The sequence below is a fragment of the Cibotium barometz genome, chromosome 14 (genome assembly GCF_041138505.1).
Source record: "Cibotium barometz isolate CiBa-2024 chromosome 14, ASM4113850v1, whole genome shotgun sequence".
Classification (NCBI taxonomy): domain Eukaryota; kingdom Viridiplantae; phylum Streptophyta; class Polypodiopsida; order Cyatheales; family Cibotiaceae; genus Cibotium; species Cibotium barometz.
In genome coordinates this window covers 55,898,132-55,970,220 of record NC_141059.1, presented here as the reverse complement: position 1 = coordinate 55,970,220, position 72,089 = coordinate 55,898,132, and the positions used below count along the sequence as shown (strand labels likewise).

The following is a 72,089-nucleotide window of genomic DNA, read 5'->3' as shown; positions in this document are numbered from 1 at the left end:
ATACATACATAAAGAGATCTGAGAGACTATTTAAAGAATGGGACATGATGTTTCTCCAAGTCAAACCAAAGGAGAGTTCCCTATCCTTGGAAAAATTTCAAAAAACTCTCTCCTAGGTATTGTGGTCTATACGTGATCACAAGGAAAATTAGTGACAAAGCCTATGAGTTACTTCTACCTCCTCATCTTCTAATTCACAATGTCTCCTTAAGTGGTATGTGGTTGACCCCTCCTATATATTAGATGAAGCCTAGATGATTATCCCTATGTAAGAGAAATTTGAAATAGAGCAAGAATAGATATTAGACTTCTGAGAGAAGCCTCTTTAAAATAGACCACTTTGAGATATTTTCGTAAAATGGAAGCGATTGCCTCTAGAAGATATTACTTGGAAACACTTGCCTCTATAAGATTTTGGGAAAGTGGAAACACTTGCCTCTATAATCTATCCCCATTTCTTGAGCTAAGGATAGCTCATTCTTTTTAGGGGGGGAGGATGTAAGGTCCCTCCCTCTCCATTAACTAATTTTCCACTTGTCTCTAGAAGATGCTACATGGGAAAATGTTGATGATATTAATCCACCTATCCCCATTTTTCTAGCTAAGGACAACTCATTCTTTTTAGAGGAGAAGGCTCTTTGTTAACTAATAACCTCAATCATTTTAAGTAAAAATTCAGCTTATGAATTTTTCCCCATTAGGAGTCTAGGAAATTTCTTAAGCTGCCCATTATAAAGAGATATAAAATTACTTTTTGATTTTGAGACTTAGATATATAATAATAGATATTTTATCAATTTTAGAGGACAATATGTAGTGAATATTCAACAAGAAAATTTTTACTAGGTAAAGAGCTAGAAAATTTCTTGAGTTCGCCATTATCAGGAGTGGAAAAAAGGCTAATAATTCTTGATTTCAAGCTGTAGTAAGTATTAGACAAGAGAATTTTTACTGGGTAAAGCTAGCCATTATCGAAAGTTATGTTAACACATGTTGATCTCAAGCTGGGCATGGTACATTAGCAAGTAATCAATTTTTGGTGATTTTGGTGAAAGGTGAAATTTTGGTCTAATCTAAGTGACCATTCCAACACCTATGTGTGTGAAGATCGTAACCCTAGTTAATTAGACCTTAATAACGGGCCTTCTTGGGGAACCTATGTAAGGATCTTGCTTGCCCATCCTCCAACCATGTTCACTATACCTCCATCTAGAAAAGGTGGAATGCTTCTCACCTTACCTCTCACCATCTCCTTTCCATGTGACTATACCCACCATATTGATGTTGTATTTGGGCTATGTGGAGACTTCCCTTCCCTATCCTCAAGCTGGAAAATGTGCCTACTTCCCTAGCCCCTATGTTTTTCATAGAAATCCCTCCCTCTTATTGCCTACTATCACCTCCTAATACTACCCCCTCCACTCTTGCATGATTTTCAGATGATTCCCTAGCACCTGTGAGTTGTTTTTCTCATAAAAATCCCTCCCTCTTGCTGCCTATTGCCTCCTAGTACTACCCACCCCTCTCCAGTGATATTGGAGCAATTTAAGAAGCTAGAAGACTACTTCCTACTCTCCCAAAATAAAATTGTTAGTATTGTAAGTAAAATTTTAGTTTTCCTCTCTGATCTTTTAGCAATTCATCTTAATTATGCTTTCCCTAGGAGACCATTTCTTGGAGCTTCCTACTCTTCTCTCTCACTTTTTCTCTCAATTATGAAATTAGAGCTCTCTCTCTCTCTCTCTCTCTCTCTCTCTCTCTCTCACTTTTTCTCTCAATTATGAAATTAGAGCTCTCTCTCTCTCTCTCTCTCTCTCTCTCTCTCTCTCTCTCTCTCTCTCTCTCTCTCTCTCTCTCTCTCAAATTAAACCAAGAAAATTTAGTTAATTAAGATTAGTGATTATGTATAATGTTAGGGTAATTAGAGAGATGAAATCATGTGATTAAGTTATGATCTAATCAATTTTCTTCTACGGGTAGGCTGCTTGTAAGAATTCCCCTTTCTTCATGTTTTCTTAATTTAAGCATCTTATGTATCTAATCTATGGTTTACAAGAAGATTAGAGATAATATAACTTCTCTAATCTCTTAAAAAGCGTAGAGTAAATTTTGTTGTAATTATCCTTTTATAGTGCTAAGTTTATGGATTAATATGGCTTATTAAGGTTAGGTTTTTATTTTTCTTTGAGTAAATAAAGTTTTTTGTATACATTAGGATTGAGAGCGAATGAATTAATTGTGTATATTGGGCATAGCACAAGCTATGGTTGCCCTATCTTATACTATGAGAGAAGTAGGGGTTTTGTGAGAGTGTAGGAGATTAAAGAGAGATTTCATGTCTTCATTAGAAAGATATTGATGTGCATCAGTAAAAAGGATTATCTTCTCTTGCTCATCTAAGTCTTATTATTCTTGCTTAGAGCTAATTTCCAAGCAATGGTAATTAAGAATATTATTTAAGTACCTTAGCTACTCTTTTGAAAGTAAATTACTGAGTGGGTGTATTTATGAAAAATTTAAAAAGCGATGGTAACTAAGAATATTGTTTAAGTACCTCAACTACTCTTTTGAAAGCAAATTATTGATTGGGTGTATTTAAGGAAAATCTAAAAGAGCATGCAAATTACTATGAGAATTTACTTGTCATAGAAAGATTAAAAAATGGTTAAGTTGGTTTCTAAAATGTCACAATGATATCTTTATGCAATGCTTATGTTAAATAAAATGAAATAAAAGCTAATAAAGAAGATTGGATTCAAATGTGGACAAATAAGATAGATGAGGGTAGTGAGAGAGTTCACACTCATTGTGGAAAGTGATGATTCTAGGGCCTAACTAGTCATGACTAAGGTCCTTTGGTTTAGCTCAACTGAGGTTAGGATTAATGACCTAGGGGTGTTTAGGCTTGCTGGTGTGAGAAACGATGCTTTGTGGCTCAATTGACCCCATCAACCAAGGGTCATGAAGTAAAGGGTGAAAGCATGGATAGGTGGTACAAAAAATAGCTTCTTTGACACTGCTTTTAATACTACTTTTATTTTGTTTTGGAGAGTTTTAGGTAAATTTAAAAAAATAATAGTAGTACTTTTTAAGGTTCTCATCCATAAAAGCACTTTGAAGAATATTATTTAGAATTTGAAACCACAATAGGAACCCTAAAATTAGTCATCTTTTTTCTACTTAAAAGTAGAAAAATGGTACCACCTAACCATGCTCTAACCCTAAAACAAGAGAGAAGGGGAGCATGGTTGGCCAACGTACTACTATATGATGATGAAGTTCTAGGAAGAACCTTACCATGAGCATATTTATACAAAATATATCATACTTGTATTATTGTTTAATTTTTCTTACTTGCTATATTATCTTGTATGATGTGAATGAATGTAATCAATACTCGACATGCCAAAAGCGGTCAATAAGCCTAAGGGCAAGTGGGCCTAGTGCCCTCTCACTTGGTGGTATCATCATAGGGAACCGATGGTCATAATGATGTTTCTTTAAAAAGTAATGCTGAAGCTAAGAATGGTGTTTCTTAGAAAAATAATGATAAAGCACGCCAGGGCCTCTAGTGGTATCAAAGGGAACCAATGGTCATAATGATGTTTCTTAGAAAAAGAATGATAAAGCTAGTAAGAGGGGCTGAATTTTCTTCTATCTTCTTCTGTCAATCTAGTATATCATAAAGTTAAGAGCACATACTATAAAGAAATTTACTCTCCTATTTAACGTACAAGGTCGGTCCATATAGTGTGAACCCAACTATAAGAGTTAGTGCTATAACTATGCCATACTCTAGTAATTGAAATGTGATTATCACACAGTGTGTCATCCACTGGTGGCATATCAACCATCATCTCACCAATCATGCCAGTGGCATAAGTGCAAAAGCTCACCCAGGTGGGTCATCATTATTCATAGCACTAGTTAAAGTCAATATCTCAACACTCCCCCTTGATGTCAACTCCACACGCTACACTCCAAGTTGGCTCCTAAACCTACAAAGCTTCTATGTAGCCAATGTATTCATGAAGGTGTCATCCACACAGGATCCTCTATGTGCTGAAATATACCAAAGCCACATCACTTGCTAGAACCTTCTCCCTCAGAAAGTGATAATGCACCTCAACAAGCTTCATCCTAGCATGATAGATTGGTTTACTAGCCAGCTCTATGCTTCTCATGTTTTCATATTAAATGACATTAGCCCTATCCATGGACTCACCCATATCACACCAAGTAGCTTCCGAAACCAAGCTACCTTACAAGCTTCCATAGCAACACCCCTATACTCTACCTCTGTACTCGAAAAGGTCACTGTAGATTATTTCTTACTAATCTAACTCAAAGTAGCATTCCCAAAAGAAAATATAAAGCTACTAGCAGATCTCGTATCTACGACACTACCAACCCAATCAACATTAGTGTACTCATGTAGTTGTATCTATGTACTGTGGACTTTATGTACCTAAGAATCTGTCTAGCTACATTCAAGTGTGGCTTCCTAAGGGCCTACATAGACTGACTCACAAGTCTAACAACATAGCTCAAGTCTAGCCTAGTAAAATGGTCATATAAAGATTGAGCTACCCACTATGTGCCTGTATGTAGTGGTGCCTTCTAAAAGCTCACATCATGTAAATGGTCATATAAAGATTGAGCTACCCCCACTATGTGCCTGTATATAGTGGTGCCCTTTAAAAGCTCACATGGAAAGCTTTATGTTTTGCTTCAATGGTAGAAAAATACGCTTATAGCCTATCACGCCATGAGGTTATCTCACAACCTCTATACCTACAGCTCACCTAAATCCTCCATCTCAAACTTTTACTTTAAAAGTATCCTAATATCATGCATGTTAGTATCATTATCACTAGAGATAATAGTCATCCACATAAATGACTAATAACATGATCCTAACATTATGTATGCTAGCATCATTATCACTAGTGATAATAGTCATCCACTATTATCACTAGTGATAATAGTCATCCACATAAATGACTAATAGCATAATCCCTCTATCTATCTTTTTCAGATAAAGTGAAAATTTGCATTGGATATATGTGGATATTTGAAATACAATTGTAATAAGATACTCGCTGATCTTGTTTGACCATGCTCTAGGTGTTTGCTTCATGCCATACAAGGCTTTGCATAACTTACACACAAAATCTGGGTATACATCACTCTCATAACCCCATGGTTGCATCATGGATATTTTTACTTATAAATCACCATATAGGAAAGAATTCTTTACATCTATTTGATGTAAAGGACAACCCTTTGTTGTAACCATAGCAATGATAGCTATGCTATCACAATGGCCATTCTCGCAATCGAGATGAATGTCTCCTCATAGTAGTCAATGCCATAGGTATGTGCATAACCCTTGGCAACCAATATTGCCTTATACATGCTCTATACCTGCTCATTGTTGATCCATCCTGTTTATGCTTGACCTTATACACCCACTTACATACAATTACCTTCTTTTCCTTAGGCAAAGGCACTAACTCCCATGTTACATTTACATTTAATGCTACCATCCCCTCATCTGTGGCATCTTTTCATTTTTCAAGTGCCTGCTTAAAATAAATGGTCTCTAACTCCTATATTGATTTAACCATGTAAGCATAATGATGGGCTATATATCCCCATCATATCTCCATCTGTCAAAAACAGAGTATCTAACCCTTACAGATCATGTGTACGCCTAGAGCACTGCTAGGTGTCCTTGAAATATCCCTAATTCTCCTTGCACCAAGAGTAACCACTAATAGAATGCCAAGATCCTTATCAAGGCTTTTCTTGGAGCCACTAGAGTCACCATCAACATATGAGTGACCTACTGATAAATCATGCACAAAAGGTTGATCTACCTTTTCTTGCCTGACCATGGACTAACACTAGATCCATTACTAGAGGACTCTCTAAGTCCCCTAATCACCTGTTATTACTACTCTACGTGTGGGGTAGCATCAATATTTCTTACAACTATGTCTATTGTTATTTGCCTTCCCTGGTGCATACTACCTACTCATCTCATAAAAAATAACATCTTTTCTTACTTGCATCTCATGAGTGGTAGGGTTATAATATCTATAACCTTTCTAATCCAAAACATAACCAATGAAGATGCATTTCCCTACCTTTGGATCCAACTTTGTTCTCACTTCATCAACAAACCTGCACATATGCCATTCTCCTACTTTAGTTGCATCTTCCTAGCTGCTTGGGTGTTTATAACTATACATCCCAAGCGTCCTTAGGCATTTGTACATTCTATATATGCGAATCTATCACACTGGTAGTAGACAACCAATACAATACCTTTCTAGCTCTTTTATGCTATGTTTTTTATGCCTCCACCTGTTATGTGGGGTCGAATTTTCTTTAGCAATCTCTGGCTCCTTTTCATCACATATATCCTTTTCTCATAAGGAAATCGATCATCGTCAAACTTCTATGCTTGGAAGTTATTCTTGTCCAGCTTCTCACTCATAATCTATGATAAGTTGTCAAACATCGTTACCTATAATAAGTTACCAAGTAGTGCTTGTAAAAGACTTTTGTACTTATATAACTTACTTGTAATCTCCAATAGAGTAGTATCATACACCAATTTACTGCAATTGTATATAAAACAATTTCAATAAGAACCATAAGGCTTGTGAGTGTGAGAGACCCTTGACTTCACCTCCCCCTTCTATGACGAATCGATGTCCGGCCCCTTCAACCCCACCAACTCTCACCCTAATCACAAGAACAATTAGACTAGTAGGAGTATAGCTCATGCAGACACTCTACTAGAAGATTAAAAACAAGAAGAGGCCCATGTTTCATGTAATTGTGGCATGCAGTTGTGGTGTCTCGAGGGCCAAATAGACAATATTCTATCATTGAGATCCCGACAAACCTCAAAGGTACAATTTTTTGCCTTTTGATTGATTCAAGTAGGTCAGTTCTTGGATAGATATGACTAGTGGATTTTTTGAGCTCTCTAAGTCATAGACAAATGATATTCCATTTCTCTTTACCTCTCAAGCTTTCAAGGTTATTCCTTTGAGAATCTTTCATGGCATCCTGGGTATGAATTGGATTAGTCATAATGATGCTAACATTCAAGACAAGACATGCGTATTTCCTAGATACATCCTCTAGTAGAGTGCAAGGTAATGGGGGGCATGGTAGGGCCATGCTGCATGTAGTTAAAGCTACGCCCATTTAGTTAAATGTTTTTGAAAGGGATTAGCCTTGTATGCTATGAAACTGAATAAAGGGATTAGCATATGTAGTTAAAGATGCACGATGCTTAGTCACAGGTTTTTGAAAGGGATTAGCCTTGTATGCTATGAAACTGACTAAAGCCAATGACAAGTCTCCAAGATGGGAACCTCATTGTCCTAGTCAATATAAAGACCTATTCCCAAAGGAGCTTGCAGAATTGCCACCTTGTAAAGGAAGTGGATTATGAGATATAGCTAGAGCCTAGCTCTCAACTTGTGGTGGCCAGAAGAGCTTATAAGATGTCAGCATCAAAAGTAATTAAGCTAGAGGAGCAACTTTTCCAGTCAATCAATCAAGGGTTTATTCAACCTAATATATCACCTTGAGGGGAACCTATTCTCTTTTAGAAGAAAAGAGATGGCACCTAAACACTCTGCATGGATTATAGAGGTCTTAACTAATGCACCATCAAGAATAAATACCTTGAGGGAAACCTATTCTCTTTTAGAAGAAAAGAGATGGCACCTAAACACTCTGCATGGATTATAGAGGTCTTAACTAATGCACCATCAAGAATAAATACCATATTCCTTACATCAATGAGATTTTTCAAAGGTTGCATAGTGCCAAATACTTCACTAAAAAAGATTTAAAATCTAGGTATTATTAAATCAGAATTCAAGAGGAGTACATTCTTAAAATTGCCTTTATATGGTCATTAAGAATTCAAGATGATGTCGGGTTAACTGCTTTCAATATATTAATATCTGATATTTTTTCAAGAGTAGTTGGATAATTTTATGCTTGTGTTCTTTGATGATATCTAGGTGTACTCTAAGGATGAAGATGAGCATGAAATGCATGTGAGAAAAGTTCTAGACACTCGAAGGTAGCACAAGTTATATGCAAGGAAGAGTAAATCTACCTTCTTCATATACAAAGTATCTTGGTCATGTAGTTTTAAAGGAAGGTTGAATTCGGATCCTACTAAGATCCAGGCTGTCATTAATTAGCCTACTTTTTAAGTCAACGAAGGATATTCGAAGCTTCTTGGGGATGATGTCGAGATGGTGTCAAATCTTTGTAAAATACTATGCCAAGATAGTTGCACCGCTTACTTCTTAGCTTAAGAAGGAGCTACAATTCTAGTGGTCTTAAATGTAAAAGTAGTTTTGAGAAGCTTAAGGTCATACTTACTTGTCAACTTGTGCTAAAGCTTTCAAACTTCAATGAACCATTTGGGGTGGTGAGAATGATGCTAGAGGTATTGCTCTTAATGTTGTCTTGATGTAACGATGCTATCATGTCGCTTATGAGCCTCAAAAGATTCAACCACATGAGAAGAATTATCCCACCCATGATTTGGAGCTCTTGGTTATGGTTCACATACTTAAGCTCTGGAGACATAATTTTCTAGGGCGTAGATTTCAATTGACCACCAATCACAAAAGCTTGAAGTGGATCTTCTCTCAAGTTGTTCTTAACATAAGGCAAAGGAGATGGATTAAACTCTTCAAGAGTTTGATTTTGAGATTAAATTCCATTGTCTTGGTTGTTGACAATACTTGAAGCCTAGAAATTTTGACTTATTTATTATACTTAGCTCAATTGCCTTATATACATGTTTACAAAAAATAAATTGCTTTCTCAAAAAATATAAAACATGCTTTTCTATTCATAATTGTTATAAAAAAATAACTAGCTAAGAGCTTGTTTCTACGCTTTGCTCTACATTACTTGAGCTTGTTTACTTTAACACTTCCCCTCAAGCTCAAGTTTCTATCTCCAAGTCTGATAAGAGTTTTTGCATCCATGCAACTTCACATGCTACTTGTAAATTGTGTGTTGCATCATATTTCTTGTCATTATTGTTAACCACTCATTGTATCTTAATTAGTGCATAGATTATGCTAAAGCCATAGGTGTAATGCACTCCCTCAAGTTTCACAAAGAGAGAAAGCAAGTGAGAAACATAGGCACTTACCCGATTGAGAGTGGGATAAGTAGCCTTGCAAAGGCGGCTAAGATATTGTGGTTTGGGCGACTCCCTTGGTCCCACTGTCAATTGGCAGATTGGGACCCCACTCTGTCGCTCGCCATAGCACGCTCAAGCCTTGTGGCATTCAAAGATTTTAATGGCATTTCAAGACCCCCTTCCCCCTTATGCCATCTTATGCCACAGGCAACTGACTATGCCACATGCTCTTATCCATCGAGATAAGATATTTACTTTGTGGTTTGTGTTTGTCATTTGCCTTGTGATCCTCACAAAGTCCTGATTATACTCTCTTGAAACTGTTAGCATGGATGAGGAGATTCGTGGTGTAGGTAAAGAGAAAGAGGAGCTTAGTAACAAGATTAAGATATGATTAAGTGTGATTAACATACATCTGCAATAGTAGCATGAGATGGCTATAGGGGCTACATCTTGCTTGAGTTAGATATCAACATTAGTACAAGGTATTTTTATAGGAGAGACCCTCCTTTACAAGGTGCACTCTTACCATGTCCTTGACATAGTAAGGTAGAACCCTATAATATTGATTAGATGCTAGTTGACATGGGAGAAAGCAAACTTGAACAAATTGGCTTTAAAAAAGATTCTCTTACTCAAGAAGGATATATACTCACCCAATTGTAGGAGCTTGAATGTTGAGATGTGTCTCATCCACAAATCAAGGAAGTCAAGAGGAGGGCATTATGGACCCACATCCACACAAAAATCACCACCAACATCAACGAGTATTGAATCACAAATCTCATTATTGTTTCCACGTGTAGGCAAGATCGGGTCGAATACAAAGATACCCTCCACCCGACCCTTGCTTGCACACCCAATTTAAGTATGGAGCCCCTTGGGGACACAAGTCATGAACATGAACATCTGATTAGCACTCTTCTTAATGACACCACACCAAGCCCCTCCCATTGTCTGTAGCTTTATGGTGCATCTCTAGGAAGCGTCGTCGCACAGTTCCCTTGCGTTGATCAGTAGTCTTGCCACTCCTAGTGGGTTTTATGCTGCATTATACACTTCTTGCATTGTTCCATTAGCTTCACACCCTCCCCAAGGGAACGCATGGTGAGGTAGGAGCCTCCCGTGAGGCCCTCCCGTTGTCCTTGTGCTTAAAATGGCCCATGGAAGGTAGTGGGGTATTAAGAAGTTATCAAGCTTTATTGGAACCAAGGTTCCTAGTCGGATTGCCACCATGTGGGGAGGCTCAATATAATACAAAACACTCATGTCATTTGCAATAGGGTTTATCTTTCTGTCTACTATAGGAGGACTTACTAGTATAGTCTCGGCTGATTCCGAGATAGACGACGTTGTATACGATACTTATCACGTGGTTAAATATTCCTATCATGCATCTTTTATGGGAGCTGTTTCTGCTTTATCTATAGGGTTCCACTACCGGATAGGTAAAATGCTTTGGTCTTAAATACCTAGAGACTTCGGGTTAAATTTATCTTTGGATTACTGTCTTTGGAGCGAATCCGACCATCTCTCACGCATCTCCCAGGTTTTTCTGGTATATGCTATGTCGCATCCGTCCAACGTAAGCATCTGCTGCATTCTTTCCAATGCCTCTAGTGGAGAGATCAGTTATTGATTAGGACTGCTACTGAACCGGATGGATGAAACAAGGCTGCTAAATAAAGTTTACTGACGCTGTAATGCCACAAGAAAAGTTAGCCTTGAATGTTAAATTGGTGTTTTGAATGCACATCGAGTGTGTCAAGATGAGCAATAAGCTTACAGAAGCACAGTTTTAGTGCATGAACCACCTATTAATTGCTCCGGGTGCAAAACCCCCAATTTTTTTTGTAGATGCTCTAATTTTTGACACTTTTTTTTAAGCTCCAAAATTGAAAGTGTAAACAGGTTAATTGTAATGCTTATTGCTGAAATTTCAAGAAAGCCCTAATTTTTCGAAAACAAGAAGACTTTAATTTCTACACGTTAATAAAATCTCAAAAAAATTTGGTATCAGACTTTTTCTGTTCTCTCTGCACTGTAAACTGAACTACTTAGGGAAGCAGGATGCATTGAGTCGGAGCCTGCAAGATTGTGCAAGAGTTGTTGGAGCTGGATCTGAGCTGGTTGTGCTGCAGAGGCTAGGCTGGGTAAGGTTGTTATCCAAGCTACTACCGAATAGCATGGATGAGGCAAGCAAGACAAACAACCCACTTGCAGGACAGTGCAACAAGCAAGAAAGCGGGAAAATAAGGTCAATAGCGCGCATACTCAAAGCCGAGTGGCAACAGAACTCAGGCGGAGCAGTCGGCTAGGTGGAGACGAACATAGGGCTGAGGTGGCACCCATTTTCGTAGCGCTGCCCGATCAGTGGTAGAGGCGGGCTAACCATCGACGATGGTTGGCTGCACGTGTAGGCACAAGGCTCTACACCGGCGCAGAGGTTGGCATTGACAGCTGGGCTGTGTCAGGGTGGCTGACAGTGGCGAGACGGGCTCTGAATGGTAGCGCTCCACAAGCTGCTCCTTGCCAAGAGCTCTGATACGAATTGTTAACATGACCAAGGAGATTAGCAACAAGATTACGACAATTAAAATGGGATTAGCACACACCTACACTAGTAACACAAGATGGTTGTAAGGGCTACATCTTGCTTGAGTTATATCAAGGTCCTTTTATAGGAGAGACCCCCCTTTACAAGGATCATGCATGTGTTGCCACCACACATGCCACATGTCACTACATGATGCCAAGTGTCCCTAATAGGTGTCACCTTTATACATCTAATATCTTTTAGAGGCTGTTCCCACACAACAAAATGACTTACACTCTAGCGATTGCTCACACACATCGGAACCGCTTTACTTATGCCTATTCTAAGTGCTAGATTATTATTACCACTTAGGGATAGCTCCCATGCACACTACACATAGGGATATTGTTACTACTTAGGTACTTAGGGATAGTTCCCATGCATATCACTTAGGGATATTATTACCACTTAGGGATAGTCCCCATGCCTACCACTTAGGGATAGTTCCCAATGCACACATACATGACTCTTTTTACATTTATTTCCACAAGAAGTTCAACTCCACTAAATCCCCATCAGTGGAGTGCACCAGAAGGTTGAGAGTAGTTTCTGATGCTCCCAGCACTTCTTGCACGATACCCTCAGAGAGTACTCTACACCAGCCAACAAGGCAAAAAGCAATCCTTTCTCCACCCCAACTCTCCTCTTTCCGAAAAGAAAAAACCTGACCCACTGTAGGCCCAGCTCAGCTCTCAAATATTCAGACCTTCTAAAATGCCAAAGCGAAGGCCCCCAATGCATTACTTAGTCACACAAATGTACAGTCCTGTGTCAAATTGCAGAAAGAACGCATAGTACTACTCGCCACATCCAGCAGTTGCAAATACTCATCTGCACCATCAATCAGGCACTGCAGCACAAAAACATCAACTACAGGATATTGGTCAAAAAACCATGCACCTGAAATGTTTGCCTTATGTGCAAGCTGCTGGATAAACCATGAAAAGGAAGCTATGTCTTAACAAGATAAGTTTCAAGACCATACTATGAAGCATGTGCTCCGAAAGGGGCTAGGTTGATTGCCTTATAATTAAAACAATTTGAGGAGGATATCCTGAAATGATGATCTTATGTCAAGACACAAGTCTCACCTTGTCAGCTTCAGCCAACCTTTCACAGATCCGAGCCTTCTGCTCATCTGATATATCTTCCTCAGGCACTACCAAGTCGTAAAGCTGCATAAATGTAGTAAAAAGCAGTCATCAATGAGTTCAGTATAGACATGATAAAAGCATGCAAATCAATCTCATGTGAGACCTCCAATTAATTACCACATTGTAGACTCTCTCTCTCTCTCATGGCCTTCGGATGGACCACCTCCCCCCTCTGAGTACAGCCTGGATCTCTCATGGCAGGAGATCATCCGTCTGTATTTGACCGGGCTTCATACAGACTGGACATAGATATCTCTGATTGAGCTTTCCCCCCGAAGCTCCAGTCCTAGAGCGTTTCCTAAGGGTCACTAGGGATGGATTTATGAGAGGCCCAGTTCTCTACAAACACATCCCCGCCCTGAGGATATACCTAGATGAATCCAAGAACATGCCCAAATTCACCTTATAAGAAAGTGCACTTTATAACCTCATGGTAGTCATCCACAAGACAATAAACCATCAACTCCATCATGCATAGTATGGACTAGATACTACAACATCCCCACTAATGTCATGAGTTCCCAATAGTGGGTGTACAACTTTGTATCAATATATGCTCCCACACACACCCCACGCACACGCACACATACACACATAAGAGCATACATTCATACAAAGGTCTGTGTACTGTGTACTGAGTTTCTGTCAGAGCTCCGAAGTTGTAGGGCAGACTTAGCCATAATGAAGCCTAGCACTAAGGATCATAACAAATAGAAAGAATTATTACAACAAAAAGGTAGTTGATAGGGCATATGCACCACTAAAGATAGAAAGAATTAACACAATATCAACTGGCCGCAACTTGGACAAAAACTTCACAATCTGATATTTGCATATAGCATAAAGATATACCTAGATGAATCTGCCACATCACTTTCTAATTGAGACAAGGAGAACAAAGGGCATCCCACGGACATATTCATATGCAGACTCTGTAGCACTAGGGAGACAAGTCAGAGGAGCATCACATACTTCGATGCCCAGTTTACTACAAGATGTAGGGACGCTACCACTGTCTCTTCAGGGAGCTGAACGAAACTAGCAACACAAGCTAAAGTATCCATGCAATGTATCTCATGACAATGATACCATCTTCCTCAAGAGGCGTTATTAATGTCTATGAAAGACCTGAAGTTGAATGAGACAAAAAGATGCTACATGTGATCCATGAGTAAATTGGATGTCAAGACGACATGAAAAATGAAAAAAATACAGGGCCAACATAGTAACGTAGTACGTAGGCAGTGTTTGGCAGCAAAAGAACCTCATGTGTCTGGACTCATAATGTATCCTTCTCATGGAGTGAGTACATGGCCTCAATATCCACTATATGTGGTTTTGCTTCTCTGTGTCACTGAAGCAAGTACCGGATCTGGAGCTGGTGGGTTGACGGTATAGGTCTCCGGATGGGGACGACATCTGGCTCTGTAGAGGACCTGTGTTCTCTCTCGGAAGATTCCATGAATGCAAGGTGCAAGTTGATCGAGGGCTTGGGGGCTGCTCCCTTGATGGAGTCGTCTGGCTCTGTCATGGTCTCTCTGTCCTGGTGGATCTCGTATTGCTGAGTGTTGTACGGGGCCCTCTGGTAAGGCCAAAGAAGTCAAAGATAGATCTCCTTGTGGTATCCCGCCCCTCAGGCTGCTGCCTCAATAGCTTATTTCTGTGGTGCCTCAGCTTTGGTAGGTATAATCCCAGAAATCTCTAATCTCTGTAACGCATCACCCGTGACAAAGGACTGAACTAGTTTTTTTTTCTTTTCGATGATTCAGTATTCATCGTGGATATGTTGTACTACCTTTTTGGTCTCATAGACCCTTTGAGAATTTTTGAGATGCTCTCTCTCTCTCTCTCTCCCCAGAAGACATCGACAGTTGGACATTGATTTGTCTCATAGGTCGAGTTCGGCCTCTAGTAGACGTTAATACAGCTTTCTTTCTCCACACATAGTGGACATGCCAGAATCTCAGCAATCATAGATTCCCCTATTTTAGATATTCTGCCTGGAAGAGGAGGATGTCCCCCCTCCTGATGCTACTACTTGCACCCATACTCACATAACCTTTGCCTTGTATTGCCCTCTCACATGTATCCACATGGTCACTATGATGCTGAGATAGACCAACAGCTTGTCTTGTCTAATTTTTTCTAGTCTTTTCCAAGGCTCGTATTTCCATGGACTTGACCGCTTTTGGTCTCATAGACCTATTGGGTCTTTTGAAACCATTAATATGACTCTCTCTCTCTCTCTCTCTCTCTCTCTCTCTCTCTCTCTCTCAGATCTCTCCAAGCAAGAGATCAATCGCCCTTTCCTTCTCGACTTGACACGGCTTCACACAAGCCACACATGGTTATCCCCACAAGAGCTCCCTACGAAACTCCAGTTCTAAAGAGAGCGCTTTTTGCAAGTTTTTGCGGATGGATTAATTATGAACCCCCCACCCCCATGACCTAGACAATGTGAATGAAGAGTGAATGAAGATAAGGATCCCTGAGGAATGGCGGATTGTTGTTCTTCTCAAGCAGGAGAGACACTTGGTCAACAATCCCATATATAATCTCAACATTATGAAAATAGTCACAAGAAATCGACAAAGAAGTCGAATTTGGACAAAATAGTATTTCGACCGTTGAGGTTGAGAGCATGCAATTGGGATTTGTAAAGTGGGGAAGAAAGAGAGAGAAACCAAAGAGCTAGTCGAATACTTGTAACAAATTTCAACAATTGGATGTGAAATTAGATGTAATCGACCAAGAAGTCAAATTTGGAGACTGTTACACATAATCCCAAGAAACAGTTCGTCTACTTCATCATTTCATCTTTACGGGTTATTTTAGAAAAATTGAGATGGAAAGGAGAAGAAAGTAAAGAGGGGAATAAGAAGAAGGGCAAAGAATAACTTTTTAAAATTAAAATATCAAATTTGGGCGAAATGGCGTTTCGATTGGAAGTGTTTCATTTTGTTTAAAAATGTTTCATATGTTTCATCCATTAGGGACAAAACAGGTTTTCATGTGACTATGGTTATGAACTTGACCCCTCATTCTTGCTTCTTGTACTCACATCCCAATGTACCACCATCTTGCACAAATATGTTGAAACCCATTTCGTGCACACATCACTCCACGACAAAACCCCTCGGTGAATCCATGCCCCAAAACAACTGGCATGACGATGAGTGTCAAGCCACTCGCCTTTGTTAGGATTTGGAGCCTAATGTGTATGAACAGCCCCCTATAGGGTTGTGTGTATATGTAAACTTATTCATGTATATGTGTGTGTGCACACCTGCTAAGGTGTGAACTCCCCTTATATCTAAATAAGATAAGTGTGACGTGTGTGTTTGACAATGTGATTTGTTTAAGTCAAAAGAAAAGGTTGTAAATCTACAAAAAAGCGTGTAGTTGGTGTTAGAAACCAATCTAATCAAGCCAACATTGAATAGTGCAACATTCGCTCTCTCTCTCATACATGATATGTTGGAAGAGGCGAAGAGGAGGAAGGTCCACGGTCTTCATGTGAGGGTGATAGGCCTAAAGGAAGGTGAATCTCCCAAGATTGATGTTGACACATGGCATGTGGGGTGAGACACCTCATGGGAGCGTCCCCCTCATCTTGAAATTCTTGGACCTTGCTAGCCAAGACGCCTTCATGGACACACGGACAACTCTTCAAGGGGATAAGATATACCTAGGGGACGATTCACCCAAACCCCAGCAGAGCACAGACATGCGAACATGCCCAAGGTGCACAAGGCCCGCAAGGCGGGGTATACAAGGACGGTTCACAATGGGACACTATGATCAGACATTGGGGGGCTTAGGGAAGTTTTTACAGAGAGCGACATTATCTTCTTCACAGAGACCCACTAGAGCCCGGAGAGAGGGCTACCACGCATTTCAAGCTATGAGTGGGCATCCGCCTACCAATGGGACATGCACATGTGGTGGGGTGCGCGGGTCTGGCGAAGCGACGATACTATTCAAGACACATCTACAGCCCATGATCACCATAGTCCGCAAGGACGCAGAGGCACGCTTTATGTGGGTGAGGTTACAGGTCACACTAGAGAGATGTATACACATTGCAGTATGTTACTTCCCACCCAGGAAGTCCCCATATGCTATTCTGGAGGAGGGAGAGCAACTTTATCCCCTCCATGCAGACATCGTTGAGTTCTCACACTTGGGCGAAGTTCTCCTTTTAGGGAACTTCAACGCCAAAACTCTAAGCAAGCAGGCATCTATATATGACCAAGAGGAGCCGACCATGCATGAGATAGACTCGGAGGAGATTGGCATTTAGCGAGCATCACAAGACAGAGGGGACATTACAGTATCAGGGAGAGAGTTCCTCGTGCTAGGGGCCACACATGGCTTAGCCATCTTCAACGAGATGTCCCATTGGCCTTCTTCCAGAGCTCTCACATGCTTCCCACATGGTGGAGGCTCGAGTACAGTGGATTACCTGATGGGAGCTCCAACTGTAGCCACATCCATACATACCTTCGCCATTCCCACCCGCCCACTTGGAGCCGATCATGCCTATCTTCTTCAACCTCAGATTTTCCCGACCATCCTCACCACCACCGTCCATCTCCCACTACACCCAGATTCACTTCCACCATGATGGGGACTCCACTTACTCTCCGACCATCTCTACAGACATCTAACATATGTAGACCCCAATCTCCTACTAGCCGACCTCACCTCTCAGCTCACCACAATCTTACACACCTCTGCCATAGCCGCTTTCCCATCCACCAACTAATCTACCGCCAAACCCCCCATCAGCACCATGCCCCAGAACGATTGGTATGACGAGGAATGCCGCACAACACGTGAGCGTCTCTTACAAATCTGAGAACGAGATGCTCGAAGGATTAACCAAATTCCAATACACAACCAGACGTAAGAAACGAGCACATGTTAGGGGCCAATACAAGGACTTATACCAATCTCTCAAAGGTGTGAACTGGAGTGAGGCCTGGAAGAAAATCCGGTAGAAACGCCCACCCACACCCATCACATCTCCATCCATATGGCACACATATCCACGATCCCTATACGAAGTACCAGATCAGCCCCCCATCCCACCACCATCACATCCATGTCCCATCACATCCACCTTCTTCACATTTGACATGGTAGCCCGAGCCATCTGGAGACTCAAAAACGGTAGATCACAGGACCACGAGGGCCTCTTGGCAGAGCACATCTCCCATGCGGGGGAGACTCTGGCACCCCTCTTGGGCCATATGTTCAACCGGGCTCTTTCGGAAGGCTTCCCACCCACCTTGATAGCCCATATCATCACACCCATCCATAAAGCCAGAGATCCCATGGACCCCATCAACTACAAGACTAATATGATTGGCCACACACTCGCTAAACTTTATGGGTCAGTACTTGAGCTTGAGCTCAACACACTAGCAGAGAGACATGGGCACAGAGCATCAGGGCAAGCAAGCTTCCGCAGGTCATTCTCTACTTTGGATCACATCTTCACCCTCAGAGCCATCATAGAGGAGGCCAGAGCACGACACCAACAGGTTTACTGTTGCTTTGTGGATTTCCACAAAGCATTTGATGCAATGCCTCGAGCAGCCAGACTACTGCAAAGACTCTAGGATTTGGGGGTACCATCAGACATGATTTGGGGGATCATGGCATTATATGAGTTGGTCATAGGGCCGGTGAGATGCCCAGGGGGATTATCAGAGGAGATCTCCAATACCATTGGAGTGAAGCAAGGATGCCCATTGTCTCCCACTCTCTTTGGCCTCTACATCAACGAGATTTCGGCCTTCATTGTTACACGAGGGGGAGGAGGCATATCACTATCAAGTTTCCATACTACTTTATGCCAACAACATTGTGCTTATTGCAGATTCTCCAGAGGGTCTCCAGAGGCATCTTGACACGTTACAAGACTTTTGTGCAAAGCAGGATCTCACAGTAAACCTGTTATGGTCTTCAACACATCCCCTCTTTTCACATCTTGACTGAGTTTCACCTACATGGGCAGCCCAGTGGAGATTGCATACTCATATGTGCACTTGGGAGTCACTTTTACAAGACCAATCTTCTCGATGAGCCATGTTGCAGAGGCTAGACCGACGCGAGGGTATGCTTCTCTTGCTCTCATGGGGAAAGAGTGCTTCCACGCCCACTTCCATGAGCCGAGGACCAAGATGTGGCTATTTAACACCTTGGTCACTCCAGCATTGATGTATGGAGCACCCTTTTGTGCACCTAATCTTACAACGGTCAAATTGCCGAGGCCTCAATTCATGATGCTCTCCCCTATGATACGCAGCAAACCATCGGTGCCACATGATATTATTCTGGTAGAGTTTGCTGCAACACCCATGGAAGTAGAGGCACTCTTCCAGACAATCACATACATTCACACGCTCAGCAACTAACAGCAAATGGGCATGAGTCATGGTATAGCCAAGTATGCACTTGGTTCATGAGCCAGGGACTCAAGATGGATCACCTCCCCCCACTCCAATATGACCCAGGCCGCCCTTTCATCAAGCTCTCTCGGGATGACAAGAACCAGGTGATTGGATATGATTTATTCGGACTATACATACAGAATACCTAGATCGCAACACATGACCCACTCTCACACAAACGGCAATACTACATAGATACTTTCATGAAACTTACAGAGGATGGTTTCATACTGAGGACCATATATCTTGACATATACATGTCACATCCCATATGGATTACAGTGGGCCAGTTGTGGGTGTCATCGCACCGCCTCAGGATAGAGAAAGGGAGAGCCATGCAGATACCTCATGAGGAGAGGATATGCACTATGTGCCAGCAGGAAGTCGAGTCAGAGGAGCACTTCATATGCAAATGCACTGTATATTATGAGATTCGAGGGAGGTTCCATTGTCTCTTGAGAGAGGGGTTTGGAACCTTATCTAGGATCATGGATTACCCAAATCAGCGGTGCCTATGCCCCGCCGCAGAGACTCACTGATTAGGGAGTCGAGACCCCATGCAAGACACCCACCCTGGCCCCAGGCGACCATCACTCAGTTCTTCCGACCACCAAAGGATGCCGCACCAACTATGGATGACAAAACCACAACCTCATCGAGCCACATTCTTGAGTGCTTGACCCCACGCCAGACCCCACTCTAGCGTGACTCTAGACCGGGCCACGGCACTACAAGCAGCCCAACACCCCAGACTCTCTGGACCTCACCAGCAACATAGACATCAGCCCCAGCTTGAGGAGATCTTGGAGAGACACAAAGCCACCTCCCCACACTCGGCGGATCTGCAGAGCCTTCTACAGGCTAACCCCATGCTCAATATCCTTGACAGCCCCCCTCCCCCTACCGGGGGGCTAGCATAATGATGGTCCCACTTTCTATCATATGGCTCAGATTTGACATTCTCAGCTCATAGCTCTAGTCTTTGTTTTCTTTTGTACCATGATGAGATTACATCGACACTATTGTATCACTTTAGGTCTCATAGACCCACTGGGTCTTTTGAAGACATTTAATATAACACTTGTAACGGTCTCTCTCTCTCTCTCTCTCTCTCTCTCTCTCTCTCTCTCTCTCTCTCTCTCTTTCGTGAAATGGTGTTTTATATTATATGTAAAAATGTACATCAGCCACATGGCTCACACAGAACCTATGGCCCCAAAAAAAACCCCCACAAAAGATCCTCTAAAGGATCATGACCATGCAAACCTGTACACTAATAAGAAAGCCTCCTAGCCAAATAAGCATCCCAGATAAAAGCATCAAAGATGAGCCAGCCGAGCCGCCGTAGACCATAACAAAATAACATCTGCATCCAGTAGCTGAGCTGAGAGATCTCTCTCTCTCTCTCATCATATTTGTTCCTCATTGTCTGCACAGCAACTACCATGTAAATCAAACATGGTATCAAAGCCACGTATACTGCTCATGCACCATGGTTGACTCTTTACTGCTGTGTACGATCGTCTCTGGTGAGCCTCCTACGCCGCCAAACCAATCCGCTTCCTTACTGTGCCATCTCCTCTTGGTACTCTTTCACGCGCTTGTGAGCACAGCCACCAGCCACGCTCAGGTTCAGATCCTTGTTGATTGCTGTTCCCACCAACGCTCGCCCATTGTCTTGCTCTGTCCAGTGCGGCCTCTCCTGCATCCCCTCTGTCCACGCCTTGTGCCCGCCTGCAACTAGCCTCTGCCCCAGCTCTGGAATCGCCACTGCTCTATGCGCCTTGCTCTGCCCAGCCAACGCCTATAGCGCCCAGTCATCGCTGCTGCCTCTGATTTCCGCAACCGCCACTGCCACCTGGTCTCTAGTTCCCGCCGGCGCTGTCGATTGGTCTACCAGTACGCCATCTGTACGACCCAATTTGGTGTCTTGTTCTCATGCTCCAACATCAAGAAAGCTGTTGCTGCCCCGCTAGTTCTAAAGGTGGCGCAAGTGCCACAATCATGGAGTTCAATAATTTTTCAGGGCTTCCCACACATCAAGTGACATATGTCTCGTTACCCACTTCAGCATTAATAATATTTGGGTGCTTTTTCAAGTAAAGCATCGTAGAGACTAACAAACCCACCATGGCGACTGAAAAATTCAATGGGGTCATAAAGATGTCTCTTGATGATGATGAGATATTGTCTAGAATGTGGTGAACGAAATGGACCTCAAACCAAGCAATAGAGTGGAAAAGATTCACACATGGAACAATCGTAATGACAAGGCCATGGCACTCATTGGGCTTAGGTTGTCCAACAACCTGACTCACCACGTGGACTTCATCAAAAACTCAAAGGCGGCATGGGACAAGCTAGAAAACTTATTTGGTAATAAAATCATCAACTCCAAAGTCTTCCTTAAGCAATAATTCTTTCAATTAAAAATGAATGAAAGAAACTTTGGGAGAACATTTGAGCAACCTAGGCTCCATAATACAACAACTCTCACGCTTGGGAGTTGCTATAGATGAGGATGACAAGAAAACTGTATTTCTATAAGTATAGAAGAGGTCTCAAAATTCTTTGAAACCTTCACTATATTAAGGGTAGTTCGAAAATGACCTATGATGAGATGGTTGCAGTTCTCATAGACGAAGACCACCGCAAAGAGCAATCCCAGATATCCTTTGAGTCAAGATAGAGCCATGCTCACAAAGGGAAAAGGAAAAAGAACTATCGGATGTAACTTCTACAAAAAGCTATGACACACAGAAGGAAGACAGATGCTTTTAGAAGATGGCCAAAGAGCAAGAAAAGCTTTCTAAGAGCCAATATGTGCAAGTCATGGATTCTCTGCCTAGGTGGTCCCCCATAATTGATTACAATAAATGTGTTGTGTGTGTCAGTCTTTCCTTCTATTTGTGGAATAAGCCTTGAATCTTATATTTTCTACATACCACCGTTTAGGTCAAGGGGGGAATCATCCTAACAAACTGATGTAGGCTAGTCAAGCTCTTACATCATGCGGCATGCCTGACATCAGAGTTCACATGTTGGTGCCATTGTGTTTTCATTGAGCACATGGTGCAATCTAGAATCCAAACCACGACGACTACTGAAGTTTTTCACACATCTCCACCTTCCCTCCAAAGGAGGGTTTGTTAGGATTAAGAACCTAATGTGTGTGAAAAGCCCCCTAAAGTGTTATGTGTCTATGTGTAAACATTTTCGTGTGTATGTGTGTGCACACCTGCTTAGGTGTGAGCACCCCTTATACCTAGTGTGACATGTGTCCTGTGCGTGTTTGAGAGTGATTTGTTTGGGTCAAAAGATGAGGTTGTAAACCTACAAAAAGGCATGTACTTGGTGTTAGAAATCAATCTAATCAACCCAACATTGAGTCATGCAATACTCTCCCTCTCTCTCTCTCTCTCCAGCTTGTACCACAGGATGAGATAGAGGAGAGAGCCGGCCGAGACAAGTACAAAGGAGGTATATGATGGGTGGAAGCCGATGGAGAGACCCTAGTGGCGATGATCTCGCGCATGATTAGGAGTAAGCCATCAGTGCCACATGACATTGTGCGGGCAAAGATGGGAGCTGCACCAATAGTGACAGAGGCTCTATCCCAGACAGTGACATATTGGCATAGGCTATGGGAGCTTCCACTAGATAGATACCCCCACCTAGCCCTAGAGTCCTCGAGATAGCTGACACTCGAGGGAGATACAAAGTGCTAGTATGCCCAGGTAGGCACTTGGATTGGCATGCACGGCATGCAAATGGAGGCACTCCCCCGTTCCAATACAACATAGAGGCCCCGTCATTTGCTCTCAGCCGCACAGAGCGAAACAGGGTTATTAGGAAAGACATTTTCAGACTGGATACTCATAAAACATGGAGTTCACCTAGTCGTCCACTGGGGACAAAGATGGCCTTCTACAAAGATCACCTCCTATGCCTGACAAAGGATGGTTTCATCATCCGCCCATGCTACATGGACACACACCTATCTTTTGGGGTGAGATGTGCGATCGGCTAGATCCACACCTCGTCCCACCAACTGAGAGTGGAGACTGCCAGATATGGGCCCAGGGCGGCCGCACCAGAGGACAGGATATGCCACCTCTGTCACACTGAGCCCGAGACAGAGGATCATTATATATGTCGATGCCTTGTATACTATGAGATTCGGGGGAGGTTCCATTGCCTCTTTCGAGCTAGGTTTGGACCACTTTCCAGGATCATGGACTTCCCGAATCAAAGATGCTTGGGACTTTTTCTTCTAGAGCTCCACAGACACAAGGAGTCCTTAGTGAGATCCAGATCTGATGTACTTGCTCGAGGACCAGCGCACAGAGCTCTCACCGACTTCTTCCATACCAGCACTCCAAGGATTGATCCACCCACCATACCCGGACCACAGGCAATACAGGAGCTCAGCCGAGAGGTGTGACACTCAACAGAGCCACTAAGTTATGCAGAGCTCGACGCCCCAGACACCATGCCCCTCGCCCACAGCCATGCCACCACAAGAGGATCTGGGCCATCATCTCCCATCATCGCAAGACCTTCTCGCACACCAGCTCAGTTTTACCACCTTGAGCACCATGTCACAGTGGCCCATGAGGGATGTATTAGGGTGATATGAGAGCTCTCTGTTCATGTACCTAGATCAGTTTTTATAGTTCTAGATTTTTGTTATCTTTCTTTATTACTATTTTGTACCCAAGATGATGTACCTCATGGATATGATGTAACCTTTTGGTCTCATAGGTCATTTTGGCCTTTTGAAGACGTTAATACAACTCTCTCTCTCTCTCTCTCTCTCTCTCTCTCTCTCTCTCTCTCTCTCTCGTAAGAGTTATTATATTATTCAAATTAATGTACAGTCAACCATCTGGTCATCATGGCAGATGGTCCGCATCCGCTGTACAATCTGATCCTTTTCAAACAATCCAGCCGACTCAGTTCAGGATAGCTGCCATAAGAGCAGTGGTGGCTGTGTAGACATTGAGGAACAACTATGATGGAAGAGAGAGAGAGAGAGAGAGAGAGAGAGAGAGAGATTACATTGGCCAGGAAAGTATGGTATTACATTGGCCGAGTATGGACAGCTATTCCTAATACGAGATCACAGATTCGGGGTTGGGTTTTTGGAAGAACTCCTCATGGGATTACTCGACCGGAGATGGGTCACTTACTCCACTTTTTTTGATGGATTGTACTCCGGCATATACGGCTGACTAGAAATACTTTTGTTTTCGATGGGGCGACAAGATTTTCTACTCACATAACTAGGGTGAGAGGTGATCGTCCATTGCGGAGTTTATTTATGGCTTTGGTGACATTAGAGGTGGTAAGAAAGATCGATGTAGATTTGGCGGTTGGTTAGGGATGCAGTAGAGTTTGTAAGTGTGACATGAAAGCGGGTCAATGATGTGTGTTAGTGGTCAATGGTTGGTGCTCTAGAACCTTGTGCCAAGCTTACGCTCAAAAAGATTTGGTATAATTGTTTATTGTGTCAAACCAAAAAGGTTTGCTTCTTGCTTCGAGTTGTGTGGGGGAAAATCCGTTGTGCTTTGCGATTCACTAGGTCGCTTGCTCTAGTATTAGAGCGAAGGGTATTTGATTTACATAGCAGCTCTTGGCAGAACACTTGGCACATGCATGTGACGCACATGTTCAACCGAGCTCTATATCATGGCTTCCCACCATCTTGGTCTACCAATACACCAACACCCCCATTCTCAAAGCCAAATACCCCTCAGATCCCAAGAATTACATGACTATCATGATTGGCCATACCTTGACCAAGATCTAAGCATTTGTGCTAGAATCCAAACTTAGCACCCTAGAGTAGATGCATGGACACAGTGCCACATGATTCCGAACAAACTGTCAAAGCCACATCCTATCATTTTACCACAGTTTGAAGCAACCCCTGTCGTGGTTGATGCACCCTATCAGACGGTGGCATATATCCATAGCCTCCATGTCATGGCTATTACTAAGACTTCCTCTTGAGTCTTCCTGACAGTTACCATATTAAGGGCATGTACGCTCGAGTCACCTGATGATTACTCACACACCGGCTCCAAATGGGCCACTTACCACCCTTTCAATTCAGCCTCCCTCCAACTCACCCATCACGATATTAGCTGGGTCATCTGGTCTGATGATCTCCTTAGATTACACGCTCAGTACCACATGGAACATTTGTACCACTCTTGGTCTCATGGACCCAATGGGTCTTTTGAAGACGTTGCATACATCTCCCTCTCAAATAACTGTTTTTGACAGGGAGGTATCTTTTGGACATGGGTGCACTGCCACTATTTGGTCGTCCAAATAGTCCACCTGTGCTTTGGGCTATGTGCCCTAGACTAGTGTACCCTAATGGATCACCGTGGAGACCCTAGACCAGCTTTCTGGTGGGCCTGAGTGACTTATGTCACCTATAGCACTTACTAGCTTCATGAACGAAGATTGTGCATGCAATGGTGCATTGCATACGTATGTGCCTGCTTAGAAATTTGTTCTTGCATGCTGTTTTATTGCCTCTTTGATTCTGTGTGTCCAATTCCGGACACAGGATGCCTGCCCGTGGACCGTGCGTGTGAAACTGTATTTTGACGTGTTTCCGTGGCTTGTGAACAGGCAGTATGTTTATGCTAACATTAGATTTACACTTATAGAGGATTTATGAGGTCACAGGTTCACACCTCATTAAAATCCCGAACATGGACATTTTATAAGGAGCCTGTTCATACTTCATTAAAAACCCGAAGAGTTTGTGTAAGAGTGCCCGGGGCCCAAGCTTGTGGGCACTCTCTCTCTTTTGGAGAACCCATAAGCATAGTCGTGTTTCTCTTGAAAAAGTCGTGAGGAGGCTTCTCCTTGCCCGGGTGCCTGTGAACACTACCATAGATAAGCACATGCTGTGTGAACACTCTTTATGCAAGGAATCCTGCTTCAAATAACTTCTTAATGCAAGGTATGCTCTTGGGAACCCTTTGAGGGTGTGAGATACTTGTGTTTCAGTTGGTAAACTCCTGAGAACCCTACGGGGGAGTGAGTAGTTAGGCATGCATCTATTTGTGCTCGGTGCATGGCCAGAGACAAGTAGAGGGAGAGATTGTGTAGGCACTAGAACTGAAGTTTTTCGACTCTCCAACCATACTTGTTTGATAATGTTTTCATTACACTGTGCATGGACAACTAGCGAAGCCGTGAAGTTTGTAAAAGATTCTCCCAAGATAATAAAGCATATTTGAGGGAGGAGCCGGCCATTTCTGGCTCATTGAGAGTGCATTTGTCAATTTTCAGCATTGTAATCTTAAGTTGTAACTTGTGCCATGTCTTTTTCATAAGTGGTCAAGTGTATTAATACACGTAGTGTACCGAAAGTGCTCAATCCCACATGGGAATATTACATTGGTAACAGAGCACGGTTTTCTTTCACTTCTAGTGTGAAAGGCAATCTTATCTCAGTCACGTGCTATTAGTGCATTTAGAACACTATGGACAGCCACACAAGGTGTGAAGAAGTGCCCTACTCGAACACACGCATCAGATGTATTATGGGATGGACATGTACATGTTGCTTATGTTAAGGATCATGTATATGTGGGACAGCCGTCCCAAGGCAAAGAGTCGATGCATGAAGAAAAGCGTGCAGCTTTCAAGGCACAGATTGCACATATGAAACAACTTCTCTAGGCAAAGGAGAACGAGCTAAAACTCTTGCATGAGGACCTGCAAGTCTAGCACTTTGTGGAGGACAAGGCCGAATCTATGTTTGATGACACTATGGATTCCATGACAGCCACACAAGAGGTGAAGAAGTGCCCAACTCGAACACAGGCATCAGATGTATTATGGGATGGACATGCACATGTTGCTTATGTTAAGGATCATGTATATGTGGGACAGCCGTCCCAAGGCAAAGAGTCGATGCATGAAGAAGAGCGTGCAGCTCTCAAGGCACAGATTGCACATATGAAACAACTTCTCTAGGCAAAGGAGAACGAGCTAAAACTCTTGCATGAGGACCTGCAAGTCTAGCACTTTGTGGAGGCCAAGGCCGAATCTATGTTTGATAACAATATGGATTCCATGGCATGAGAAATGGAAGTGAAAGAAAAGGATTTGGCACTCTCATATTTGACCTGCGAAGGTGATGTATTTGAAGGTAATACAGGCGAGTTATGTTTCAAGAAACCTCCTTGCATTGAACCAAGTGGTCCAGTTTCTCGCAAGCTGAAATCTTTTTTGCAAAGAGAGGAGCCTTCAGTGACCTCGCCATGCATCCACCCCACATGATTCTCGTCATTATGTTGGTGGTGGCGATCAATATGCCGGCCAAAAGATATTGCCAATTTAACTCTCACATGACGAGCAAATACATTATCTGTTGAAATTTGCTCGCCGTGCAGGTGATGCACATGTTACTCATGCTACTCATGCCACCGAGTATGCACATGAGAGGGTTGAAGTAAATGATGATGTATATGTGCAAACAAAGAACCACATTTGTCTCCATCTCCTGTTTACAGGTCACATGCTGCAATGTCTCATGTATCACATCGTCGTGCAGATATGTTTCATGAGGCAAGGGCTGCCCCGTTTAATAGACAAACCAGAAGACATGGAGGAGATGAACCACATGGCAAAAAGTTCAGAGAGTTCCAAGGCTGGCAATAAGTCATGTTCTTAAAAGGTACGGCTGCCCATTGGTGGATATCCAAAAAGATATCTTGCCAGCCCATCTCTACCTGGGACAAAATCAAAGAACAGTTTTATGCTCAGTTCTTACCTCCAACTGCCGTGCAGAGAATCACAAAAAAATGGGATAAAATAGATCAAAAGGATCATGAGACCATGCAACAGTATGTGAATAAGTTTTGGAAGATCTTGTTAGAGGTCTCGCCTTTTATGCAAATTTCTGAGAGTGAGAAGAAGAGGAAATTTCAAGCAAGTCTTCATCCGGCCTACCAATCAGGCATTGAATTGCATCCCATACCACTACAAGAAGGGGTAGAGGTGAGAGAAGGATTGCATCAAGTGGAATACCACACACTCTAATCACATGCACTCATGGGAGCACCATAGCTAAGATCTTGAAGCTCCAAGAAATTGTAAATCTTGATTAGTATGAGTTAATTGTCTTTAGGGCTTTACAATTCACTTATATGCCTCATCCCCTTCTCGCCCTCGCTTATTAGTGCCCATGCCCACACTAACACTTAGGCCCATGTCCAAAAGCCCTTGGCCTCCATGTCCACAAGCCCTTGGCCTTATTATTTACACATGTCCATGGCCCCTACATTACAAACCACCCCCTCCTACAATGATTTCGGGAAACTGTGTAGGCCAGGAACAAAACATAGGTATAGATGCTTCAAAATCAACAAAACGCTGACTGAAATCAGAAATTCAGAATCCTCCTCAAGTACCAAACTGCCTCCAAAGCCACAATCCAATCAAGAAACCCCCTCTGCAAGTGATCTGTGTCCACTGGAGAAGAAAACGCAGCCAAACAAGGGCTACAAACCTGAAAATTCAGGCCAACCAGTGTCCACACCTCCTATGAGGAAAAACGCTGAAGAGAAGGTACCTTCGGGTCCAATAGATGAAGCCCAGTTGAAGGTAGAGCTACCAGCAAGATCGGTTCAGAAAAAACGCAGCAACCATGGCTGCAAATCTGAAAACGCAGAGGTACAAGGGGCTGAATATGGAAACGCTGAAGAAACAGGTACACCCAAGCCTCAGATCAGCAAATCAGCATCAGAAACCTGTAGAAGAAAAAAAACAACAAACATGCTCCTGCTCGAGCGCCTATACAAAACAGGCGACCAGCACTAAGGGAAGGGGGGGGGGAGGGGTATATGAATGCCGAGAACTGCTGTAGACAGCCACCTAAAGAAAAACGCAGCAACCTATGTGCTGCTGCCCTTACTGAAAACGCCAAAACGCAGGTCTATCCAGGGGCGCCAGATATGAAGAGGTTAGGAGGGAGCATCCAACGCTGAAAATCACCGGCGCTCTGATACCATGATAGAATGTGCAGCGGAAGAAGGGAAAGTGGAAACACAGGAGAGAGAGTGAGAGAGAGAGATGGAGAGGAAACACAGGTGAGAACCTGCTCTCAATATCATCATCAAAAGGAATACATGTCCCGAGCAAGAGGGGAGAACCTCGTAAGTGAGGGACTGCAGCTAGACAAGCTAGGCAAGCAATGCAAGCAGTGAAATATGAGGGAGGCATGCCGGCTATATATACTACTACATGTAGGCAGCCGACTGGAACAAAAGACCTCCACGACTAGGAAAAATACCCAAGATAATAAATGGGGAATAAATATGGGTAAAATATGAGTGAGGGGTGACCAACCCCTCTAACTAACATGGTCAACCCTAGAGGCTAAAATAGGACACCAAATAGGAAGCCAGCAAGTAGGGGATGATGTCTAACAACGCTTGCACAAGCCGCCCACATGAAGTAGCCAAAAAACCAATGCAGAGGAGTGTAGCATGGCACCCTTCTGAGGATCACAACTATGTGCTTGGTTTTGCAAAAGGTTGAGTGTAGCCTCCTCTAGGAACAAAAACGACGGAGAGCTTGTGTCCAGGAAGGTGACGATTTGCTTGCAAGAGAGGGTGAAATGAGTAGTGCATGAGTTTTTAGTTATCCACACCAACCATTTGCCACATGGATGGTCAACCCCACTTATGGGGTGCCCAACCCACACATTGTGGCCACCAAGGTGCCCAAACAGGGCACCCACCAAGTTGGACCCCGGTCACTTTTTTTCTTCAACTGGCCTTTGGCCCAAGATCCTCCCATAGTTACTAATTTTCACCGCTCATAGGCGCTTATTAATCCACCCGTAGGCGATGCCGTCAACGAAGCACCAAGGGGGGTTTAGAGGACCCCAGTCACTTTAATAAATTGTCCACTCAATTTTTAACGAGTGTGAACCTCCAAAGGTTATAAACAAGAATTTTGAGTGCACTTACCACCTCTTCACAAGCCACAAAACACATCACAATACAATGCATTCACATGGTTCACGGGTAAGCATCCCAAGCCCGTGAACTAGACATTCGTTTGAAGACAAACACATGAAAACGGTTGATGCGAAAACAATTTCAAACATACAAACATGTGTGCATGTGCATTTTGTTCTAAACAAATCTCCCGTTGATGGAACAACTACAGCACTAGCATCTCGAGGCACAAGTCTGGCACATTGGAAAGCACGGAATTAGGATCCCATGCACTCAAATCCACGCACTATCCATAAAGAGGTGCGAAAAACTGGGATCCCAGACACTCGGATCCACAAACTGGCCACACATGGGCACGAGAAACAGGAGAGGACCATTTGGGTGGTCAATGTTAGTCTCATGATTCATCACAGATTCACATGGCTTGAGAGTAGAGCTGGGGAGAACCGAGGGCATTGCAGGGGAGGACAGGACAAACAGTCTATGTTCCCTAGAGACCAAGGATGAGAAGCACTACATCTGTAAATGTCCAGTGTATAATGAGATATAGGGAAGATCTCATTGCCTCTTTCGAGATGGTTTTAGCCCACTCTCCAAGATCATTGACCAGCATTGTCTAGGTCTACACCCACCGACAAAGAGACCTGCTTCTCAGGGAGACCAGGACCCAAGCTCCGGACACCTCACAGATCACTAGCTTCTTCCACGATACCAGGGACAGACTGTGCGATACCTCTAATCCTGAGGACCCTCCTAAATAGATGAAGCAGGACGTGCAGATAAGATTACAGGCACCACAACTCCCAGGAGTTGCACTGGACACAGCACTCAGCTCTAGCACACCCGACACCTGAGAGCTACCAGATCCAGATGGCCTTCCATGTGACAGCTATGGATCCGAGAGATCCTTTAACGACACAGGGATGCTCACCCTCAAGCAGTGGATATGAGAGGCCATTAAGGTCATTAACACAGCTCCAACAGAGTGACTCCCTCCCTCCATTGATAGGGGGCATGTATTTTAAATCACACATTTTTAGACAAACAGCTACCTTGTGCTACACTTTCATATTTACATGTTCACAATATACATGATAAGTTTTTTCTTTTTTCATTCTTTTACATGACTCAAATTATATTGTGGTTTCATTGTACTACGTTTTGATCTCATACACCTTTTAGGTCTCTCTCTCTCTCTCTCTCTCTCTCTCTCTCTCTCTAACCACCTGAGAGAGGATCTGTGAGACCGGATACCCTTCGTCTATGAGTAACAATATTTACAGTGAGATAGCTATGTTTATGTTTTCTTTCTATTTTATTTTCCATTCCATGATGAGATATGCCATGGACATCATTGTATCACTTTGGTCTCATAGGCCCATTGGGTCTTTAGTAGATGCTTAATCTCTCTCTCTCTCTCTCTCTCTCTCTCTCTCTCTCTCTCTCTCTAACCACCTGAGAGAGGATCTGTGAGACCGGATACCCTTCGTCTATGATGTCAGTAACAACTTTCTGAGCCTGATCGAAAAATCCTGTTTTGCAGGCTTGATGCAAGGTACGAACCACATTCTCTGAAACAATCTGTTACACAACCATAGGGCATGAACCTCAAAGATAACAAGCAGATGTTTTCTGCCAAATCCATAAAAGACACCCATCAAATTGAATCTTTTTATTCTTTTTCTTAGATTTTACAAGTTCCTGACAAGAACTTTCTGCTGATATCAACTTACAGAACCACCATACCATAAACAAACATCATAATCATACAGTTTTACACCAGAAAGTTTACCCCGGAAACGTTGATCAAATTGTCACTTGAAATGGATGAGCCATATAATCGTGCTGCACTCTGTAGAAGAAACAATAAAAAATGGTTCAAAAAAACACCACGAAGAGAAATTGAGCATGGTGCTTACATCACTTCAAGAATCAATAATACGATCATACAATGGAGCTGAGACAAACTCTCTCAGGACTTACAGCTAAAGGCTGCATCTGATTACACAACAATCATTGTAGAAAATGCAAGCAGCAGTACCTCCTGAACCCTAGGGTGCGACACCACCCTCGGAGCACTGGTGCAGCCAGCCTCCATCCTCCCCTACCTACTGTGGTCACCAAGAGATGGCACAGCAGACTTGCACAGCTAATGTACGCCATCATAAAAGCAGCTAGGCACCACTCACCCTCTTGTTAACTTGCATGCGAAAATGTCCCCCTCCACAGACTCAGATACCCATTAGAAATTCATTTGGGCACTAGTTACCCATCAACATTCTAGCCAAACCAAATATGCTTGTACTGCTACACATTTGTGTAGCCCTTTAGTAAGCTCGTAAAGATCTTAACCCCATGACGAAGAGCACCTCAGATGCAGTTGCAGATCCAAATCTTCATCTCTTCTAGATAGGCTTGCCTGCAGAGATGAAATTTACAGATACTATGAAAAGAACTCTCCTGCCAAAATGTGGGTGTCAAGATTAGTGGACCTACCTTTGTGGTACGTGAAGCGATCATGCCCTAGAAGTGATTGTCACTATTCCCATAGAAAAGGTTTCACAAGTTGGAAGTGACTCCAGTTAAGTCAAAAACCTTTTTCCTCGACTATGCATATTGTCTCTTGAAATGTGAAAGCGCGAAGCCTTAGCAAGATAATTGTCCACCACACACAAGGAGTTGCGGGAAGCACTGGTTGTTGGTGATCATAGTAGTCAAGACAGCCAAGGCCCAACATGGCAGCCATCTCTCGGGTCCAATTTGTGATGACTTCTCCGTCCATCTTCCTGTTGAACTTCGGAGGCTTCAAAAGCTTCAAAAGTTGAGCTCATTCCTCATAAGGCATCGAAGAAGAACTTGGCAAACTAGTAGTCCTCCGATGTATGCGAGGGGAAACTATCCAAAGAATCTAATGGGGAGGGACTCAGTGAAGGAGATGGTGACACGAACAACGTATCTCCTACCGACTATAGAATGATGACTGCGAAACTGACATCCTTCGCTCCCAGTACATCCTGGCCTACATCCAAAATAGTCCTCAAAAAAGTTTTGCCACAAAGGAAGCAACCAGCCATGTGTCCATCCCAACTTGCACCACAAGTCACTTGTCCACTCTACCTGACACCTAGGGTGGACATCTCATCGTATCTCTCTTCCCTCTCTCTAGAAGTTGGCGCCCCTCTTCTTGAGGCCTTTTGGCTGTATTTTCTACACTTTCTCCTTCCCAACTCCATATCCAAGCTTGCTAGTGTGCTTTCCAAGCTTGCAAGAGTGTTTTCAGGGGGTGAGAAATCCGGTGTGAAATGCCCATGACACTATGTACTTGATTCTCCCAAGATCAATATGCTTTATTTGAGGAAGAGGCCGACCGTTCTGGCTCATTGGGTGTCTCTTGTCAATTCAACAAATTACTTCTTGTATTGAACATGTTGTCCATTAAATCTTGGTGTATTTAAGTGTATTAATAGCATTGTGTTCAACCAAGTTACATTGGTATTAGAGCACACGGTTGTCTTTCACTTCTATCGTGAAAGACAATCACCGAGAACACTAGCTATCTCTACACTTAGAACACTATGGACAGCCATACAATGAATGTTGAAGATGCCAACACAAGGGGCAGGATCAATGAAATGCATGCTTCAAATGCTTTACAAGATGAGCAAACTCATGTGGTGCACATTAGGGAACAAGAACATGTGGGACAACCATCCCGTGTGAAAGAGAAAATGCAGGAAGAAGAGTCCAGACTTAAGAGCTGCACATATGCAGGTTCTTCTTTTTACACAACAAGAAGAATTGAAGCTCTACTGCCGCGAGGATCCATTGGTACATGAACGTTTGAAGGCCAACAAAGCTGAAGCCGTCAGAATGCACAGCAGAAATGAAAGACAACTGCTGTAGAGAGCAAAACGCAGAAGAGAGAGGAGAGAGAAACTGTATAAACTCTGCTCTATACACAAGATCCAATACACACAATGATACAAAAGGTATGGGGGTCAGGGCCATCTATATATATGGCCCTACGTTGCTAGTTGGCCAGCCTAAAACAAGCCGACAATAGCCAATATGCCCCCAACTGCCTAAAAAGGCGAGTCGGCAAGAACAAAACAGTCGGCCAGCACTGAAAACAGCGGACAACATACAACTGTCCTACGACCAAAAATAAAAGGAAAAAATAAAAGAAAAAATAGGAAAAAAAATGGAGAAACACCTAATGGGCGGGCACACCCACAACAGAGGCCCTCGTGTGTAAAGTACAAACAAGCGATGACTATTAACACCCCCTCTCAGCTCCTGGATGTGGAACCAACCCCAGTGAGTTCTCGCGAACAAAGTGATATTGTATCTCTATGTGCTTGGTCTGGGCATGGGGTTCCAAGCAATAACGATACAGCTCTGGTTATCGCACTAGATGACCGTCGGCTCCTTATGTAGAAACCCAATCTCACCAAGCAACCTCCGTAGCCACACAACCTCGCAAAGCAGCACCACAAGCAGCCCGGTACTCTGCCTCTGTAGACAAGGCAACAGTTGGTTGCCTCTTGTTGCTCCATGAAATAGCTCCCGAGCCGAGGATGAAACCATAGTCTGATGTAGATCTCCTCGTGTCTGGGTCTCCTCCCCAATCTAAGTCACTCCAGCCTTGGAGTTGGACTCCATCAATCATTCCCCCTCTAGTGTCATAGAAGAGTCCAAGATCTTCATACCCTGCAGATACCACAAGATCCGCAATCCTACGTCCCAATGAGTCTTCAAAGGCATCTACATGAATGAGCTTAACAACCCCACAGGAAAGCTCAAGTCCAATCTGGTGTTTAGCAACCAAATCAATGAACCAACGAGCTTCCGATACAGAGAGGTATCAACTTGCTCACAAGGATCATTCACTGTAAGCTTCGTGTTCGGATCCATCGGTGAAGTAATAGGCTTGCATTTTTCCATCCCAAAGGCCTCAAGCAACTCATGAACATACCGTTGCTGAGAGACAAAGAACCCCCTCTGGGTCTGCCAAATCTCCAATCCCAAGAAGAAGTGGAGTAAGCCTAAGTCAGTCATCTCAAACACCTTTGACAAGGCAGCCTTCATCATTGCTATGTGCTCCACATGACCGCCAATGAGAATGAGATCATCCACATAAAGGATAATCAACGTGACTAAACCGCGTTCCCGAAAGAGATACAAGTTAGGATCTGCAGCAACTGATCTCTGAAATCCAGTCCGTAAAAAGAAGGAATTAATCTTTTGATTCCAAGCCCTAGGAGCCTGCTTAAGACCATACAAGGCCTTCTACAACTTGTAAACCATCCCCTTTGATCCTCGAATCTCAAAGCCTGGAGGCTGCTCAACATACACCTCCTGCAAGTCACCATTAGGGACGCAGATTTTACATCCATTTGATATACGGGCCACCGCTAAGAAGAGGCAAGGGCAAGAACGGTCCGAATCGTGGTCATCTCGCTGTCGGTGCAAAAGTATCCTCATAGTCGATGCCAGGCCGCTGAGCATGACCCTTAGCCACAAGTCTGGCTTTGTGCTTGTCCACCGACCCATCAGACGTATACTTGGTCTTAAAGATCCACTTGATACCAATGACTAACCGTTTTGACGGCCTCGAAACCAACTCCCAAGTTTAATTCTTCTCTATGGCATCCAATTCCACTTACATGGCTTTCCAACAAGTATCCTGAGAAAGAGCTTCCTTCACGGAAGTGGGCTCTTTGTCCCGCATGATATGAGACATCAAAGCATAGTTTACCTGTAAGAGCTCCGTTGAATGACTTTTGTCACGAACTCAATGCGATCTTCGAGGTCCGTCCTCTATGGTCCACTCAGAGGGAAGCTCCATAACACTGGACTCCCGAAGGGTGTCTAACAACCACTTTGGTACTCAAACAGAACGCGGAGTCTCTAGCTGCTGCTGCTGGGGCTCATCTCCGGCCTCGTGCTCAACCTCTACAACTGATTGAGGCTATCTAGCTAGAACAATAGACTGGGAGTCATCCTCGGACTCATTTGGGTCTCCAAGAAGTAGCGGCTCATCGACAATGGAAGCTCGAACATGCTAATCAAAGACAACATCTCTGCTAACAACAACCTCGTTCCGCTCCTCCGGGTCATACAACTTGCAGCCTTTGAAAAGAGAGTTATATCCCACAAATACAAGCTTCTAGGACTTCGAGTCAAGCTTCCCCCTCTGCTTCTTTGGAATGTGAACATAGGCATCACTCCCAAACACATGGAAATGGGAGACATCTGGTTTCCTGCCAAAATAAGCCTCAAATGGAGTCATCTTTGGTACTGAAGTCGTCGAAGATCTGTTGAGGATATGGACAACCGTAGCCGCAACCTCTCCCCAAAGTGGATAAGGAAGATCAGGATGCTCCAACATCGTCCTCGCCATCTCCACCACAATCTGATTCTTTGAAGGCGAACCTGTACTGGCAAGCTCTCGCTTGATGCCATGTCCCGCCGCACAAACCCATTAGAAGAGAACTCTCCTCCTTTGTCAGCTTGAAGAGACTTTATCCGCAATCCAAACGACTTCTCCACCATAACATACCACTCCTTGAACCGAGCAAAAGCTTGGTCCTTCTAGGAAGGCAAATAAACCCATGTGAATCTGCTACAATCATCAACAAGCAGCATAAAGTATAAAGAACCTTCCAAGGATGGGGTCTGCATAGGTCCACATAAGTCAATGTGTACCAACTCCAAAGGTTTCGAAGCCTACCTAGAAGCCTGCTTCGGAAAAGATTCCATGTGTTGCTTACCACAAATGCAAGAACTACAGCGTCCCTGCCTGCTTCCAACATCTGGCAAGCCATTCACCAACTGGTCCCGAAAAGTCCGCCGCGCAGCGCATCCACATTCAAGTGGCCAAAACGGAAGTGCCACAAGTCACCGATCTAAGTGTCAAAGAAGACAGGGCTAAGAGTTTGTAGATACCGTTCTCCACTCCGCCTTCTCATACAACCTGGCCTGTTTCTCAATCCCGTAGAGCAACACAATGCTCCTCAAACTCCACCCGGAAGCCAGTCTTGCAAACCTCATGCATTGAAAATAGAGGAAAACCAAGTGCGGGGACGTAAAGAACACGAGAGGGATGCTTCCCCCTTTGCCATCAGCAATGATCTCCATCCTGCCCTCGATATAATGGAATTGTCGCCAATGAAAATGTGACCTGACTGCCGTATAAGTTAGTGTAAAAACTCTTGGGAAGGAGTCATGTGCCTGGAAGCACCACTATCGAGAATCCACTCCCGAGTATCCGTGGCGGTGAAACCAACTGCCTCCCCGCTCAAAGAAGATGAAGCATCTGTGTCCAAAATCTCCAAGTGCACAAAGGCTGGAGTCTTTGCAGCTGAAGCTGAAGAATCAACACTCTTCGCGGTACTCCGATTCAGACATTTTCTCCAATAGTGGCCTTTCTCGTCACAATCGTTACAGGTCCGCTCGGCCTTCAATTTATCACGGTCTGAGTCGGGCTTCTTCTCAAAAGACTTCTCCGATGAAGACTTCCCTTTGCCCTTATTGTTGTTGTTGTTACGGCCTTGGCCAGTCAAGGCCTCAGAACCTCCACCCTGTGGAGGGTTCGTAAAACGCTCTTCTTGGTCCAAGACCATAGGCACAAGCTGCTCCCATGGGGTGCTGAGCCTGCCCCACTGGTGATCAAAGAGGAGTAAAATGCTGAGTACTGAGAGGACAAATGAGACAACAAAGTGATGGCCATGTCCTCTGAAGATATCTCCTTCCCAGTCTGAAGAACCTCCTGCTGAAGAGCCTGCAACTTGTTGATGTGCTCCCGCATCGTCGAAGACAACCCTCGAGTTCTAGAATGCTCAATTCCCTGCAATAGAATTTAAACCTTGAGCATTCTCCTTCGTTCCTCATTCCTTGGATGTCAAAATACAAAGGTTGATGACATCCCCTCGGCTTCTAATCAATTGTCCTCAGCTGAAAAGCTTCCTGATATGCTTGTAAAACTTGTGGATACTCTGCAAAGAAGTTCTTATCCTCCCACTTGGCATCCATAGCCAAATAATTCTTGAACTTGAAAGATACTTTATAGCAACCTTGCCATGCAATCCCCTTCTTTATTTATGAACGACAATATGCTTCTGGTTAAAGAACTTTCTCTAGCTCTTCAACTTCCAATGGATCTATGAAAGACAATATGCTCTGGTTGAAGAACTTTAGCTCTTTAACTTCCGGTGGATTCTCATTCACTCGTTCCCATTATATATACCAGTGACCCCAAGGGTCCACTGGGTACCTTACCTGCCACACACCATACTCATGCGTCCCCTATGTCCAACTAGTACCCCCATGCTACACATCACTGGGTCTTTGGCCTACAACCATCACCCACGAACGCGATGATGTGCAATAGTATGCTGCCATTGGTTTTTCCACGCAACGTCTACATGTCCCACACATTACTGGCGTGTAAATCCCATGTATCTATGGGTAGGCGTCCAACGTATTGCCACGTGTAAGTCCCACGTGTAAGGGTCATAACATTCTTTCCTAGGAATCATCGTCCTTGATGACAAATTGAGGATAATGCTTACAAAACTGAAACTCCGTTTCCCAAGTTGCATCTGTCAAGGGATGTCCTTTCCATTTTACAAGGAACTCACACAGAATACGATTTCGCAATCATCTTTCTCTAGTAGATTTCTTTGCAGTTCATGGTGGCATTTTGTTTCAAGGAGTCAAGTTGACAAGTGCTCTTTCCAAGGTGTATCCGGTACTATGCAATTCTGGAGTGTCCATGGTTGCATCTTCATTAGCTTTACTCCTTCATACTTTTGAACACTATGAGTTACAGAGAGGATGTTAGAATTTTGTGTATCTAATTGTGTGGAAGCTTGCACTTTTATTGGCACACATGTATTTTCTCATGTTTTACTTGTCATGGCTAATTTATGCAAGTCGGCTAACTACATGGCCTCCTTTATAAAGGCCTCCTCACATCACTCTTGTAATTATCCTGAAGCACACATTGTAGCACCCATTTGCTCACTATTACCATTGTAAGCCTTTTGCTAATCAATTAAGGTGATCTTGTCAGCAGTCTCTCTCTCTCTCTTTCTTCCTTTGTCTATGCTTCCGCCTCTGCACACTCTAACAATCCAAACAATGGTAAAAAACTCCTTAAGCATCCTACCCATGGAGACACAATTTGAGCCATTACCAATGATCACATGCACAATATTTTGTGGCCCAATCTCCATGACACCCTCTCGAATATGTCGCCAAATGTCCTCACATGCGACCAATGTGCCCACTCTACAGATGCATCTATGACACGCAAGAACATTGTGCCGTTGCGTGATGAGACGAGGATGTTATAAACATTCGTCTTTCTGACATCCGACCATCCGTTTCACATAAAACAATGCATCCGTATTTTTGCCATGCTTCCTTGAGCGGCTCAATCTCCATCTCCACAGCTTGTTTCTCCCTTCTAAGCTCCAGTGTGTGCAAGGCCACGTAAGAGGACCCCTCTCCCACTCACATGCAATGCAATTGATTGCCCTTATGGCCTTACTCCATCGTTGGGTGCGCACAATATTGAAAGACAAAGCACACTGTATGAAGAGCTTTGTTAGCTCTTAGGTGGCTTCTTGCTTTGCCTGCCTTTGCACGCTAGCTTTGACAGTCTCTTTTTGCAAGGCATTAGCAATGAGGATGGGAGTCCTTTGTGCCCGTGGTGCAGAGTTACCATCTGAACCCTTTGTTTCTTAGATATGCTTGTACTACCTATGAGGGAGACATCCACTTCTTGCTCCTCTTCATTACTCTCCTTTCTATTGGCAACATCATTCGGGCTATTAGTTTGACTCTCTTCCACTCTTGTAATGATGCCTTGATAGCATCCCGCACAGCTGGACAAGAGCAAACTCCCTTCCCTCCTAGACCTGTGAAATGGGGCTTCACCCATTCTATGCTGCCACCGCACTACAACCCACAGTAATTGCACTTCCGCTTGCAAGCACCTCCACCCTTGCATGAGCCCAATTCGGTCATATGGGTCGTCCACAAAGCATCTCTTGTGTGAAGCATTTTGTTGAAGGCATGTATCTACAGAGAAACCCCCAGTTTTTATTAAGGCTGCATTAACTTTAATTGACAAAGTATCTTTAATCGCTTGGAGTTGTGGGTGTACCTTTAATCGGTACACCCACAACCCCAAGTGTTGTGCTTTTACCAACCCAGAATTGAAATATGCGCAATCCTTTTCTTGTCCTTGTGAAAACCCAACCAGCAGCAGCATCAGGATAGGAAGAAAACACACGGGCAACTCTGTTTTCTGCATACAACCTCCACAGTCATGTCTGCAGCCTGGCCACCACCTCTCCTATTCAGCACCCTTCAATGCTGAAAAACATGCCGTGCACCACCCAAGACCTGGATGCAGATCCTCAGAGTCCACATGCCTCAAGACCAAACAATGTGTACCAAAAATCACAAGTTCACATAACAGAATTAGCTCAAGGCCTATGAGCAGCAGAATGGGAGCCTCTCCCATCATTTCTACGTGCTCACAACCTTCACCAGCAGCAGACGTAGGAACGCCAAACATAGTAGGAAGTATCATACCTGCAAGTAGGTGATTGCTCGTCGCATGTCTCCCTCCGATACACGACTCAGAGTTGCTAGGGCCTGTGTTAAAAAAGGGTATGTGTAAGTGCTCCCTTTAAAGAGTGCTTTTAAACTTCTATATGGATACTTCATATGCAGATACAATATATATAACACTGCCATGATTTGCACACCTCTGTGTCAAGCAAAAGACCTTCCTCTTGACAAATGTACTTGATACGATTACTCAATACATCATCCAAAAGAGGTTTGAACCTGAATTTAGCACATCTTGATGCTAAGGGCTCAATTATCCTGCAAAAAATAGGCCACATGATTGCAATCTCTTCTCTACGAGCATGCATGCATTGCAAGCAAACATATATAACACAAAATACATCCGTTAACACACACGTGCACGCACACACACACACACACACACACACACACACACACACATAAATACATAAATGTAAATTTACAAAGACTTACACATACATACGTATACGCAAATATGTATATATACATGCATGCATGCATATACACACACACATCCGTACATGCATGCATCCATCCATGAACATACAAAAATACATAGATACATGCATGCATGCATGTATATATATAACGAGCACGCCCCAAAAGTTACCTGCTCACATAATTGCATATAAAACAGAAGCGGGTAACTTTAGAATATGTTTCCATAGTGCGCCGCAATGCATTCTGCACAGTAAGAAATACCTTGTCAGCCTGTCAGATGCAACTAACCCGTTTAAAAAAGAAATCAAAGACTAAAACTCTGATCGTTGTATTCCCTAAAAGATTCAACAGCTACCTGTGCATCTTCTGTCATAGAATCTGCTTCATCCAAAATGATTATTTTAAATGGCGGGCATGGATAACCGCTGGAAATTCCACACCAAGCGTTCTATTAGCTAAATGTAGGAGACCTCCACCACGACATGGGCCTAATGAGCATTTGGCAAACAAGAACACAAGTCAGTCTATGGCAAGAACATCACCTTATGCCAGGTCCAACCGCCACTGCCGCAAAATCCTTAATTTTAGTTCGCACAACATTTATTCCCCGATCATCACTGGCATTCAACTCCAAAACCCTGGTTTTGTAGAGTTCAGGCCTGCAAAACCAGGTACAGTTCATGCTTGGTTGCAAGTATAACATCAATGCATGTATATATGTGTATGTGCACGCATGCAAACATGTATGTCTGTGTTAACACCCTTCCACTCATGAAGTGATTCATCTTCAGATTAAAACTTGGCAGATTGTTGAGCTGACTCTAATGAATTATGCGTTAAAAAAACTAAGCTACCCTAATGGGTCATTATCCCGAATGGATCATAATCCTTAAAGGGTCATGTGACAGAAAATCCCTTACCCAAACAGTTGGCGTGAAATCGCTAGTGCCGTTGATGTCTTGCCAGTACCAGGAGGCCCATAAAAGAGCAGGTGTGGTAGCTGCATTCCTTCGTGAGCTCATATTAGCAGAAAAAATATCAATTCTGGCCAAAGCCCTAACTTTACAATGACCAAGAAAAAAAGGCAATTCAAATAAGCAGAACTACGGGCAAGAAAAACCCTAATTCAAGAATAGAGAAACCAAGTCCCTAACCCTAATTCAAAAATAGAGAAACCGAGTCCCTGAAAACCCCTGCTGTGGACCAAACCCGAATTTGAAACAAGGCCTACTTAATTGAAGCAGCAAAAAATTTCCTTTAAATTGAGAATTAAAACCGTGATTAGAAACAAGAAACAGAAAAGTAGAACAGAGCCCACAGACAATTCAGATAGCACAAAGAGAGACCCTAAAAAATCCTCATTTCGAGCATACATTGCCTGTCTCAAGAGTATTGGTGAGGGTTAGCACGACTTCGTCCTGATGAACCACGTCTTTCACTTGCCTGGGTCGGCTGCTCAAACACAGGGAGACCAAAACTTCAGAAAGTTTACATGAGGTTTGTCTGCAGAGGAAGAAGAAGAAGAAGAAGAAGAGAGGGACTTACTACTTCTCGACCCATTGCTGGGTAGTGTTCACAACGGGAGCCATATCTCTCTCTCTCTCTCTTTCTCTCTCTGGCTCTCTCTGGCTTTCCCTCCAACTTCCCGGAGAAGCTTCAGCATATATAAAAAGTATCAGAGTCTGGCTTTCCCCCCAAGAGCTTCATATAAAAAGGTTTGTGCTAACTTAGAGTGGATTCTCATGGATTGTTGCATGCGGCTCCCTCGAAACCTCTTTTTTTTTTCCAAATAAACCATCTATATATCTTCGTTTCTTCAATTGAAATTCTCTTTTTTGGTATAATTTCATCTATAAGAATTTCAAAAATCGCGGAGCTAGTAGCAAGATCACAACGTTGATCAGGGATCTCTACATTCCCATTCACATCTATACATCCATATATATACATACATCCACATCCGCATTTCCATTCACATCTATACATCCACACACATACCTACATCCACATTCACATCTACGTATATACATCTTCATGCATACATCCATTTTCACATTCATACATCCACACTCCCATCTCCACATTCACACATCCACATACATACATCCATTTTCACATTCCCATTCATATAACCCCATATACCTTCACATCTAATCTTTTACATCACATCCATTCTTGCCCTATCACAACCCATATACATCTTATCCTATCATATACACTTCTTACCTCATCTCATACATATCAAAGGTTGATTTGTATGGTCACTTGTAAAAGGTGAAGTCAAGGTCAAAAGGCATGGAAAGCACAAGGTTTGCACATGTAATGTGAGCATTAATGAACACATGGTTGGCACTAGGGTGCATGGATTGGAGTTCTTCCCAAGACTATAAATATGGATGCATGGATTGGAGTCCTTCCCAAGACTATAAATATGGGTGTATGAAACTTGATTATGGCAATGAGATTATTTGTTTGCCTTTAGTCTATTGCCTTGATTAGTAGTGTCCTTAATTAAAGATTAATTGTCATGTTCTTAATGATGATTTCAGTCACTTGCTTTGAGCCTCCTTAGATCCACATTTGTAACAGTGGGCATGGTGCATAGACGCGAGTCACCGAGGACGAGGTGCCGAACGACGGATGCTAGAGATTGGACAAAGGCAGCCTAGAGGGGGGAAATAATGCCAAATAGCTAAGGTAGCTAATAGAATGTCATAGTGCAAAGAGTAGGAGCTTGAATCTACATCGTTATAGAGCCTAGGTTGCAGAGCATGCATATGAGACTCTTAAAGGTGACAAAGCATGTAAGAACATGCATAATGACTTGAGTGGGGAGTGGGTTAACTAAGCGAGAAGATAGTAAGATTCTACATGCATGCGCTATGTGAGTGGCAAAATTTGGTTGGTTGTGTAGGGGTGATCGACTCCAACATTGCTATGTATATGTTACCGCCACGTGTAAGGGATGACGTTAGATAAGCTCAGGTTCAAGGCTTGGCCATTTAAGGGGACCACTCGAGTGAGCAAGGCGTGGAGGTGTGGCTTAGCATGTGAGGTACATATGCATTAACGTGTAAGGGGATATATGCATTGGCCACAAGGATTCTAGTGTGAACCACACATAAACATTGCTGACTGCCGTTAGCCTATGTTTTTTGAATGAAATAATACCTTAGTGCATATAATATTTTTATACCCAATTAATGTATTTACACCTTTTTAGAGACCTTATTGCAACGTTTTGTCAATAATAAATTGCCATTTATTATGAAAGGTTAGAAATAATTACACCATTTGTCACTTGTGTGTGCCCAAAATTTCCCAAAATTCATACTAGGACAGATGAGATATTTTGTAATAAATACCCTTCAGTATGAAATGGATTCTTTCAACATCATTAGGTCAACAAGAGAGAGCAAGGAAAGGACTTTTCCAAAGCCATTTTTATAAGATGCCAAAGTTTTGCACACGCTCAAAGCGATTGGAACAAAATTCGTTGACTAACTCCATGAGACTAGATCTGGCATAAAAAAGGTTGTTATTTATATAAACCAAAGGAGTAATCTATGAAATGATGACCCTATGGGCCCAATCACGTGGCCTATTGCTGTTTCAGTACGAATTTAATTTCTTTGAAAGGGAGATTCCTTTAGTTTATCCGGTGTTTTTCTTCTTGATTTTAAAGGAGAAACTATGAAATTCCTTGTTTATTGATTTGAAAGGGAGATTTCTTAGCTTATTCGGTTTTTTTCTTCTTAGTACTCCTTGTTTATTGATTTTAAAGAAGAAATTAAGAAATTTCTCATTTATTGATTTTAAAGGAGAAACTTAAAAAAAATCCTTGTTTATTGATTTTAAAGGAGAAACTATGAAATTTAGATTTATATCCCAAACTTTATTCCTTAAGAGAAACTTTGTGCTTTAAATTCACTTTTTTGAAAACTATGTAGGTAGATCTAGAAGGGGGAGTTGGAAAAGGATGTTAAGTAATGAAATGGATCTAGACCAAGAATCAAGAAATCAAGCACACAAAAAACAATTCTAGCATCCATTTGATGGGAAACAAGCACACAAAAGACAATTCTAGCATCCATTTGATGGGAAACAAGCACACATTAGAAATATATGAGATTATGAAGAAAATAGAGAAAATCCATATGCACATGTAGCAAAGGAGGAATATGCATGAGGCCTAAGTGATTTAACCTCTCACCACCGTGAGGAAGGCTATCAACCTTGCCATGAGCCCTAGACCATGTGTGGCCATCTCCAAGAAAGGAGCCATGATTACATGTAGATGTTCAAGTGTTGAATGACTAAAAGATACCTACAATAAACCCAAGGGCCTATTTATGGTAGCCTTGTTCATGGCCCATTATTTACATGTTTTTGACCTTAGCTTGTGCTTCATTACAAACCATTCCTTCCCAAAGATTTTTTTCTTAAAATCATACAAGATATCTACAATTCAACATAGCCTCAAATGAAATCAATGGGAAGTGGTCAAGGTCCCAAATATGCTTTCCAAATGTAAGGAAGTCCATGAGACTTCATCTCCAATGCATATGTGTTGAATTGTTATGGCAGCCCTTGTTGTTGTAGATGAAATCCTTTGAAAAAATCTTAGTGAAAACTCCATGAAATAGGCCGTAAATGATGCATACACTTAGCCAATCATGTCCCGCATCATATTCTTCCATTGTGACGACCATTGAAGCTCGTTGGAGTAGAGCAATAACCCCAACAATGGACCTCACCAAAATTGTCCAAAAATTACAACATGTCTATAATCTCAAGTATTGCCCATTTTCTCCATACAAATCATGCCACTTGGTCAAGCAACACCTTCCTCAAGTAGGCCATATTGATGCACATACTCCAAAGATTGCCACGTAGCCTCATCCATGGGCAATTGCTTATAGGCCGGCATAACCATAAAGTGAAAGAATCCCCTTTCGGTCCTAAATGCCATCTTCTCCTCATCACCCTTCTTCATTCGTATTTCATGGTAACCCAATCTTAAATCAATCTTAGTGAAGAACTTTCCACCTTCGAGCTCGTTAAGACGATCATCGATGCGGGGTATGGGGTACCTATCATTGATAGTGACTTTGTTCAAGTCATGGTGGTAATCAATGCACATACAAAAGGACCCATCCTTCTTCTTCACCAATAGAACGTGTGATGCAAATGGAAATTGTGAGGGTTGGATAAGACCCACGGTAAGCAATTCTTGTACTTGCTTTGCCACTTCCTCTCTTTCCACCTTAGACAAATGGTAAGAAGGCTTGTTCACAACCTTTGCATTTGGCTCAAATATAATAGCATGGTCAATCTCCCTCTTGGGTGAAAAACTCTTTGGCACTTGAAAATGCCCTCATACTCTTTGAGAAGAGTCGCCATATCTTTGTCTATGTGTTGTCCAGTACCATCCATCCCCTCTTGGAGCATAGATAGTGTCAAGAGGGGATGGAGTGTTGTCCAATACCATCCCCTCTTGGAGCATAGATAGTGTCAAGAGTCTCAAGTTTCTTAAGCCGCTTTGGAGTGATCAAAGAGAGCTCTTTTGATGCATTTCTAGACAATACCACTTGCTATCCAACATGTGAAAAGCTCATAATACCCTGTTGACTGTTCATGTGAAAATCACTAAGAGAAGCTAACCAATCACACCCCATAATCACCTCAATGGGACCCATGTCCAAGACCACCCCATAACCAATCACCTCAATGGGACCCATGTCCAAGACCACCACCAAATCACCATCCAAAGTGTATGAAGAGGACAATGTTGACTGTTCATGTGAAAATCACTAAGAGAAGCTAACCAATCACACCCCATAATCACCTCAATGGGACCCATGTCCAAGACCACCCCATAACCAATCACCTCAATGGGACCCATGTCCAAGACCACCACCAAATCACCATCCAAAGTGTATGAAGAGGACAATGTCACTTGTGTAAAAGGACAAACCAATGTTGCTTTCTCATTTTCTCCATTTGCCACTTGCACTTGGAAAGTTATGGGTAGCTCTGTTGGAGATAGTTTGAGAGAGTTGATGAAGCTATGTGTACTTTGGGGCTCCACCAAAACATGTGCAACTCTCCCATTAATGGTTCCCACTAATCTCAAAGTACTTGGGCTCTTACATCCCATCGAAAGCTCTTAAGAAATGGAGCCTACACAAGCTGCACTTACTGCACTTTTAGATGTATCACCTCCCAAAATACTTACATGACTTCCACTAGTGTCAAATAGAAACTCACTCCCTTCTTGGATGAAAGAGTGACCTCATCACGTGTCTCTTCAATGCAATCTTCATATTCCTCCACCTCATGAGATTTCTTTGAATCATCCTCTTCATCCATAAGAATTATAGTAGCCGTCACCTTCTTTGACTTGCAAACATGCCCGGGTGACCACTTCTCTTTGCATTTGAAACATAAACCCTTGCTCCTTAACTCTTCAATCTTTGGATCATCCATCCTTTATATCTTCTTGAATGGTTGAAAAGTCTTCTTGACAAAATTATTTCCTTTCTTTGCATCATTTTGAACTCCATTTTTGGGTTGTCCACCTCCAAATGATGCGAAAATCTAGAAGTAGAAGTGGCTGTTGTGGAAGGAAACTTCTACCAACATTTGAAGAATTATTGGATGGTTTTCGAGAGGGTACGATGGGCTGAGATTTCCTATACTCAGGCTCATAAAGCTCCGCCAACCTCATAGCCTCCTTGATGGTGCTAGGTCTTTGTGTCGACACATTCGCCTTAATGTAGGAATCTAGACCATGCACAAACTTCTTCGTTTTCATGTCCTCATTGAGTCCATCCAAAAAAATAAAGAGTTTCATGAACTTTTTGATGTAATCTCTAACCAATATGCCCTTTTGTGAGAATTCATACCATTCTTCATGGTATTGGTCAAGAACCAAAGGCGAAACAAATGCCATATTCATCTCTCTCTTCAATTCTTCCCAGGTATGTGTCATAATCCCTTCTTTGACCAAATGTCTCCGCCATTGATGGGCATAGTCTTCCAAGTATAAGGATGTGAATTGCACTTTATTTCGCTCATTCTTTGGATATAGTTGAAAATATGTCTCCATTTTGTTCATCCATTTCTCAATTCATGTAGGGTTAATCCTTCACCCTTGAATTTGAGGAGTGAGAGCTTATCCTTAACATCCTTAGGAGTGGTAGATGATGCATTCTCATGTGATGATTAGCGGGTTTGTACCTTTACATTTGCATATATGATCCCAAGAATTGTGCAAAATCCTTGTACTCCTTCTTCATAAAGTTAGGCATTTCCATCCATCTATCATGAGCTTCCCTTTGCCTTTTAGTGAATGACATATGCTCTCAATCATGTTCAACCACATCATCATCAACATACAACTCTTCTTCAAACATAGAAGATTTATTTTCCTTGGAATGTGAAGATACTCTTTTGGATTCTCCAAGGTTTGGTTCCAAGTGTTTAAACCAAAATGTATGTTGCTTTCCATGTAATTGAGAGAGACCGGCTTGGAAATATGTAGGTGTCACGTAGGCTGTAATGACCGACGGCAGACCGGATGGCCATGTCCGGGGTTCAGTGGGAGAGGACGCCCATACGGAGTCATGGGCGGCCAGGCTAGTGTGGACGGCAGGCCACACACTATATAGCCTGGGGGATGAGGGGCAATCCTCATTCTTCCTCTATGGCTGGGTGGTGAGCCAGAGGCCGTCCCCTCTTGTGGTAACGCCCGTAGCGGTGTCGATGGGATTGAGCCCGCGCATGACTGGGGGACCGGAGCCCACTCGAAGGTTTTCAACCATTCATCTCCTTATTCTTATCTCCAATGGAGGGTGTGGAGGGAGGCGGCCAAGGAAGAATGGAAGGGAAGAACTCTCTCTCTCTCTCTCTCTCTCTCTCTCTCTCTCTCTCTCTCTCTCTCTCTATGCGATCACACACAGCAAGCAAAACCAAGTAAGCGATTTTCGTTTTGTTTTTTTTTCTATGCGATTGAAATGGTCTGCGTGGCGTTGAAATTCATTTCATAGATTGTGTGTGGGGGAGGTGGGGGGGCGAAGAGCAGCCCCACTGTGTCTAATGGTCGTCGTCTGAGAAGTAAGGCGAAGAGCGAAGAAAAACAAATGTACCGTTGCTATTTAATACTAACCAGCATGGGGAAGCGACACCAGCCCCACGACTACTGGAGCAGACGTTTGGTGTGGCGGGGGGCCGAAAACCAGACCCACGACGAATGCTGTGCTGGAGCGCCTACTGAAGTTTGTGGTGGGGCAAAAGCCCATTTGCGCCGTTTGAGGGGGGAGCGAATAGCCCCGGTGGGCGGCCAGCCCAGGCGGCGGCGGCGGCCAGGCAGCCACAACGCTGGCCAGCCACCACCAGCCCAGCAAACGCCACAAGCAGAAAAAATAATAATAATAATAAATTAATTAATTAATTAATTGTTCATTTTTAATTTATTAAAAATGAAGCGGGCGGCCAGCTGACGGCGGCGGCCAGACTCGGCCCTAAGGACACTCCCCATGGGCGGGCGGCCACGCCCGAAGCGGCGAGGGCCGGCCCGGCCTGTTATTTTTTTTATTTTATTTTTTTTAAAAACAAAACACACAAAACAACGGTACACCCCACGAAACAAACCCAGCACGACCGTCGTGCCGTGTGGCCGTAGTGCCCGTTTTCCACGAAAGAGGCCCACCGCACACGGCCGTAGCGCCGCGTGCTAAGAGAGAGACAAATCCCACGGCCGTTTACTGAGTCCTTCGAGAGGGAGCCGTTCTATGGCCGTTGTGCCTAGTGAACACTTCTATGGCCGTAGCACCTCGAGGGTAGCACATGTGGCGATCACACATTTGGTTCACAGAGACTAAATTTAAGCTGAGCATAGACTTAGTATTGACCATCAAAGTCACGTAGTTTGGCTGTAGTGTAAATCTAAAACTGCGGTGTGTTTTACTTGGGCTAAGAGAACCGGCAATGGCGTCAGTTGTGCCCAAATTAGACGAAAGCTTATCGCGAGAAATCAAGGTAAGCCTAATTGAGCCGTAGTGCTCATAACCCTTCATAATCTTTTAACAGTTGCTAGAAGACTGTGATAAACTTTGGCAAATGAGAACCATGTACAAGCGTAGTCTTGATGTGGTTATGCCTTGTGTCCAAACAAGTTGCTTACTGTTTGTAGCAACAAGAGAGCCTTGGCCCGTAGAGGCAAGCTGGCCCTTGTTGGTAGTAACAAAATAGTGTCACTACTTGGGCCTAGAGAGTAGTGACTAGTTTGATTTAGTCACGTAGATTGCCTTGTAAAAGTAATCCCTAAGGTGTTATTACTTGGGATAAAGGGGCTAGCAGTACTCAATTGAATGGTTTATCTAGGAGTACTAATCTGAAGGATTAGCATACGCCTAGATAATAATAGCAGATTTAGGATTGATTTGTAGAAATCAAAGGTAAATCTGAAGGGGTATAGTCTTAAGATGTAATGCTCAATGCCCTTATAGAAGTGATCGAAGAGAACTGTTCTTAAACTCACTAGCATGGTTTTCTCTTCTTTTTATTGCCATGCGTCGACATCCCACTGCTCGAGAGTTTATGGTGATCTTTCGAGGGGGGAAAGAGCCTTTTTATATGTCACATCAATTGGTTTGGTGGTAATTTGATGGTATGGGACATCAAATTCTCACGGAATCGATTGTAGTCTTGGTGGAATGGGACGCCAAGGCTTGTGCATGTAACTTGACTCTTTGGCAGGTCTGTATGTACACTTGTCTGTAGTGATAAAGTGTGCAAGATAAAATTTGAACTTTGAAAATTACCAAATATAGCCATAAGTTGGGATAAAACCCAGTTACAGAGTTCGGAGAAGCTCTAGGTAGCAAGACCATGATGGTGTACTAGTGCTAACAGAGTGATTTAGTTCCGGAGTGATCTAAATCTAGAGGTTAGCAGTAAGACTAGTTTGGTTGGACAGTTTCATGCATGGGGGACGCCCTATAGCATTTTGCAAGTGTAGTCTTGCCTATGTTCAACATAAGTGTGCGATTGTGAGCACATTTTAGTTGCTACCATATGAATTTGGAAAATATATTACTTTCTTACATAAGCAATTGTAATATTGCAGGACAGGCTATTTTGCTTACAAAGTTCATGTGCGTGTAAACCCTATAAGTCGTATGACCCCTTGGGAATGAGTGGAACATTTCTAGGATTTAATAAGGTTTTACATGGCAATAGTGAGTAGTATCTCACTCCAGACGAGCCTGGTTGTTGTTAGTATCGGATCCGACATATGTAGTGTACATAAACTCGGGCTGAGTTAGGATAGGAGGCTAAGCCGGAGAGCTTAGTGGTAAATCCTACTGTATCTGGTGAGTTTTGACTTAACCGGAGTGTTAAGAAGTAAACTCAAAGTCTGGGACTGAACTGGAGTGTTCGGAGACAGACATATCTTTTGTTAAATCAGAGAATTTAGCAACAGATGAGCTTGGGGTGAACCATGGTACCCAGGAAAAAAGCTCTTCACACTAAAATAGTGCACAATAATTTTAGGGTGATAAAAATCCATCGCAGGAATGTTTTACAAATTTCCATAGATGATAGATGAAGACCATGTACTTTACGGAGTTAAAGTACATAGGTGGTGACTTCGGCGCCACATTTTTTGTAGGAAGTCACCAGTGGTGTGTTTAGGTCAGCCGAGACTCCACAAGACCTATGCACTAGTTTTTAAGTTGACCTCTATGATAAGGACGTCCAAAAAATCGTGTTGTAATACCAGAGATTGTACTGCAATGTGCAATGGAGGGGTCAATTTGTGTAGTCACTTCTTAGCAGCAAGTGACTTAAGCATCTTGTTATAGATGGTACTCCCACTCGGGGGAGGTACGCCCTCGGGGGAGGTACGCCATTGGGTACGGAGTTACTCACAGACTAGTATGGAGCTACTAGTGTGATGATAGTGGGTACGTAGTTACTCACCACTAATACATAGCTGCTAATTAAATTAAGATCCTCTAGTGAAAGATACTCTAGATCAACATTTTAAATTACCGAACCACAATCCATGAGTATCGAGGTACTCATAAATATGTTGACGTTGCTCAAATCGAGGGACCGATTTGTTCGATTGTATGGAATAAGCAAGAAAGTGGAGTAACTTAAAAGTTACACATCACTAGTCCTAGTGAGTTGTCAAGGTCATCTGTAGTTTGATGATCCCATCTACCTATCAGACAACATTCAATTTTGCAAGCCGTGGCATTTAATCCGTAGTGATTATGAGTTTAATGTGAGATATGGTTATGAAGTTCTTACAAGAGTACTCGTTTATTTGCTTGTCATTGGTTATAGCTTGGTAGAGATTGCCACCTGTGATGGGTAGGTAGCTTTGCCACTATAATGAGGAGGCAGCAAATAATGTTCTCATAGTCATACTTCATACCAACACCAAACAGGGATAGGATGAAATTCCTAAGTTCATCATCACGAAGTACTGTGATGTTTGCATTTATATTGAATGTATGATGTAATGAGACATTGGGCTTGTGTAATTACCATCAATTATCTAGCAACCTATGGCTTCGCAGCAAGCTCAGTCATTATCTGTGGATTGATAATGTGGTTATTAGTAGTTTGGAATTTTCTTGATAGATGGTACAACCCACCCACATGATTCATAAGTGTGTAACCGCTTATGAAGGGTAATAATATGCAACAATGAAGCACTTTGTTACAAGTGTGAAACCACTGATCTGTTGCAAAGCAGTTTATCAATAGTACCACCATACGTGCGTAGACACTATACCACATCTTCGTTGCAAGATGTTTTAAAGTTTTTTGGAAGGACTCAAGAATATAACATATGATATTAATCTCGGTCTAGATTTGTTCTTGGACCTATGACACTAGCGCGTAGTCCGCTTGAGAGTAGAGTTTTTGAGGACAAAAACCTTTCTTGAGGGAAAGGAGGGATATCCTCAAATATCACATAAACTCGAATAGTTGTGTGAGTCCAGACAATACTTGAAGGGATGTGTCTGGTAATAGCAACAAAGAGTTGTAAGTGATTGGATGTAACTCCAAACACCCGTAGTGGTGCAAGAATCTTTATCAAACATCTCCACATACTATATGGTCTGCTCGCATATATAGTATGGCATAAGAGATAGGAAGTTTGATTGTTATATTTGAAGGGAAATCTTCAAAAAGTTACATTTGAGTTAGAGTGGAGTTTAACCATCCGTAGATTGATGGTAGTTAGAAACTCAACAAGATTCTAGAGCATATGCTTGTGCAAAGATGTTACTCTAAGAGAAAAGTATCTCTCAGCTTTGGAACTAATCCTTGTGATGCATGATTAGATTGGCTCTAGTTTATTTCTCCTATGGCCGTAGAGCTTTCCAAGGAGAAGTTTTAACAAGTTGGTGATGCAACATGGTAGCATAGTCTACAAATATCTAGTAGCATAGTCTAAGAACTTACGCTACTAGAGTGCTCTCCAGTACATTAGCTTCTGTGCTAATGACATGATGCAAAATCAAGGCATGAAATTTGCCTTGGGGTTTTGGTTGAAATACCAAATCACGGCTTGCGTGAGTACTACTAGACATTTGCTTACCAACAATGACTTCCCCAGTTAATGGCACGTCGGATTGCCCGTAGAGCGGCGGTCGCGCTCGACCGGACACGTGGGAGAAATATGATAATTACTCCATTGACGATGGGTACTCACTCTACAAGGGTAGATAATGTGTACCAACTATTGGTGACTTTCGAGCCCAAATTCTTAAAGAAAGTCATGATAGTCCAAGTGCGGGTCATCCTGGGATTCAGAAGACCTATGCACTAGTAAAAAGACAGTTTTAGTGGTCTAGTTTGTTTAACGACGTCCAGACTTATGTGCTGAAATGCAGTAAGTGCCAGGTCAATAAACATGAACGTCTTAAGGTTGGAGGACTACTCCATCCGCTGGAGATTCCTCAAGGGAAATGGGAAAGCATTTCCATGGATTTCATTACCGATTTACCCAAGACGAGTCGAGGGAATGACTCGGTGCGGGTGGTAGTGGACAGGTTAACTAAAATGGCAAAGTTTATTGCCACGAAGAAAACTGTAAAAACGCCAGAGTTGGCAAAACTCTTTATTGAACATCTCTACAAGCTATATGGCCTGCCCGCAGATATAGTGTCGGATAGAGATAGAAAGTTCAACAGTCATTTTGGAGGGAAGTCTTCAAAAAACTGGATACTACTCTGAGTATGAGTACGGTAGATCATCCGGAGTCTGATGGTCAAACTGAAAGAGTTAACCAAATTTTAGAGGATATTTTGCGTTCTTATGTTAGTAAGAAGCAATCTAATTGGGAAGAGTACTTGCCCTTATTGGAGTTTGCCTATAACAGCTCCAAACACTCAGTGACTGGATTTACACCATTCATGTTAATGTATAGATTCCAGCCGAGATCTCCGATGGCTGTAGGCCTAGAAAAGGAGAAGATTAAATTTGTCAAGGATTTCCTTGAAGATATGAATGATATGCTCAGGCCGCACGTGAGAGTATTCGTAGCGCTCAGGATCGCGCTAAAACTTATGCGGATAAAGGACGTAGAAAGGTGACCTTTGCAGAAGGTGACTTTGTATTCCTCAAGGTTCCTGCGCAGTCAGAAACCATGAAAACGGGAAAGTGTAATAAACTTTCTCCGAGATATTGTGGTCCTTTTAAAATCCTTAAGAAGATTGGGGACGTAGCATATAAACTTGAGTTACCGGAGAGTTCTCAAGTACATCCTGTCTTCCATGTCAGTAAACTGAAGAAATCAGTTCACGGGTTAGAGAACGCAGTTTCTCCAGAGATTTTGGTGGACTTGATAGAGCCACCAAAGATACCACATAGTATCGTGACAGACAAACCCGACATAAAGTGTACCAGGAGGTACTTGTTAAATGGACAGATAGGGATGAGGAGTAGCAACCTGGGAACGCCGTAGTGCAATTTCCAAAAGGTTTCCCCAGTTTGTTTTCGAGGACGAAAACTCTTCTTAAGGGGGGGTAATGTCACGTAGGCTGTAATGCCTGACCGACGGCAGACCGGATGGCCATGTCCGGGGTTCAATGGGAGAGGACGCCCATGCGGAGTCATGGGCAGCCAGGCTAGTGTGGATGGCAGGCCACACACTATATAGTCTGGGGGATGAGGGGCAATCCTCATTCTTCCTCTATGGCTGGGTGGTGAGCCAGTGGCCGTCCCCTCTTGTGGTAACGCCCGTAGAGCGGCGTTACGGATATCTAACAGTAGGCCTCATTTCCTTCATGAGAGGTCTTCTAGCCTCAGCCCATGAATCCACAAACGGCATTATTTGTAAGATTTTCATGAGTAACCTTTGTAAAAGCCTCCTATATATGTTGCCTTCTCTGCGGTCTTCAAAAGAGATCCCATGAAAGGGTTGCTTGTCTCCTAGATGACTACCATAACCATCATCATGCTTAAATTGACCCATTGGTTGGGCTAACTTTTCTTCAATCAATCCAATTCTTATAGCCATAGTATCAAAATTTGCACTCATTTCCACCCTTGTAGCTATGGAATCATTTATCTCCATCAACATTTAGAGAAGCGTGTCATTTAAAATGGTATGTGAGGATTGGGGGGTATGCTTATGGGCACTTTCAACATTCACTTCTTCTTCAACCTCTCTTGAAGATTTCCCCAAACTCTCCCCCAATACCTCCATGTTACCATGTTCCACCATCTCTTCACCCTCTATATCCTGTTCAATGCATTCTTCCTCGGCTTCCTTTAGGCTTGGGTACCATGAAAATTTACTGTTTTGGAAAATTAGCTATAACTTAGGGTAGGGAATCTCATATTGGGTGTTCTAGGGCTCTATAGGAAGGTATTAGGATAAGGAGTAAGCCTATGATGTCACTTTTGATTCAGTCAACCCTTTATATGCCTCTGTTTTGACTTTTTCTTGCAAGCCAAATAGTGATAGTTTGATCCACCGCTTGCACTCCCATGCTCCAAATGAGTTGAAACTTGGTGGTTAAGGTATTTGGCAAGTGGGAAACATACTGGTGAAGCCAAATTTATGATCCAAGACTTGGTTCAAATTCTGTCCAACATGGCATGCGGTAGAGAAATGAGTGTAACTCCTTAACCCGGAAACCAAACGGGGTGGTTGAGAATAACCCCCAATGTTCAATTTAGGTTTAGCCCAAAACCCCTCGGACTGAATCACACTTTTTTGAAAACTATAGATTATGCCAAACTATCACCCGCAAGCAACCAACTTGCAAATCAATGCATCCCGGCATATCCAAAGCACTGATATGCATCCAATCAAGGCATTTCGACCGAATTTTGGCAAAAAATCAACATAGCCTTGGTGCATTTATGAGCCAATCTCAATCTTTATATCAATACTAATGTGCCCAATAATGTCAACTTTGCATCCTTGCAAAATATGCTCTTGCAATCATGATCAATGTGCTTATTGATAGGTGATTAAGGCAAAAGTAACTTGATCTAGAGGCGCAAATACTCTCTTATCAAACATTTTGAAGAATACTAAGATGGACATTACAAAATCAGGCCGCCCAAAATGTGTTAAAACAACCCTTGAAGCTAATATATGTGATGAAATTCATTGAGCTTATGTCATGTATAATCCTTCAATTGTTACGAATACAATAAAAAAATAATTCATGATTATAGCCTTCACTGCCTCTTAGTGGTGTCGCATAACACCATAACTAATCATATGAAGATGTCTCCATGAAAAAATATTCGAGAAAAATGTGTAGTAAATCCATTAGATCAAATGGGCTGTAGTAGCCTTAACTTTGTGAGAAATATGCATGGGAATCCATCAACTTATGTCTCCAACTTTGTGAGAAACTCACTTGGGACTCCATCAACTTATGCCTTGGGGAGGAAACTCTAGAGTCCAAAGCAACAAAGGTAGGCTCTTTTGGTTCATGCGCTAATGTGGCATCCCATTGCATTAGTATACCTACATGCATTGCACAACTTGTAGTGGCAACATTGCAAGGGATTCAATGTATTTAGACCCAATTTAAATGTTCTTTACCATGGAAAGAAGGTGGCCAAAAATGTGGGTGGTGCTTTATGTAAGAACACTTAAACAAAGGATGGCCAAGTCAGACACAAGAACGTTAATACTTGGTAACGTGACAGATGCCACACAAGTATTCACGTCTTGATTACCATGTTTGAGTGTGTGCAAGACCATTGCCAACTTGATCTCTATAAGTCCCAACTAAGAGCCGATCCTCATAAGATAGCTTATGCCGATTGTGTAGGGTATTTTAGCAACATGGGTAGAAGTCAGCTCCATATACTTGGTGAGGAAACTAAGGAATTGATGATGTCTATAACATGGTAAGATGAAGCAAAGTTAATTTGGAAATGTTGTGGAATACCGAATGACACTTAATTCGGCACAAGGATAAGGTAAGCTCTTGACATGAACATATTTAGTGCCACCAGTGGGGATTAGCCTAGGGTAGAGCTTCATCTTCTCATCCATTCCAAGCTATTAGGATTACTTGGTGTTGATTAGGAGGTCACACTTTGAAAGACATGGATTTGGAGTCTTAGATGTGTTAGATTTCTTGTGTGTTTTTTAAAAATGAAGCTTGGTTATATTAGGGCATTCTATTTTCATAACTTGGAAGTTTCCTTGGTTTCTTGGTGATTTACATGATTTGAAGTCCACAAGACTTAGATGTCATTGCATTAAATCAAGAAATTCTTAGCAATTGTAATTAGGGTGGAATCCACTTTGAAAACAAGCTTTGAGCTCCATTTAGTGTGGATTAGCTTGCAACTTTCTAATGTTTTGATGCTCACATTATGGGACGCAATCGGGCTCTCAGATCATAGAAGATCTGACGATTGGTATCTTAGTTCTTAGACGATCCAACTTTCATGATTGGGATCTCGTATCACAAATGATGCGATGACTCCAATGATTTGATGATCCGGCTCTAGGATTGGAGATGATTCCGCGATTCTAATGATCTACCGATTTCAATGATACAATGATCATAACAATTGGATGATCTCATATTACATATGAATCTAGCTTACCAATGATCTGATGATCTTAGATCATAAATAATCCCAATTTCCCAACGACTCGATGATCTTAGATTGTAGATGATCCTAGCTTCCCAATGATCCATTTAGGTTCTCAGATCATTGATAGTCCCATCTTTTCAACAATTTGATGATTCTAGCTTTTTGACAATTCATTCGACCTTTTAGATTGTAGACAATTCCATGATACTAACAATCCTAGCATCTGACAATCTCAGCATTTTGATGATCCTATTGTTTCGATAATTTCAGTATTCTAATAGGTCATGTCATAGACAAGGTTTGTTTCAAGCGTATAAGGGCTGGTTTTTCCAATCTCCACGATAGGTTCTGTAAACCTAAGGGCACAGAAGGCAACATTGCACCTTAGCTTTTACAAGTTAGGTAGATGCAACAATAGGCACTGAATGGCTAGCTTGTTTGGTCCAGAGCTGCTAACAATTGTAAGCAAAGTATTAGCTCACTATCATCATGCAAGAGAGCTCCTCCGCAAGTACCAGCATCGTAGAGCATTATCAAGGCTACTTTGGCAACCTATTGTGTAAGCAGATGAATAAAACAGTGAGCTTTCCACTATGATCTTGCTCAGATGGTGAAGGCGTGAGAGAGCATCATTGCTTTAGGCATAAGCTCAACAAATAGACAAAGCACTGAGCTTTCCACTATGATCTTGCTCAGCTATGTGAAGGTGTGAAAGACCATCATTGCTTGTAGGTGCAAGAAATGATGCTTAGCAGAGGTGAAATCTTAGCAAACAGACAGAGACAAATGCACATGACAAAGAAAAAAATTTATGAACTTGAATAAAAAGACATCATAGCTTTGGCCATCATTGTGAGCTTGAAGCTTTAGGCTACATTTGCTAGTATCATTATGACTCAGGTGAGAGGGAGAGAAGGGAGAAGAGGTAGATGGAAAAATATTTATATTGCTCCAACAAATACCCTTATATCTTTAATCCTTAGGGTTTCAACTCCCCTTTTCACACTCTAATAACCCTAGCCTAATTGGTCTATTCACATCGGTCTTGTCCAATCACACCTTGTCCGGTCCAATACTTGTGGCCATTTCCCATCCTTCACTTGTGGTCTTTTCCCATCCTACATTTCACACACCCATACTTTAGCTTGTGTGGTCATTTTCCATCCTACATTTCACACACCCACACTTTAGCTTGAGGTGTATTCACATGCCTTGTGCTTTGTGGACATTGTTTCCACATCCTTACTTGTGGTAATTTCCCATCCTACATTTCACACACCCATACTATAACTCGAGATGTATTCACACGTCTTGTGCTTTGTGGACATTGCTCATATGTCAGCATTGATACTATGCTCTTTTGTAGATTTGTCACACCCATTGATTTCCATCATTAGGGATATTTTTGGTGTTTGATGTGAGATTTGGTTGAGATCGAGGATTTTTATGCATTGTGGTGTCTCACGATGTGGGTGACATTACCGCTTCACCATGCGCATGACTTATTAGGAGTTTCAAGATGGTTGGATGATGCATGGTCATGATCTTGGTGTTGTTGATGTATGTGGCTACATGGCAAATGATGACAATGATTTTCACTTGTGGGGACTAGTTCGTGCATGAGTCATGGCATGATAGGATTGGATCCTCAGAGAAACATGTGTGGTACATGCTTACACATATGTTGCTATTTATTGCAGTGCTATTCGCATGGGCCTGGATTGTTTCTATGAGTTGTCCATGACATCTACTACCCATTATCTTATTGATTACCATTCATCTAGACCAATCCATTCATTGTATTATGTTGTGGATGATGACGATGATGTTGTATCACACATACACATGCACATGATAATATTGATACACATGCATATGCTAGTATTGATAAATGTGCACATGGTGATGATAATGACACATGCACATGATGATGATGTATGTGGTATTGATGTATGTGAGTTAGATCATGTGGGCAGCATGACTCGAGGGCAGGGATAGCACCGAGCATAGTGGGTGATGATACACCTATGTCTACCTACCTTCCTAAGGATCATTTGGGTGCATTAGATGATCACATTAGGGTCTTGCTAGAGGACCGTGAGCATTTGATTGATGATGCATTAGATTCCCATGAGTATGTGAGCATTTGATTGATGATGCATAAGATGACCATGAGTATGTGATTAGTGATGCATCCATTGTTACAATGAGGTTAGTGATACTTCACATGTGGGTTCATGGGATACCTATGAGCATATGATGGACCATGAGGAGCATAGGCCTGAGTGTATTATGTCTTAGATGTGTTAGGCTACTCTTCTAGTGCTTTCACATATGGAGGCATTCATTATTTGTCTAGTACTCGTGGATATAATTCATGTGTTTGAGCAGTCAAACATAGTACATATGAGAGTAGTGATGATTTTATTGAGGTGAGGCCTCATAAGAGAGGCAAGATTATGTACATGGATCATACCTTTAGTGGGTCATATGATGTGGATCTTGAGAGTTTTATATTTGATCCAGGCATCTTCTTAGATCCATTGATGTGACAAAGATTGACTTATTATGGCATATGAGTCATATAGAGATCCAATGATGATGGAGATTGACTTATCATGGGATATGGGTTATATAGATCTAGTGATGATGGAGAGATAGACCATATATATAGGGATGCCTTAGAAACTTTAAGGATGCCATGGATAGTGATTTGGCACTTGTTTCTCATGTGTGGATACATTGTCAATATTATTCAATGAGACGACTATGCTTATGATGATCTTGTTAAGCATGATTTTACTTTGGATGATCATACATATGTAGATGATGGTCTTGCACATGAGGATATGTTACATGTTCTGGATCATGCTCATACATATGATGATGTAGTGGACCATGTCTTGGATATTTTGAGCAATGGTACATGCCTAACGACAACATTGGTTCACATTTGTTTTTGTATGATACCAACTATGAGTCATGTTCATTTGGCTTCCATTGATGTTGACATGATCCTATTGTCTTTGGAGCATATATATTTTTCTTTAGATGCATCATACACCACTTGGGATATATGGGGTATGATTATGTGGCTTGTCATTTCGATACACATCTAAGTTTTGACCTATAGCCTCTTAGAATATATGGCATATGATTATGTGCCATGTCATTTAGATACACATCTTAGCTCTGGCCTACACTTATTCATTTAGATTTTCTATATGCTTTTGTATACATGACCACCCTTAGATTTTGAGGAAGAAATCATTGTAAGAGAGGATGGTTTGTAGCAAAGCTATTTTCCACTATAGCACATGTACACATGGGGGTTTAGGAACATAAATCTTGGGCATGGTGTGAACATATCTTTAAAGTAAGTGACTATATAAGTCACTTGATGTTGGGACAACTTTTGTACTATCATTATTCTTTGGACATGACATACACTCCAAGGTGGTCATGTGCACTTACTGAGCAATTAGTCCACCTGGCCAGTATGATAAGATCCTCTTGAGTAATATTGGCCCATTCTATGCCTCCATGTGGGGGAGGGCTAAATCATCTCTGATCAATTCGACACTCTGAGTTACACCTGGTATCTTTGGCCCTCGTTATCTAAGACTTCACCAGTATGCAGATTGGCATTATAAGTTTCTGTGAAGTATATGTCCTTGTATAGGTTGGGCCCCCATGGCTCTAAAGTTGGCAGTCTGCTGCCTAGGCCATGCTGCCCAGCTTTTGAACATTAGTAGGATTTGAGGGTATGGCCCTATAGCATGGCTCGATGAAATACAAGAGCTTGTGCTCCACCTTCTGGTTGTTCTTCACCATGAGGGAATGGACCGTATGGCCATTGACCTGCTTCATGAGAACCTCCCCTAGATGAGAGAGCTGGGTTGGGTGCTTGGCGTACTCCTTGAAGCAGCCACCTGCCTACAGGTTGCTTTCTGATGGTGGTATGACGGAGAACCTCTGCGGAAGAGTTAGAAGTGTCAGACATGGTGCGGCTGGCGGATGGGTGGGAGAGCTCAAAATTGGCAAGAGTTTGGCTAGGGTAAGAGCTGAAAGTGAGGAAATGAGGGGGTGGGGCCCTTATTTAAAGGTTTGGTAAAAGGGTACGGCCGTGGCAAATCTAGGGAATGACCATGGCAGTTGGATAATGGAAGCGAATGGCCACCGGGCTTCCAAAAAACAAAATGGAATGGTCATTTTCTCATGTAATTATAAAGGAACGGCCGTGGCGAGGCTAGTGAGACGACTGCAGCACCAGAATGGCAAGAATGAACGGGTGTAGGCTTCCAAATTGGAGAAGGGAACGGGTGTAGGCTTCCAAATTGGAGAAGGGAACGGGTGTAGGCTTCCAAATTGGAGAAGGGAACGGGCGTTTGCTCATGAAAGCAAACTTAGAATGGGCAGGGGCTTTGAGTAATATTTGGAATGACCGTGGTGGCAAACATCAAACAGGCATGGCACTTGAGTAGAGGATGAAATGGCTAGGGCATTCCATTGCGTAGGTTGGAACAGCCGAGGCAAACTTCAAACACATGTGGCACTTCAGAACCTGTAAAGAGTATGGCCGTGGGCAAATTTGATATGGCCGTGGCGTCTTTTCTTTTGGGTGTGTGGGCACCTTGAAGGCAGGTTTTGAACCCAAAGGATATGCTGCCAGCACCCCATTGTGGGTTTTGTACTGATGACCGCGTGCCCAATTTGACAAAATAAGGAGTCGATTCCAATTAGGGGATAGCGAGGTAGTGGGTACCACTTCCTTGAGGAATTCTAAGGCGGTTGGTAAGGAAGAATCTAAAACTAAAAGACCCTGAGCAGATGATGGCATTGTGGTACTTTGTTGTTGCAGCCTCACAATGATGGGTGGGGGGTTGCTGATGTTGAAGGTATATCAGTAAATTAACTCTGTTAGTGGTAGCATGGAGGTTGTAGTGTCACTGTGAAGCTTCTTCTTTCCTTTTTCTTGGGCAGACTTTACAGCGGATGTTGCCTTGGGTTTCCATTGAAGGGTAGGGGACTACTGATGAGTGACACAAGGTGGAGGTTGAGGTTGGGGAGATTTGGGGATCCAAATATGATGATTGCCCTTGTAGAAGTGTTGGGCTCGTAGAAGAGATTTGGGGATCCATAGGAGAGTTGGTTTTGGGTACTGTTGAGGATTCTATTGAGGGTTGGAACTCCGTGGGGAGTGCTTGGGCCATATTGACTATGATATGTCTCTACCTAAGCTTAGCTTGACTTGCTTTGGCTTCTTCTTGTACAGCTCATTTCATATCCTCATGGTCTTTCTTTCGCTGTTTTTTTTGTCGTGGATGGCTTTCAAGGTGGCCTCTGCTGTGAGAGGGCTGTAGTAGCATTTAAGTTTGCTGTCATTGAAGTAACTAGCCATTTCCACACCATCCAGTGTTTCGATGCTTCGATGCGCACTGCACCTTGTGGTGTTATTTCAGTGACTAGGAAAATTTCTAAGCCTTTGAGCTTGAGCTTCTTTTTGTGTGTCTTGGTACTGAATAAGAGGAACATATTGCCCTCATTCATTTGTTTATCCTTAAGCTGGTCGTCAAACCATTGTTTGTGCCTTAGCTTCTCGTTGCGAGGCAATCATGTTGTATATCGCTAAAAGGCATATTTCATTGAGCTTTTTGAGCTCAAAAAGGCGATAGCCTAAGACGTTTTCATTGAGCTTTTCTTGCACTGCAACACGTAAGCTAGGGACTAAGAACTCCATGGGCATGACCACTTCAATATCATAGGTTAAACTGAAAGGGGTAGCATTGGTCGTTGCCTTGTAAGAAGTTCTATAAGCCCAAAGTGTAGCTGAAAACTTTTGTTCCCAATCGTTGTTGCGGCTGGCCTCCACAGTTTTAGTCAGAATGGCACACAAGATTTTGTTCGTGCTTTTCACTTGGCCATTTGCTTGTGGCTAATATGGGGAGGACTTTCTATGGGTGACAAGGAACTGTTGCAAGAGGAATTGGATTACCTGATTGATGAAGTGTGTCCCATTGGCACTGACGAGCTTGAGGGGGCAGCCGAAGTGATGATTGATTGATTCATAGAGAAATTTAGAAATCGATCTAGCATCGGCCTTACAGATTGCATGAGCTTCTACCCACTTGGTGCAATAATCCGTAGTAGCAATTATGTATCGAGCTTGAGTTTATTTGGCTACCGGACTGATGGGTCCAATGAAATCTATTCCCCATTTCTCAAATGGTTATAGGGACATGATGGGGCCCTTGAAGTGGGGAATTGTTGTATGCTGGCACTCATCGCACCATTTGACATATTCTGCCTCGTTGTCCAGCCGAGTGTGCCACCATAACCCACCGTGAAGATATCACTTTGCAGTGATATCTTCTGCAAAGTGCCTCCGAGCACAAGTAGAGATAGCCTGTTCAAGGAGGAAGACATACTCGTTTTCCCAGACACGTCTTAGGATTTTATCTTTCCCCTGCTTATAAAGTTAACATGCAATGAGCTGGTAGGGGGTCGCTTGTTTGATTAAGCAATGGACACAGTATTTGTTGAGGAGGGGATCTACACGTAAGCCATTGGCTAAGAAGTGAGCCACTTCCTTGTCCCATTTAGGAATCAAGTATAGTTGGAATAGGGTGGCGTCTGGTAAATCGTCATCTACTCCCAACTGTTCACCATTGGGGATCCTTGACATGTGGTCTGCGAGGAGATGCTGAGAACCTTTCCTCACTGTAACAGTGAAGTCAAACTCAAGCAATATAAGCAGCCATCAGGTGATTCTGTCTGTCATACATGGCTTGTTTACCAGGTACAAAAGGGCTTGGTGGTCTACAAAGAAAACAAACTTAGTCGGCTACTAGAAGGTAATGGCGAAACTTTTTGATGGTGTAGACCATGGCTAATCCCTCTCTCTCAGTCATAGTGTAGTTTCACTCAGCCTTGTTAAGTTGGTGGCTAGCAAAATTGATGGGGAAATCCATCTTGTGTTCCCCTGTTTGGGTCAACACGCATCCTATAGTAGCAAAGGCTAAGGCATCAATGTGGACATGGAAGATGATGTCCCAATTGGGAGATCTCAGAATTGGTGTGCTTGCCAAGGCTTTTTTGAGCGTAGTGTAGGCCCATTAGCACCTGATCATTCTCTTGTGCAGACTGTTCTTGATGCTTTACCTGAGTCATATCAGACTTTTACTTCCACGTGGAGACTTGTTACTGATGAGGATAGACCTGATGTTGTCAAGTATGATACTTTAGTCAACAAGCTCTTGCAAGAAGCACAGTTCAGGCAAAATAGGGCTAGGCAGCGTGCAGTTGATCAGGCATTTGTTGCTGCCCAGCAGAGAAGAAGTGGTAAGGCAGCCCCTTCCACTGTTTCTTCTCCTATTAGTAGGTCTGCAACTTCTTCTCCTTCCACAGGTAGCAACAATAGGTCTGAGAAGGCTCTTGATAAAGGCAAGAAAAAGATAAGGTGTAACTATTGTAAGGCAACTGATCATGTCATTAAGAATTGCCCTAAGCTAAAGGCTAAAGAGGCAAAGAAGAAAGAGTCAAATGCAGCCACAATAGTGGATGCTTCTACAAATGCAGATTCTGCAAATGTTGTGCAGTAGGATACATAATGGGCATTTAGCGTGTATTGCCAGTATGACCCATCTATACATGATGCATGTTTGGCAGTTTCTGTTGACTGTGATGTATGGTATTTTGACAGTGGTGCTACAAAGCACATTACCTCACATCGTGATATGTTCACTTGTCTTGAGGCTGTCTCTAATAGGAATACTATCACATGTGCCAATAATGCTTCTTACCCAGTAAAGGGTGTTGGTAAAATTATGCTTATTGCTGCAAATGGCAGCGCTTTCACACTTTCAGATGCTTTGTATGTGCCAGGGATAAAGAAGAATCTATTGTCTGTCTCTACACTTGCTAGACTTGGACTTGTAATCAAATTTGTGGATGACAGATGTACTGTTCATGATTTGACTTCTGGTGATATGATTTTTGCATCTGGCACCTTGTTTCCTGGGCTGTATAGGCTCAATTCTTATGACAAGTGTGTGGAAGATTCAGTAGTTTCTGATGAAAAGGCAGTTTCAGATGCAAAACTATGGCATGCTCATTTTGGTCATCTGAACTTTGCTTGCTGCGTTTGCAGAAATTTGATATGGTTGCTTCATTGCCCCCTCTTGAGGCACCATTAAAACATGTTTGTGAAGGCTGTATTTTGGGCAAAATGCAACGTTCTGCGTTTCTAAAGAATGGTTCTGTGCGGGCCACTCACAAATTGCAACTTGTACATAGTGATGTATGTGGGCCTATGCAAACTCCGTCATTTGGTAAACACTTGTACTTCGTGACTTTCATTGATGATTACTCAAGGCATGCATGGGTATATCCACTGATGGCAAAGTCCGAAGTGTTTTTGTGCTTCAAACAGTTTTTGCTTATGGTTGAAAATGTATCCAATTATATTGTGGGCACCCTCCGTTCTGATTGAGGGGGGGAGTACATGTCTAAAGAGTTTGATGCATTTCTGGCTAGTCGTGGGATAAAACACCAATGTACATTGCCGTATACCCCTCAGCAAAATGGTGTTGCTGAGAGGAAAATAAGGTCACTGATGGAGATGGCACGATGTATGAACAAGAGCCAAGCTTTGCCACATGCGTTTTGGCTTGAGGCTGTCATGTGTGCTGCATATGTACTCAACAGGTGTCCCACTAAGGCCTTGCAGTCTGTTACTCCATACGAAGCTTGGCATGGCGGGAAGCCTTCTATTGGTCACTTGCGTGTCTTTGGTTGCTTGGCCTATGCTTTAGTACCTGTGCAACAACGTAGAAAATTGGATGATAAGGCTGTCAAATGCATTTTTGTTGGTTACAGTGCTGAGAGCAAGGGTTACAGATTGTATCATCCACAGTCAAAGCGTATCTTGATTAGTCGAGATGTTGTTTTTGTGGAAGATGATGTGCAGCCTTTGTTATCATGTACCAAAGAGACATGTGTGAGCTCACGGGATGTATTTGATACGTTGTTGCCTCTGTTTACAGGTGGGAATTCAAATGTAAGTCCTAATGAGGCAAATATTCAGCCTATGCAGATTTCAAATGACATCATAGATCAGCCTATTTCTGATGCAGATTCACAAGATGTAATTTATGAGGATAGGGCTGAAAATGAGTAGGCTAGAGGTATGCCTAAATGGCTAGTGCAAACCTTGCGTGATAGTAAAATTGATGCACCTATTTCTAGTCGTACTCGTTTAGGTTTTCAGCATGCCTCTTATGCATCAGATTGTTATGCTTTGGCTATGTCTAGTATGTGTGAAGAGGAAGAACCTCTTTCATTTGATGAGGCACAAAAATCAAAAAATTGGTTGGCTGCAATGCAAAGTGAATATGATGCTATAATGAAGAATGGTACATGGTCTTTGTGTGATTTGCCTATTGGTAAAAAGGTCATTGGATGTAAGTGGATTTTTAAGTTGAAAACGAAAGCCAACTGGCAGTGTTGATTGCTATAAGTCTAGACTTGTTGCAAAGGGTTGTGCTCAAGAAAAGGGCATTGATTTTGATGAGACCTTTGCTCCCACTTTTTGCATGACTACCATTCGTAGCATTTGTGCATTGGTAGCTCATAATGGTTGGAATGTACATCAGTTGGACATAAAGACTACGTTCTTGAATGGAGATTTGCATGAGGAGGTGTATGTATCGCAGCCTCGTGGTTTTGTTCAAAAAGGGTAGGAAAACAAAGTGTGCAGGTTGAAAAAGGCTTTATATGGTTTAAAGCAAGCTCCACGAGCTTGGTATGAAAAGATACATGCATATTTGATTGCACATGGTTTTTAGAATAGTCCAACAGAAAGCACTTTGTATGTTAAACGTGTGGATGATGTAAATCTAATCATTGCTCTCTATCTGCTCACAGGACCAAATGAGAGTCATATTGTTGATTTTAAGGCTGATTTGAATGCCTCTTTTGAGATATCAGATTTGGGGAATTTGCATCATTATTTGGGGATACAATTTAAGCAATGTGAAGGAGGTATTGCTTTGTGTCAGACAAAGTATATTGAGACATTGTTGTGGAGATTTGGCCTTGAAGACTGCAAGCCTATTGCTACTCCAATGGAGACAGGTTTGAAGTTGAGTCTTCATGATGCTGGAGATCACTTTGATGTCACATTCTATCCAGACAGCTGTTTTGGTTGCCTCATTTATGTATGCATTACGAGGCCGGACATTTAGTTTGCAATCTCACAGGTGAGCAGGTTTATGCATAGCCCAGGGTCTCAGCATTGGTGGAAGGCAGTTAAATGCATCTTTCGCTACTTCAGTGGCACCATATATCTTGGTTTTTTTTTATCCTAAGGGGGGATCGTTGCCGCCAAATTTACATGCTTTTTTCGGACTCAAATTGGGCTCGTTGCTATGATACAAGAGTGTCCACAAGTGGTTTTTGTTTCATGCTCGGTAGCTCATGCATATCTTGGTTGAGCAAGAAGCAACCTACTGTGGCCACTTCTAGTTGTGAAGCTAAGTACAGGGCAGCTTTCACAGCTACGGTTGAGTGTGTGTGGCTCAAACGGCTTATGGCTGACTTGGGTGTTACAGGAGTCTGCCACCTCTATCTACACTGACAGTCAGAGCGCACTGGCAGTTGCGAGAAACCCAGTTTTTCATATTCGCACAAAGCACATTGAGGTGCATTATCACTATGTCAGGGAGAGACTCTCAGCATGAGAGATCAGCTTGGCATATGTGCCAACACAGGACAACCCCGCCGATCTTTTCACAAAGGCGCTTCCTTGTGAGAAGTTTGAAGCTTTCCGCAAAGCTTTGGGCTTGCTCCCCTTTGTGGACTAATCTACTTCGGGCATGGCACTTCCCTATACATGAGTGCCAGCTCTCGTTCACACCATCACTCCCAGGGGGAATTTGTTGCCATATATATAGGCAGTGATGTGTGTGAACACACTTAGGACCGCTAGGGCACTTTTTCCCTCTTTAGGAGGTTTTTTCTCCCGGCTTGTATATACGCCCATTATTCTAGGGCTAACTTATCTTTGTACATTGACACAATCTAATACACTGTGTGTTGTGTGCATTCTTGCTTCTTCTTCTCCAAGCTTTGTGTGCTTTCCTGCAACCCTAATTCCAACACCTGAAGGGCATGACTCAGTATGCATATGTATCCCATTCAATGGCAAAGGCTATTTTGTGCTGGTCCTTGGAATTGATCAGCACCTAATTGTATCTAGAGAATCCATTGAGGAAGCTGTAGGATTCCTTTCTTGCTACTCATTCTAGCATGTGTTTCGTAAGGGTAAGGGATAGGGGTCCATGATGGTGGTGGCATTGACCTTTTTGAGGTCTACGCGCACTCTGACTTTTCCATTCTTGTTGGGCACTATCACGATGGGTGATACCCACTTTGTATGCTCAATTTCATAGATGAATCTCACATCAATAAGTCTCTTGATCTCTTCGGGACCATCTTGGAGTATTTTGCGTTCATCGGATATTCCTGTTGTTTGACCGGCCTGGCTTCATCAACCATGGAATGGTGTGCTGGACCACTTCTGGAGGTACACCCTTCATGTCCTGTACTTCCAAGCAAAGTAATCCTGGAATTTTGTCAGTAGAGGGATAAGCTCGGTTTCTTCCTTTGTAGAGAGGTCTTCCCCGGTCTTGGCCGAGGTCTTCATTTGGGCCTGCCAAGTTTATCTCCTTGACCTTAGCTAGACCATCATAAGAGGTCTCAGGTTACCCATTGTTAGACCTGTGAGCCTAATCGTATTAGACAAATCGGTCGGCCATCCGGAAGATCTTGAAATGTTTAGGCACTTTTTTGGTCTCTTCAACTTTAGCACTTTCTTCATCGACTAGCTTTTTGGCTTCCTTTTCAACTTGAGCTAGCTTCTTGTTGCGTGCTTTACACGACACTGGGCGGTAAAGCTTTTCTAAGTCTGGTTTGGGTTCAATAGGTTTTGCTGGCTATGGAATGGTGGAGTGGACCAAAAGAGAGATATTGGAAAACTTCTTTTTGCACATTTCATTGAAGTTATTTCATTGAAGTGGTCATGCGCTTCCACCGCACCCACATACTTCAACCACTGGGTGTCTGAATCGTCAAGGAAGACGTATCGTTCTGGCCCAAGGAATCCCTCAAGCCTATGCATTCTATGGGAGCATGTACCCTGTGATATCTTTGCTTTAATAGAATTTTCAAGTTCTTGGGTGGTGACATTGGGCAGGTGCGGAACTGAGCATGTATAACGATGTAATCTCTTGCCGTCTATTGTAGCAAACCTTATACCAATGCATCTAAGCAAAATGTCAAGGGTAGCAAGGATATGCATCCAGTTCTCAGAGTCTTTTGGCTCTAGAAGAGGTGCACACCCCTCACTCTCCCTTTCATCTTCAAGTGTCTTATGACATGTCTGGCACAAATGGATTGCAGTGGATCGTGTTGTAGAGTCCTCTGCGAATGGTCTGCCGCTCATGGGGTGTACCTTCCACGTGCATAGATTGGTTTTGAATGTTAGATCTTTTTACTGAATGTATATGTGGTTGGTATCCTAATCATGAATCATTTTTTACTCTCTCATGAATGGTCTACCAAGGATGCAATCGTAAGAGACTGGCTGATGTCCAAAATTCATCACCACAACGGTGTGGCGGTAAGTAGTTCTAGGATCTTAATCTTAAGATCCCTTAGTAGACCAATGGGTCTAGTTGTGGCTCCATTAGCAAGTTTAACCAACAAGGTGGTGTCATCCAAGGTGGGGGCTCCCCATTTTCCTAGCATTGTTTTGTGACAATGCTCACTATTGGTCCTCCATCCAAGATTGCTATAACTTGGAGGCCATCAAAGGTTATTAGCAAGGCTAAATTGAGTTCATCACCTTTAAAGTATCATCTGAGCTTATTCACTTGAACCGTAGGCAATCCCAATTACCTTATAGGGTATGCAAAATTCTTCTTCCTCAGATTCATTAAAGATGTCAAGCTGCATAGTTTCGTGCATGCCTGCCTTGAGGCGTCCTTCCATCCAATTCTTCATATCATTCCATAGACTTGGGCTACTTTGGAGCAAAGTGCCGATAGGGATTTGGGCCTAAGAAGAGAGGAAGGAATAGAGACCTACAATGTCTCTTGGAATGGGGGTTATTTTACAAGGAAGGTTGGTTTGGCTTAGTCTTAAGCTCTTTTGAGTGTAAGGGATGGGAACATGGATTTTGGTGATCGTTCCCCTAAGATGGTCATTCCCCAGGTTTCTAAGATATTTGGCCACCTTGTTTCCTTGTTGGGGGGTAGCTGTTATAGTGGAACCTACTACTTCTGTTAGCCTTTGTGGGGGTGGTTGGTCTCGAAGCTATCTAGGATATACTTGAGCTTTATTAGTGGGTCTCAGGTTTGAGAGACCGATGGGCACGGCTCAAGGTAGTAGGAAGTAGGATGCTCATCTTCTATTTGCGCTTGTCACTCCCTG

The 72,089-nt window shown here is 42.7% G+C and overlaps 1 protein-coding gene across 2 annotated transcripts; it reads right to left on the bottom strand.

Annotated features, from left to right (window-relative positions):
• Nucleotides 1-11,826: 11,826 nt before the first annotated feature.
• On the bottom strand, nt 11,827-43,211 carry EMB1968 (ATPase family associated with various cellular activities (AAA)). Of its 2 annotated transcripts, none has more exons than XM_086808898.1 (12): nt 43,032-43,211; nt 42,860-42,938; nt 42,407-42,486; nt 42,029-42,145; nt 41,842-41,911; nt 41,656-41,729; nt 41,201-41,321; nt 41,025-41,087; nt 32,209-32,268; nt 31,872-31,997; nt 12,893-12,976; nt 11,827-12,651 (listed from the first exon to the last, which is right to left on the bottom strand). In XM_086808898.1, exons 1-12 carry the CDS (start codon nt 43,073-43,075, stop codon nt 12,550-12,552), a joined length of 1,020 nt encoding a protein of 339 aa, XP_086665024.1. In that variant the 5' UTR covers nt 43,076-43,211; the 3' UTR covers nt 11,827-12,549. The 2 variants fall into 2 exon arrangements, with proteins under 2 accessions (XP_086665024.1, XP_086665025.1); XM_086808899.1 differs by having other exon boundaries at nt 12,509-12,671.
• Between the last annotated feature and the right edge of the window lie 28,878 nt (nt 43,212-72,089).

Bases quoted from the DNA above. Each gene is read 5' to 3' on its own strand.
- EMB1968 (XM_086808898.1), bottom strand. From the start codon at position 43,075: ATGGCTCCCGTTGTGAACACTACCCAGCAATGGGTCGAGAAGTA. The intron at 42,146-42,406 runs GTAAGGGATTTT...CTGGTTTTGCAG, and splicing joins ATTTCACGCCAACTGTTTGG to GCCTGAACTCTACAAAACCA. The intron at 41,912-42,028 runs GTGATGTTCTTG...TGGAATTTCCAG, and splicing joins GCGGTTGGACCTGGCATAAG to CGGTTATCCATGCCCGCCAT.